This window comes from Cannabis sativa, chromosome X (assembly GCF_029168945.1).
Source record: "Cannabis sativa cultivar Pink pepper isolate KNU-18-1 chromosome X, ASM2916894v1, whole genome shotgun sequence".
In the NCBI taxonomy this organism is placed as follows: domain Eukaryota; kingdom Viridiplantae; phylum Streptophyta; class Magnoliopsida; order Rosales; family Cannabaceae; genus Cannabis; species Cannabis sativa.
Window position 1 is genome coordinate 6,705,306 of NC_083610.1, and position 60,656 is coordinate 6,765,961.

Consider the following 60,656-nt stretch of genomic DNA (forward strand, 5'->3'; position numbering starts at 1 on the left):
CAAAAAAGGGTAACTAAGATAAAAATTACAAGGATGGCTTGAAAGGCACAATCGATCAAAAAAATTGCCTAAATCACTTTCCTAATCATGCATAATTTATTATTTCGCCTCAAATAGCAAGCAAGCAAGTTCTAGAATTTATTTCAAACAATTTTCCACATTCCACAATCAGCATACATAAAATAATTCAATTAGTAGCAAATTACCTAATATGATTCCATGCTCAAAATTGAAATTAGTCAAGAATGTAATATCACCAAGCACACGGATTTTTTGAAAATAAGTGAACTTTTCAAATCATGCTATCTACCTACTTTTAAATTGGCTCACATTAAGAAAATTGACTCAAAACAATAAAAACTAAAAACTAAAAATTAAAAGACATAAAACTTAAAAAAAAACTCAAAATAAAAATTAAGTCACTGCTCCCCCCAAACTAAAGTGACACATTGTCCCCAATGTGACATTAAAGAAAAAGGAAAGGAAACTTACCTGGGTGCCACATCAATAAGCGGTTGACGCCCATAATAAGCGTCATGCAAGACAACTTGAAAATTGTTGTTGTACTTGCCTTCAAGCTTGGCAAGCGATGAGTTTGAACCAAAGTCAGCACCAACAACATAAGACTTTGGATGATGTGCTTGGGGAGAAGCCTTTCGTAGCTCGCAGAGGATGTAATATGGTGTTGATGAAATATATAGATTTATTGGTGGTTTATTAGTCAATATCATTGATGAAGTCGAATCAGTGATGCCATGTTCTTCCTCATCCCCCAATGTCACAGTATCTACTCTTTCATCTAACAAACCTTCTTCTTGTTGCTCACTCTCCACGTGGCTATTCATACCCTCACTTGTGATTTCATATTCAATGAGTTCCTCTTCACAAGGATCTTGATCTTCAATTGTAGGCTCATTACCTTCCTTGTATTCAACTAATGGCCCTTCTTCATTGTAGCAATAACTTCCATAACTTTCATTATTGGAGTTATTACATTCTGAATCATGAGCCATTGAATTATCACATAAGGATCTCACCATGTCAGTTAAGCGATTAATCTCTCCTGGAAGTGATTGCATAAGTGCTAGTAGTTGCTCCTCTTTTTCAGATTGTTGGGATGAATTTGGGCAATAAGGTGGGTATTGGTGACTCCAACCCTGAAGTGATGGATCCCAATGCCAGTCGTAATCAAAATCTGCCATATTATTCAATAGATCTATTACGTCATATCCTCTCATTAATAGAGGTGCTCCAGTGACCTCTGCTCCATAATCAACCCAGCTTCTTGTTTCATCGTTAAGTCCATTATAAAATAGCCACGTAAAACACCCACTTGAGAAAGTGGGATAACATCTCTCTCCATACTCTTTAAATCTCCTCCAAGCAGAATAAAATGGCTCATTGTGTTGTTGGGCAAAATCCTCAAGGTATAGCATCTGGATTTACCTTGCAGGTCAAGCTCATCAATAAAACATTAGTAAAATAAAATAAAACTAAATTAGTACTAAAAAGATAAAAATTTGAAATAACAAAATTAATACTAAAACTAAAAAGAAAAAACAAATTAGAACAAAATTTAATTTTTAATAATATTAACTATCACTCCCCGGCAACGGCGCCAAAAACTTGTTGCGATATTTTTGCACACGCAAGTGTACGTATCGTTTAAAGTAGTAGACTCACTAGGAGTGAGGTCGATCCCACAGGGAGTGTAGTTAAGTACGTTAAAATTAAACTTTTACTTCTATTTGGTTAAATAAAAAATAAAGAAAGAATTAAGAATAAGAAACTAGTAAGAAAAAATTATACAAGAAAATTTAAAGTTAATAAAAACTAGGGTGTCGATTTCAATTGTTTCTATTGAATATGGTCTAATATGATTATTTCCCTAATATTAATTCCAATGCAATAGCAGGTTTACTAAGGTAATTTATAGTCTTCTCAGATATTTAAACCTCAATTACATGCAAACTTTCTACTCTCGTGATAAATTTAACATGCAACAGGCATTAAACACAGAAACCCTATAAGCTATCTAAACCATATAGGTACTCTCGTCCTATATCAAAATTCAGTTCTATTCTACTATAGCATATTTGACACTCACTTCTCAGATCTCGCATCAAAATCATAGACAGTTAATTGGTGATCAGGCAATTAAAAGTAATTAAGCACAAATAAAATAGAATACATAGAAATTAGGGGGAAAATTAATCATATTAAAACCATAAACAATGTTAAACAATATCCATCTAACCCTAATTAAAGTGTTTAGCTACACATGTTCATGAGAGCACAATCACACATATTAACTTTAAGAGAAGAGATAAAAATAGATAAGAGAAGAATGCTGAAAACCCTCTGAAGAATGCCTCCAATATTGCAGTTGATCTCTCCACTTTCCATCTGTATTCTCTCTGTTTTTCTCTCTAAAATTGCTTGATGAAATCAACTCCCTTCTTCCCTTTATATAGGCATTGAAGGCCTAAAAATATGGAAAAAAACGCAATATTTAAATTCCCACTCGAATTTAAATTTTTGGGAAACCTCAAACGAGATATTTTTTTTCTGCTGCGTTGACTGATAGTATTTTGGCCATATCTCTCTCAATATTGCTCGGAATCGGACGATTCAAGATGTTCCAGAAAGATAAAAGAGAGATCTAGAACTTTCATGTTTCAACTTTTTCCAAAATCCAATCAGAACACCGTCGAATTCAGGCTTGAAGTTTCGGCTTCCACAATTTTCTCTATTTTAAATATCATGATATTTTTTTTTTATCTTTTTCCCATCTTTTTCTCTGATATTTTTCTAATCTTCTTCTATTTTAAATCTGTAAAAATAAAAGATAACAAGCGTAAAAATGCTCCAAACACGATTAAAACTTAATTAAAAATATACTAAACTTAATCTAAAATTACTACTAAAAATAACCTAACAATGCCACAGATCTGTGGTGTTGTTGATAGCTGAATGACAAGTAAACACAGGGGTTAGAGTGTAACAGTTATCATTGGATCGAAATCCTTGCAAGATACATTCATTGACATCATTCAGAACATAACAATGATCACTATCAAAAGAAACAGTAAACCCTTGATCACAGATTTGACTGATGCTAAGTAAATTAGCCCTCAGTCCTTCAACTAACATCACATTTTTCAGTCTAGGTAACCCTTCAAAATTTAGAGTTCCCATACCAACAACTTTTCCAGATAGGCCATTACCAAAAGTGGCTTCTCCACATTGCATAGGCCGAATGTTAGTCAAAAAATCATTGTCACCTGTCATATGTCTAGAGCAACCACTGTCAAAATACCACATTTGAGATGCAGCAGTTTTATCAGAGAAACCAGCTAGACACTTCTTTTTCACCCATATTTGTTTCAAACCTTTATGTTTCTTTTGAGATTTTTTCAAATTATCAAAATAATTTGTTTTAAACAGATTGTTCAACGTGAAACATTTAGGTCTGATATGTCCTTTTCTACCACAAAAATGACAAATGGGAACAAATCTTTTTACCTGAGATCTTACCCTTTTCGAAAATCCTGGAGATTTTGCAGCATCAGAAGCTGTTCTTGCTGCAACAGGCTGTAAAACTGTTACGGCAGAGTTTGTAGCCTCAAGGTGATTCGTTGGAACACTAGATTTTACAAACTTCGTGACTCCAGAACTTTCCATTCCATTAGAACCAAGGCCTGCGAAACCTCTCTGACCTGCATTCTGAGCTTTTTCAAAAATAGAAGATCCAGGATTAAGCATTTGAACATTTTTCTTAAATTTTTCAAGTTCCTTCTTTAATAGAGAGATTTTTTCATCTTTATCACAAAAATTTGTCTCATATTCTTTTATTTTCAAATTACACATTTCAATCTGATGAGACAATTTTTTATTCAATTTATTCAACTCTCTATTTTCAGAAGCAACCTGAATCCATTTTTCATACATGACTTTGTATGATTCAGCAAGAGATTCTTCACAGATTTTAGACTCATCTGAATCTGATTCCTCTTGTTTGGTGGTATTATTCAGACATACCAATTTAGCTTTCACCTGTGAATCACACAACACATTAGTCATAACAGAGGTTAGGGCAACATTTTCGCAAAGAATATCTTCATCACTTTCGGTTTCATCATCACTCCAAGTGACATTGAAACTTTTCTTATTCTTTTTCAAAGTGTTTGCACACTCAGCTTGAATATGCCCAAAACCTTCACATTCCCTGCACTGAATTCCCTTTTTGTTAGAGACAGATGGTTTAATGAAAGTATTACCTTTTGAACCTTTCGAAATATTCTTTTTATTTCCCATCTTTTTCATATATTTCTGAAAATTCTTAGTTAATAAAGCAATCTCATCATCACATTCACTATCAGAATTTTCATTATCAGCAACTTTCAAAGCAATACTTTTACCTTTATCAGCAATGGATTTGGGTTTGTCCTTTTGTTTAATCTGTTGATTTAACTCAAAAGTACGTAAGGAACCCATCAATTCTTCCACTTTCATAGTGCTAAAATCTTTAGCTTCCTCCATTGCCAGAAGTTTAGTATCAAACCTTTCTGGAAGAACTCTAACAATTTTTCTCACAAGAACAGAATCATCAAGCTTTTCTCCAAGAGCAAAATATTCATTAGCAATGTCAGATAATTTTTCATAGAATTCAGTTAAAGTTTCATTATCAGACATTCTAAGCTCATCAAATTTAGTTTGAAGCATGATAAATCTAGATCTTTTCACATCAGAAGTTCCTTCAAACTGAGTTTGAAGAATCTCCCAAGCTTCCTTAGCAGAAACACAAGATGATATAAGTTTAATGTAACCTTCACCTACACCATTAAAGATAGCATGCAAGGCTTTGCTATTGTAGGCAGATAGTTTATCATCTTCAATAGACCATTCCAGTTCAGATTTTATAGTAGTATTACCTGAAGAATCTGTCTCAACTGGAGGAGACCAACCTGATAGGACCATTCTCCACGCCTTCTCATCTTGAGATTTGATGAAGGCCCTCATTCTAACTTTCCAATAAGGATAGTTAGAGTCATTAAGCAATGGTGGTCTAGAAATAGAACTTCCTTCTGCAAAAAATGACATTCTAACAAAAACGTTATAGGACCACACTAAGAGTTTAGTGTCCCGCTCTGATACCAATTGAAAAACCGTGTTTTTGCAAATGTCAGTTGTATATAAGAAAATATAAAAACTGTAAGCGTTTGCAGCAGCAGAAAGTAATTCTGCTACAGCAAAACTGAACAGGCAGAATATAAAATATTTGCAGAAAAATAAATAACTTGACACAAGAGATTTATACGTGGTATCAGTGTTCTCCCGAACACTCCTAGTCCACGGGGCCACGCCCAGAGAATGAAATCAATTAATAAAGTATCAAAATTACAAAGACAATTGACTTAAACAAGTTTAGACTCCCTCTAAAGAATTGCCGCAATCCTTTGTAATCCACTTTATGAATCTGACTTCTTGAAACACCTTCAAGCCCGAACTCCCTTCGTCTTTGAAGTGTGAGTGCTTACTTCCTCCCGAAGTAAGGCTTCAACAAGTCTTCTCCCGAAGACCAAGTGCTTACTTCCTCCCGAAGTAAGGCTTTATCAAGTCTTCTCCCGAAGACCAATTGCTTACTTCCTCCCGAAGTAAGGCTTTATCAAGTCTTCTCCCGAAGACCAATCTCTTGTTCAGTCAAGTAGTTCTTCACAACCTCTAGGATAGAGTAAGAACAGAAATAGAACAACTAGAACCTAGATGAACAACTAGGCTCTCACAAAACAAAGAAAGACTCTCTTCTCTCAAAAGATAAATGTAGAAAATGAATAATGGAAGAGGTAATTCGAATGGTTGCTCTCTAGGCTCTATTTATAGATCATAGAAACCAAAGAGGCAACCACAAGTTCGAATTAGCAGCTGTACAAAAAATTTCCAAAAGAAACACGATCTGCTACATCAGATTCGGATGCTGACGAAGCAGATCTGCCCAGAAACGGGAAACTTACTAAAATCGGGTCCGATTTTCTTTCAATGCTTGATTCCTGCCAAAAACAGATTAGATATTCTGATTGTATCAAGATACAATCGAAATCAATAAGGAAAAGGCAATAAACAAAGTTTCCCTAAAAAAGACAACTTTCCAAAAGAGAATTCCTTCTCTTTTGAGAAGTTTTCAACAAAGGAAAGTTCAGCTGAAAGTGCAACTTTCCAAACAAGGAAAAGGGCAACTACAATCCGAATTTATAAGGTAAGAAATCGAATATGAATGCACACCAATCTTACCATAAATGGAAAAATTATTTTGTCAACTAACTTGCCAAAAAAGGACTTTACAAACATCATAATTATCATGCACAATTTGGCGACACATAGGCTCACGCACCCAAGCATTCTCAAACCGAAATTTCTTTAAACTAACCAATTTTCTAAATGAATTAAGATTCAACAAAATAGGACAATGATCAGAAGCAAAAATTTCTAAATTTTCTAACCTTGCATCCGGAAAAAGATCATTCCAACCATGCGTGACGAGAGCTCTATCCAAATGGACTTCAATCCATGCCTCCGTACCCCTCCCTTTCTCCCAAGTGAAAGGATAGCCCACCAACTCCATATCAATAAGACTGCAATTTGAAACCACATCTTGAAATCCCTGAATTAACGAGCTTGGATAAGGTCGACTACCTCTCGTGTCACTATGATGAAGGACATTATTCAAATCTCCCATTAAACACCAAGGAAGAATCGATTCCCCAACAAGCTGCCGAATAAGTCTCCAAGAATTCCCACGCAAACTCCTCTGAGGTTCACCATAGAAGCCAGTCGCACGAAACAAAGGGTATTCGTCAAGCTTCAACTCCAAATCAATGTGATTATTACTAAAACTAAGAAGTTTGCCATCATCTTAATTTTTTCACAACATTGCAAGACCCCCACTATGTCCACGGGCCTCAACAACAAAACTTCTATCATAGCCCAATAAAGCTCTAACACAATCAACTTTGTCTTTCTTGCAAATTGTCTCACACAAAAAAAAACTAAATTGGGTCTCTTTTGAAAAACTATTTCTTTAAGGAATTGAACAACTCGGGGGTTCCCAAGCCCACGACAATTCTAACTCAACAAACTCATAACTTTCAGCAAAAATCACACCACTCAAAACTAACGACACCACTCAACAAAAAAAATCACACACCACTCAACAGCAAAAATCACATACCAAACATGTCAAAACGACAAGACAACTTTTAAATAATAAATCAAGGTCTTTTTTTGTTTTTTTTAAAAAAACCAAAACAAAATTGAAATTTTAAAAAGCAAAAACTATAATAATATAAACCCTCAAATGTAATAGAAATAAATATAATATAGCCATCACAAACTAAAACTCAAAGCGAGAAGAACAAGGGTCGTACAATTATATACACACCACTAATCTTTCGTAAATACATTGTGGGAATTAACCACAAACAAATCAGAAACTATTTTGAAGGTCACAAACGTAATCTAAATATTGGGGTTCAAAACGCAACAAACCAAACCAAGACTCTAAATTTAGGTCACCGTGGAGAAAGGGTTTAAGGAAACGAATACAAAAACCCAAAAACACAAACATAAAACATGAAAGCTCGAACGGATCAGTCAACAATGGGAGCAAATCTAGGGTTTCGATGCGCCCCCAAATTCTCAGAATTCGAAATCAAAAAGAATGAAATCGCTAAGAGAGAGAGAGAGAAGCGCAAGTCCAATCATTTTTATTTGTTTAAATTCGAAAATCTTACTCTAAGCCTTCGAAGCAACATTTGTATGTTATATACCAGGCTGAAATTTAAAAGGGAGCCAACTCGTGTAAATAATATAAAAAATTATTTATTTTTAATTTTTTTCATTAATTTTTACGTATAATTTTTAAAAAAAAAAAAATTGAGGGCATGGCATTGGCTCTTGATTTTGTCATTGCCACTGAGTAGTATAGTGGTTGGGACTCTATGCATAAGTTCCTCACTCTGAGTTCGAATCTCATGGTAACACTTTGATCCTGTTTTAGAAGGAGCACTTATTTGAAAGTAACAAGTGATAGTGTTTGCCCTAATGGATAGTCCATAGATTCCTTGCGTGGGAGGACTTCAATCGGAAACCAAGTAAAGGATAAGGAATATGTATAAGGGGATCATGTGGCGGAGATCCTTTCCTCACTTTTTCGGTCATTTTGACAATTTTGGGGACTACGTGTCAGTTATAAGGGTCTTATATCTTAGTCTACCTTAATTGGATCATCGGTAATCACTTCAAAAGCGCTCATCACACAGATATTACTGCCTCTAGTAAGGATCAAGTCTTTCTTTATCCCTTTTAAGAGGAGATAGAGTGAATTTCGAACCCTTGATCTAAGTAAAAAAAATATCAATAAAATTAATACCATACAACACGTAATTATATTATTTTAATATTATAAAAATGTAACAAAACAATACATGTGTTGGTGACGTGTACATTGATGTAGTACATGAAAACTTTGATTTTTTGTTTGTGGAAATTAAATAATTAAGAAGACATTCTCCGGTTGTTCAAATGTCACTATTTTTATTTTTTCATAGAACAAAAGTTTAAATGTGTATTTGAAAAACTGACAAATGTTATTACTATATGGTTTTTTGTCATGTAGTGCACTCTACAAAATGCCCCCATGGATTCTTATAAATAACCAACTCAATCAATCATCATATAAAATTGTGAATTTTTCTCAAAATATATTATTATTTCTTTTTCACTTCAAAGTTTTACATTACATATCATATATCACCTAATTAAAAAAAATCACATTACTAATATGTAAAAAATTAATAAGTATGTAAGATACATAAATTACTTCTTCTTATTATCAATTAATTTTAAAATGAAACTTCATGCATATTACGATATTATATTAGTTATTAATATAGAAAAATTTTATAATAGAAAAAAGATGGGCAAATATATCCCTATCTATTTTGGTATTTGAAATAAATTTTTAATTAATTTTTTTTATGATCATGTACGTTATAATTATTTAAGACATCTTGTAAAATTGTAAGAAATTCAAAAAAATTTGACACTTCGAAAATAGAATTTAAACAGTGTATTGTACACGTTACTATTTTATTTTATATGCTTGTGAAATAAAATATTTGAACTTTCTATATTGTAAATTATATCGAATTTATTAAAAGTTCATAAAATTTTTTAAATAACTATAACGTACATAAATATAAATTAAAAAATTAAACTCAAAAATTTTTCTAAATGCCGAAATAAATAGATATTACATTAGTATATCTATATACCAAAATAATTAGATAGTACATTACTACATTACTTTTAAAAAGGACATTGTAGAAACAACTATTAATATATTATACTTCTATTGAAATTGAAAGTACTAATTCGAAAAAAATCTATTCTATTGGAAGTATTAGAACCATATAATATAAATAAAGTAGAAAATATGAAAACAAAAAATATATAGGCACGTGCAATAATATAATAGGGTGTTTGTCAAAGAAAATTTATAACATTTTGTCCTATATATCTCTGATTTTTAATTATGTTTCTGACAATTAATTAAAGGAAAATTCGAAATAAAAAATTGCCGACAATATATTCTTTTTTTTTTATTCTGATAAAAACAATATATTCATTCAATGAATCTTTTTTTTAAAAAAAAAAATACCTTCATTCATAGAAATAGTTAGACCTCTGAATCGTTACAACAAATATTCATAAAAATAGTAATAATATCAATACACCTATAGTGGTTGTGGGTAAAAACCCATTTAGCCATGTTCAATGAATCGATGACAATAAAATACCCCCCAACATCTCAATCTCAAATAAATCTATTGTCTTTTTTTTTTCTAAATTAATTGAAAATAATAACCATAAAAATTGAGACTAAAACAATCTAATTAAGTTCATTAAATATTTAAACATATTTTACATGTAAATTAATATAAAATAAACTAGAATTGTAATTATTGATCTTTTTTCTTGACAAATAAATAGTCTCATTAATAAAACAATTTTAGGATAATGAAAAAAGCAAATCATAAAAATTAAAAAGCACTATAAATATAGTTATAATATCACTAACAAGGATAAACCTAAATAGAGTAACAATAATGTCTATAAGCTAATAAAAGAAAGAGTATAACATTGAAAACTATAACTACATGATTTCAAATTTATAATAATTAAATTAAATTGCATAATTTAGCCAAACAAACATATGACTCAAATAAACAAAATATAATACATCTAATTATTACTAATAACATATTAATAAAATAGAAGATTTTGAGGACTTGTTTTAGTAATAGTGTTTGATGTGTTTGGTGCTCCAAGTTTGAGCTCTAATTCAGAAGTTGGAGATGAGTGATGATGTTTATGAGAAGTTGGAGATGAGTGATGATGTTTATAATCATCATCATGATCATATTTATATTCATTATTCATATATATTGGCCTCTCTAAATGATTGATTTTTAAAACATCATCAAAATAGGTACTTTTAGTATAATTACTAGTTTTTTCATCAAATTTTTCACCGCGCTTATAAAATATTTTGTCTCCTCCCATCTGCATAAAAAAATATTACCCGTTATTATATATTATGAAAATAAAGTATTTATAACTATTAAAATCTCTTCCATGTATTATATAATTAAAAAACATAATTAATATATGTACGTACATCTAAAAGACTGGAACGACGACGATTAATTTTATAAATATTGGTGTGTCGATTAAAAAATTTTTGAGCATGACTAGCGACTTGGGTAGAAGTTCTTGTGTGAACAAAGTTGGTAGAAATGCCTCTCCAATCTCCCTTTCCAAGCTTTTCTAGCCCTATTAAGAACCTCTTGTGCTCTTCCACAGTCCATGCCATGCCTCCTATAATATCATTTATATATAATTATTTTTACCAAATTAATAATTATTATATAATATTAAGTATATATGGTATTTAATTTGCCAATAAAAAATAGTGGAGTGGTAGTAAACGTGCAGATTTTAGAAGAAAGAAATATATACAATAAGCAATTAAGCATGAATTGAGAAAAAAAAAAAAAAAAAAAAAAAAAAAAAAAGAAGAATTTTTGTGTAGCTAAAAAGGAAGTACTAATAAAGAGAATAAATCAAAATTGATTAGTTGGAAAAGCTAATGATTAAGGGTCAGTTTGGCACAGTTGTGCTGTGGGAAAAAGTAGCAGTAGTTGTGCTGTGAGAAAAAGCAGCTGTAGCAAAACTGTAGAAAAAAACTGAGCTGAGTGTTTGGTAAATTATAAATTTTAAAGTAATGTGAATTGTTAAGATCTATTATAATGATTATGATAATGTTATAATTTAGTTTATTGTAATCACAAATATGTAAAATCTTATTTTATATAATATTTTATTTTTTTTATACGTTTTTAATTTTTTTTCAAATATAAATTTATATGAATTTGATAAAAAATAATTTATAGTATTTGTTTATTATGTTTTATCAAATATAAAAAATAAAAAAATTAGAAACACAAGTATATAAGAAAAATTCTAAGTTGATATTGCTTGTTAATATTAAAAAAAATAAGAGATTTAATAATTATTATTTTATTATAATTAGTTTATTTAATTTTTTTAATGTGTAATAAATAAGTAAATATGATTTTAGTACAAAAAAAAATTATTATAGTCTTTTAATCAAAATAATTTTTTCTAAAAGTTGGGTTGGAGCAGCTTTAGCTTTTAGCTGTAGCTTCTCCAAAAATTCTTCAAAAAGTTGTTTTTTGACTGTTTGCCAAACACATTTTTTTTCGTAGCTTTTTCAAAAAGCAGCTTTTAGCTTTTCCAAAAGAGGAAATTACACTCTATACTCTTTTTATATTATCCTCTTTTATTTTTACCCTCTTTTCTAAAGTTTATCATTTTTATCTTTTTTTTTTAAAAAACATAGTACAAATTTTGCCCCTGTCACTTCAAGATACTCTCCATGTGACTCTCTTATGTCAGGGTATTTTGGGTACAATACATATAAAAAGAGGTATGTTTCAATTAAATATAAAATTAGAGGTAAATTTGATTAATTGATTAATAAAAGTAGTATTTTTCAACATACCCCTTTCCAAAAGTTATGCCAAACGGGCCCTAAATAAATTGTACTAAAGCATCCGGAATAGATTTTGGAGCATATATGTATTAAACATTCTAATAATAATTAGAAGACAATATTAAAATTAATTCTCAAAGAAAATTAGTTCTTCATTTCTTTAATTCTATTTTTATCTACCTATTATATTTCTTTTTTTTTTAAAAAAAAAAAAAAAAAAAAGAAACGTTTATTCATAAAATAATAAGAACATTAGACCTCATGATCCTTATAACAAATATTCGTGAAAATAATAACAACATCAAGGGACCCATAAAAGTTTTGAGTATTATAGTATCAAAATTATAGACTAAAGAAAATTAGTTCTCTTTTCTTACATATAATTATACTTGTTTCTCTTATGATAAATATATAATATTAAATTTATAGAATAAAAGTTGAATTAAACTAACCTTTCTTGGAATTGATCTTTGTTTGATAACTACCATTATTATTATGAGAAAACTTCTTCTTCTCTGTAAAATGATCCATAACATAAGTAGTACTAGAGAATGAAGAAGACGACGAAGACGACGATGATGATGACATAAACTCCATAGAAGAATTAGAATTAGAAGAAGAAGAATATAATTGGACTCCAAAGAGCCTAATAAGGGCATGATGATGAGTAGTAGTAGTTTTACAAGTCCTTGAATTATGACCTGTTTTCCCACAATGTGAACATTTTCTAACTATTCTTCTCATCATATCATTAAAACAAAGTAACCCTTTATTTCTTTCTTTTTTGGTACCCCCAAACAAGGCCTTATATAATACACAAAAACAACACTCTCAATATGAATAAACCACACTCTATCTATAATAATGAGTAGTAGTAATATAATATTCTATGTGGAGAAGCTATATATATAGCTTCAGCTTCAGCTTCTTAGCTAGAGAGAGGTATATAATATAATATAAAAATGTGAGCAAACATAAATAATATAATATTAGGATTTAAAGTGAGGGAAGGTAATTTTTTTTAAAAGTAAGGGCAAAAGTAAGATTAATATTATCTTGGTGGGATTTAAAATTTTAACATTTATCATATATATGCATTATTATATTTATAAATATTATATTTTATTACAAATATATGTCATAATTAATTAAAATGTATATACATTTTTTTTCGATTTTTTTTCAAAGGGTAACTACCCCTCGATTTTATGTAGGTCTGTCTCTAATTATATGTATGAAATACTTTTCAATGGGTATTACCTATTAATAGGTATTAAACAAATTTAAATATAAATATTAATTTTAAAAATATTAAACCATTAAATTTTAGTCCGATAACGAATAATAAAAAAAAAATTACTTTCTATACTTAATTTAGTTACTTAATTAAAAAAATATCAAAAAATACATCTTTTTACACTATATCAAAAATATATTTATATGAAAAATATTTAAGTCAAAATAAACTCTTTTAACACTTTTTTTGTCGAAAAACTTTTTTTTATATTATTTTTTTCAGCTGATGAACCAATCTCAGCCCATATAATATAAAAATGAGAAAATTTTCTAATTAAATAGAAAAATTAATCATAAAAACTCAAATTTTTCTAATGTTATCTATTCATGGGTAATACCTATTAAAAGTGCACCTATATATATATGCATTTAAATATTCATCAGTATTAATGTTAGATACTAATCTCATTCTTTTTATAGATGGTTTGGTGGTGGAATGATAATATGAGTTTGGAATTTTCATTTCATATACTAAAATTTAATTTATTGTCTAATTTCTTGGGCATCTATTTTGTTGTGTGCTTTCAAGATATACAGATGATAGTTTTAATGGATGAAAGAAAATTCTCTTCTTTTTCTAAGAAGAAAATATATATAGACGAAAACGTGATGTTATTTTTATTAAATACTAGATTGATCATAATTTAAATAAAAATAATTGGTTGAAAAAATTCACTTATAATTAGTTAAAATGGTAAGAGACACAATAAAGTGTCAAATACTATAAAAATATAACATAATATTATTGGTATAATTTAATATAGAGTCTTTCAATTTTAATTTAATAAATAATATAAAAATTCGATAATCACTTCTGATATACTAATAACGAGTATCTTAAAGCGTTTAATAACAATACTCATTAATTAATTAATATAAAAAAAATGTTAGATGACAGAGGTGATTGGGTTGGATTTTACATTATAGCCAACTCAACTCTCTCATAATCCATCTATCATTGTCACTCTCCATAATTACTTCCTCTTTTAAAAAAACAAATAAAAAAGGAGTTGAAAAAAATAAAAAAGAAGTGCTTCTTAAAATTATAAAAGATTATCACAAAAAATTGTTATCCTACATATTTTTATTTTATAGTTAATATAATAAATTATTAATTTAAAAATATTTTTTTTAAAAGTAATTTAAGCATAAATATTTAAATTTAATTCTCAGTTATAAATAAATACATAAGTTTAATTTTTGGCGGTAATAATACTTAAATTATATTTTTACAACTCTATAAGTACATGACCATTAAATATTAAATCATTATCCACGTGTTATTTTTTATTACTACATTTAAACTATTTTTAAAAAAATAAAAATTTAATAACTTGGATCAATCAAAGATTATCATATGACAATTTACTTAATAATTTAACAGTCAAATATACCGAAGTCTAAGAATTATAACTTATGTATTATTACTGCTCAAAAATAAACTTAAGTATTATAATTAAGAATTAAACTTAAGTATGTATATTGCAAATTACTCATTTTTTTTTTTTTATACTTTTTAATATTTCTCTATAACAATGGCCATACACATAAATATAGTGTGTTTTAGTATGTGGGGGACCTCTTTCTCTCTTCTTTATTATGGATACATGTTCATGCAGATACAATTACTATATGCATGTGATGTCCTTATATATAAATATATTACGAATCTTTAAAAAAAAAATTGAAATTTCAATTAAAATTATTAAAAAAAAAATTGATTGATATATTGGTTGGAAAAAGAATTGTTATTTTTATATGCAAAATCAAAAGTGAACTTCGACATTAATTAATCATTGAATCCATACCCTTTTGTTTTCAAATTTAATTAAGATTATTTTGTAGATTAGATAGCTAGCTAAATTGCTCCCCTTGGTTCTTATTAAAAAAACATATATAATTACAATTATATATTTACATATTATGTGAAGGACAATTTCCAACCATATTAAAAATAAGATTATGGAAAGCAAACTAAACCCACTTCTTTTTTCTTTTGTTTGAAAATGAGGTAATTGGGAAGTTATCTATAATCAAGTACAATAAAATAGTTTAGTTTTAAAAACGTGATTTTATAACATTATCATAAAATTAATTGAATAATGCACAATATGCCAAGTGTCATGAAAATACATTATTTCAAGTATACTAGTCAACACCCACTAAATCAAATTCTAAATCATAATTTCATCTTTGGTTAAATAATTGATTAGGGTTGTTATCAACCAAAGTAAACTAATAATTCCCACTTATTGTAATTATATTAAAATTACCACATACAATCCACATTATATTAAAATTTGATTGATATATACATATAGTTAGTGGGATGTCCATTTCATACAAATTAATGCCCACTTTAATTTTTAACCATTCATTCACCAATTGAATATGCAAAATAAAAATAACTCAATGCAAATTTATATCAATTAATATTAAGAATTTTTTCTACCACATATTGAAATTTTTAATTTGTTTTCTTTTTTATTGTAAGACGGAGTTTTTTTTCAAAATACTGTGTATTTTTTATATTGTGTATTGTGTTAAGTTTTACTGTTATTCACGGTTATTTTTTAGTTGTTTTAATTGTTCTGTTTTCTTATTTTATGATTGTTTTATTAAAAAATAATATTTTTGTAAAAAAAATTCTGTGTAGCAGTAAAATGGTAAACTTTGACCTAAAATTCAGTGTTTTTTTTTTTTTTTGTAAAAACCCCTTAATATTAAGCATACATCAAAATTATTTATAAAAAAAAAAAAAAAAAAAAATCAGAATGGCATGTTCTTTGCCCTATTTGTAGGAGTGTTTTTATTTGTGTATGACGTGTTTTGTTGACCTATTTGTACGAGTGGTTTTTTCAGTATGGCTTGCTTTTTGCCCTATTTGTAGGAGTGTTTTTGTTTTTGACACGTAGAGAAATTATAATTGTTTACATTGTAGTAACAGAATAATTTATTTTCTAGAATAGTTTCTAATATGACTTCTTAGAGAAGGGCCTGAGAAATTAGCAATAAAAAGTTTTTTCTAAAAATAATGCAAAAGATTAAGTAAAAATTATTAAGTGTAAATCCTTAAAATAGACTTATACAACCGATATAGTAAGATCAATACAAAATACAAATATTCCATTTCCATGTAACTAAAACTCTCTTTTTATTATCGTATACTTAATCAAGTGACAGAAATGGGCAAAAAATAAATCTTAGAATAAGTTTGTAGAGAAGAAAATCGATTCAACAATGCAAACATCAAACATTTTACAGGTTCAAAGTTTTGTACCCATTAATTGTGCATTACTATTACTTATAAGTTTAAATTTATATCTATTATAGAAAAGATAATGAATATTTAGAATAGAAGCAATACACAATTATTTGGAATGAATCCTAAAACGATAAATGGTATTGGTTTGTGTTGTAGAATAATTGTGTCATTTCACACAAAAATTATTAATTTGAAAAGTCATAATAACATGCAAAAGAAAACAATTAGAACAAAATATTGATCAAGATCCAATCACAGAAATCCAGAGAGAGTAGAGTTTTTAACCCACAAAATTAAATTTAACAAATTAAAAAAAAAAACATTTAACCAAAAATATAAGGAACTTTGTAGCAATACACTAAAAAGTCACTAATTTATCATAACACTATAGACCCCTACTACCAACCTAAGTTTAGTTAAAAATTACAGCAATAGAGTGGACAGACCAAACGATCAAAACAACCAAAAACACATAAACATCCAAATTCTCACCGATGCACTAACTCTGAGGAGACGTTTTCGCAACACCGCTCTGTTGGGAACTCTGTGAAGCTGCCGGTGCACCACTTCCGTCAGAAGCGTAAGCCGGCGGTTGTGAATAGCCACTGCCATATGAGGCATTATTATATGGTGGAACCTGTCCATAACCTGCTTGAGGCGCTGCACCGTAAGGTGGACCATACCCTCCTGGCTGAGAAGCTGCTGCTGCAGCAGCACCGTAGCTAGATGGGGGGCCACGCTGGGAGCTTGAATCTGGTTGAGCGTAACCGCTTGGTGGCTGGGAATGAGGATAGCTGGGCTGCTGAGATGCTTGACTGTACCCTGCAGCACCTGGTGCGGTGGGTGACTGAGTTGCTTGACCGTAAACTGGGGCATTTGAAGGTGGCTTTGCTTGAGGTGCTCCATAACCAGAGCCATAGCCAGGCTGAGGAGCACCAGGTTGAGCCCCGTAACCAGCTTGTGAAGTTGGTGGGACTCCATAACCTGGCTGAGTAGCTCCTTGGGGTGGATAGCTTCCTGGGCTTGGGCTAGGCTGCTGTTGACTAGCATTGTATCCTTGTTGACCAGCTGAAGATTGGCCAGGAGCTTGGGTTGAATCCCCTTGGGATCCGTACGAGGCAGCATGTGCTTCTGTCGAATTGCTCGCACCATAGCCAGCAGCAGAATAGCCTTGCTGATCGTATGAAGGCTGCTGACCATATCCAGATTGAGGTGCATGATATCCACCGTAACCATCTTGAGAATAACCTTGTCCTTGCTGATAGCCAGAAGCTGGAGGCTGGCCATAATTGTAGCCAGAATTATCGGCTGGAGCAGCAGAGCCACCTTGTGTTGCTTGTTGTTGGCCATAGTAATCATAACTACCTCCTTGAGCAGCTTGCTGAGATTGCGGTGCACCTGATTGGTCCCAATTGGATTGGTAGCCACCAGATGCTTGCTGAGGGTAGCCAGGATAAGAAGTCTGTGGCATATTATATTGTGACTGACCAGAATAGGCACCAGGTTGCCCGTAGCCATAACCGGGTTGTTGCATTGGAGGAGCACCCCCTGGTGGGGCCCAGCTTGAAGGTGGTCGAGCTTGATAACCTTGCTGGGAATATCCTCCAGACAATGAAGAATTTCTAGCACGATTCTGCAAGAAAATTGTTTCACAATAACGAAGGCGAACATTACATGATGCCAGAACATGGAGGCATATATAATAATATAAACAGAGCCCAAAACACTATAGCATATAAAACATATACAAAACAAGGGGGAAATAATACACATGAAGAGGCAAATATATATCCATACAGTGATCAATCGATACCATTTACTGTATTAGAAGGGTATAAACGCCTACATACCGTACTGGTTCTTGAATTAAAGGAGTTACTCCGCAGAAGCCCACCCTCTCCTTACTTGAAGTGAATGGGTAGAAAAAAAGACGAGGCTATAGAAAGCTTTTACATTGATAAAGAAATAATGTTGCCATGAAGCAACGAGTTCATATTCAAGTGCATAGCATTGATTATCTTAAGATGATATCTTATGAGTTTAAATTAATATTTACGAGAGGAGAATAAGGTGTATGCATCCTAGATTTTCATTATGTCTAGGATTAGAAGAAATATGTCATACGATTAATTAATACTTCACTCAGTAGAGGCTAAGAAATTAGTGTTATAGTCATAACTACATTTTAGGAAGCATCCAAGAAACACATTTAGAGCATAAAAATAGTTGGTGGCATATACACAAGGAATAACATGACATACATACATACAAGATATTCGTATATATGCACATATTAAGAGAGCATCACAAAGATTAAGCAAGACCAAACTGATTAAGTTAAATTTGCATTCTCTGACACAACCAAACAGAATAAGCCTATCCAACAATGCCACTATAAAAATTTCAGCTGAAGGGAAAAAAAAAAAAACTGTTTCAAATGAAAAGAAACAAGACACCAGCATGAAAATTACAACAAAATCAAGTAGTAAAAGTATAAAAACAAAACATAAACATTTGTACTGTATTTGTAGATGAAAAATCATCAAGAACCATAAACAAGAGTAAAGAAATACTGATAAAAATGCAATGGATAGCTTCATAGCTAACTATAATGAAGTAGAGTAAAAAGAATGAATGGATAGCTTCATAGCTAACTATATTGAAGTTAAAGTAAAAATAATGAATGGATAGCTTCATCGCTAACTATGATGCAATAGATGGCAAGTCCATATAAGATATAAAAATAACTAAGAGGGCAAAACATCCTATAGAAAACAGTAAGAAAAGAAAAATAAATGTATTGAGAATAAATAAATTAAAATACTGGTAAGAATGCATGTATAGCTTCATAGATGACAGACAATGTGATAGACTAACAATAGATATAACATACCATGACTAAGAGTGAGTGAAAATCCTAGTTAAAATACTAAGATTAGAAACAAATGTATGTGCTTCAATAGACAAAGCACAGGGCAAAAGGCTCAAACTGTAATAACAGAATAAAGAGTAAAAACTTCTCAGAATATTTGATAGAACTATAATAACTAATCAGTAGTCACCATTGTTAACCTTGAATTCCCAAAGAACCTTGAAGCTTCCCTCGACAATATCATTACTAAATACCAGAAATGGATTTAGAACCATACCAGAGTGATGCTGAGGGAACACCAACAGAAAGAATTCCATGTTGGTGTCACCAATGGTCCAATAAAAACTAACCCTACAATAGTTCCCAAAAAGAATATCAGTCACATGATATGATACAAACATATAAATATTGGATGGTTGAACAAGCTATAATCCCAACGATCAACTGCTTATACCAAGAATATTGTAATATGGACTCATATATACAGGTGAAATTTAGGAATGTTCTGAACCGCCTTAGCTATGAAATCTAAAAGAGAAAGACAAACCTGACTAGCAAACTCAACCTAACATATGGCTTAGAGAAAACTCAATTATAATAGCAATCACTCTGCAATATATCTTTACACAGTATAAACTATATTGAAGTCAACCTCAAATTTCTCATAGCCACATTCCCTATCTGCATGAGCCATCTACCAGGAGAACTGACAGATGTAGAGTTCAATATAGATGGCACGTCAAAGGACCCTGCAGCTTGATAGTCTGTATATATAGTGTTATAGCATAATCTAAAAAATACCAATTATACCCAATTGGACACCAATGGATACAAGTTACCATGCTAACAAGTTCCTAACTAGCCATCCTTTGTCTGCTAAATAGGATCAGCAGTAAAAGAAAATTCCAAATATCACCAGACTAATTAAAGGAAGAAAAATCATTATAATGGATCTATCCAATCCTCATAAAATAGGTAAAATTCATCTGTCGATATTAGTGCCAATAACAAAAGTAAATTTAAAGAATGCTCGACCATTTGTGTCTAATGAGCTTAGTACCATCTAAAGATAGTTAAGCTGAATTAAGAAGAATATGAAAAAAATGGCAGATAAGCCTTCTTCAAACGAAGAAATATGTTTCATTAAAAATAAATACAAATAAATAGTTAATTAAAATTCAAGAATAAAAATAAAGACTAAATTTAAAAGAAAACCTTGATGAAAAAATGCTGAATAATGTGAGAAGAATATGATATAGTTAAAAAAAATTGACAGGGGCCCACATATAGAGGATATATATATATAATACATAATAATAAGTAAGCCATATACACAACTAAAACAAATACTTTACTTAAAAGAAAACCCTCAAGTCCTGCAACAACAAAAGAACAAGCAATAGCAGTGCAAAATCTTGATAAGACATGAAAATCCATACAACAGCGCATAATGTAGAAACATGTAAAGCTTTTGAAGCACACATCATATGACTTGAGACTATGGAGATAATAAATATAATTGTTTACTTAAACTGACAAGTATTATACAGACAATAATAGCGAACAATCCATTTCAATACATAGTAAAAAAAACAACATGTGGTTAGATAATTGTAATTATTAGAGCCAAAATATAAAATGAGCCTTAAGACAAGCTTAATCATTGATAAGGCAAAGCAATATATAAATATTAAAAGCAGTAAAACATGCAAATCCAGTAGCTTTATTACCATAGAAAAAACTAAACAAGTAATGCACTACATATAGCAAGAAGTTACTTGGCACATGGTCCACAACAGACATATATATCAAACATACCTCACTGATAACTTCATTAACCAACACTTTAGCACTTTCAATTTGTTCACTGGTCCCATCTATCTGCAATGTCCTTTCATTTGATGTATCACCAGGGGGAAGATGCAAAGGAATCACCTAAACAGACACAATCATACAAGTTTTATTACAGATCTATACTAGCAGAAAAACAAATATACAGACTTCATGTAAAATTAAAAAGCAGTGAGTTTCTGGTTGTCAACGTCATTAGCCATAACTGAAAGCAGAAAAGAAAAATGATGCATTATGAAAAATAAGGATACCTGAATACGAGCTCCAGTCCGAGCTTGCATATTTTTTATTGTTTCTCCTCCTTTACCAATAATAAGACCAACCTGAAATTGCTCTCATGTCAACAGGCCATTTCAAAGAATAAAAATGTAGCAGGCCAAAATTGATAAAGAAGTTTGACATAATACCTTATTATTAGGAATTTTCATTGTAAATTGATCAGATCCGGATTGACTACCTGCCCTCCGAGTAACCATGCCCTGACCTCCTGAACCTGATTCAGCCTGATAAAAATACAGTAGAACAAAAGTTACAGCAGAACAAAAGTTGCAACATAGAAGTCATAACAGGTTAACCGATTTCAATATTCTGTAGTAAACAACACAAAAAATAGAGACTTTGTGTATGCATAGTAAGTAAAAGTAATGTTAAGCAAGTCATGATGCATGTTCAAGCTTTATAATGATAATCCAACTTGTTGAGCCTACTACGATTTTGCCACAACAATAAGAACTTTACGAATAGCTAACAAAATTCAGATACCCATCAATGAAAAAAATGATAAGCATTTCAAAATAGAGCTTTTGTATGAACAGTAAGTAATGGTATTGTTTTTTTTTATGAAGGTAAGTAATGGTATTGTTAAGTATGTCATGATGCATCTTCAAGCTTTATAATAATAATCCAACTTGTTGAGCCTAACTGGGGTTTTGTTATAAAAACATGAACTAAAAAATTCAGACAACCCCATCAAAAAAATGCAAAACTAAGATTTCATCAATAACAGAAGACAATACCCCAGCAAGAACATCTGTTATCAACTGTTCAGCCTTTGAAATTTGTTCCGGAGTACCCATAAGCTCCACCATCCTAGTCGAAGAATTCAGGTCCGCATCCATATCCCTAGTAACTTGAATCTTGGCTCCAGACTGAAGCTGAAGATACTTTATAGTCTCACCACCTTTACCTATAATTACACCAACCCTACCATTTGGAATCTCAATCTTCTTACTCGAACCCTGAAATCCATACGAAACTGGTATCGAAGACTGCGAAGACAAAGAACCTTGTTGTCCCTTATAATCTGCATATAACTCACACAAAATCACAACTTGGCCAATCTAAAAAACAAAAACAAAAACAACAACAAAAACAAAGAAAGAAGACGAACCACTTGGAGAATCAAAGCCACTGCCGCCATTCTCAACCCTAGGGCGCTTAGTATCGAGAGGAGAAGCCCCAGCACCAGCACCAGCACCAGCACTAGCGTTATTGAACAAGCGAGCAGCGATCTCCTGCGCTCGTTGCTTGGCTAGCTGGATCTCATCGACCGGTGGAGGAACGTTGTTGTAGGAGTCGGGAGAGGAAGAAGTGATTGGGGCAGAGAATCCAGTGGGTCGACGAGGCGGTGGTGGAGTGGTTTGTTCTTCGTATTTGCGTTTGTTATTGGTGACAGAGTCTGGACCAGAAGAGTACTGAGCTTCGTCGGCCATTGTTGTATATTTTGGATAAATTGGAAACCCTAGCACAGGGCGCAGAGACAAAGGAGAGAGAGAGAGGCTTTTCTTCGCTACTCTTTGGGACTCGCCTTTTATATGATGCTGATTTGATATTCTTCGCTGTATGTATTTTTATACGTATTTGTGTAATTTTATGTAAACGTCCCTATTGTTTGTCGTATTTTGCTTTTAGGTGGTCTAATATTATTTTGTTTCGTTTAACTACTTATTGTTTTCTATAGCTTAATGGTTATTACCTTTTTAAAATACAATTATTATTATTTTTAATGCAAAAAGACATCCAAATTTTTTGATAAGTTAAATGGGACCTAATTTTACAAAGAAAACCTTATATTTATATAACTTCTTATAAAAGTAATATAATTTGGATTGTGGTAAGAATTAGTCATAAACATGAGTTTTAGTAGTAAAGTGATTACACGCTGGCTTTAGGTATAGACATACTAGGGTTAGAGCTCACTCATTTTAGGAGCGTAAATAAAAAAAAACTGTTAAAAATACTATTTATCTTTATAGTAAGAGCTAAAAAAAAAAAAAAAAAATCCTATAATCCATTTCAACTGAAGGCCTATCATGAGTGCTTACTACCATGGGTTAGAATTTGGGTGCTTTCTCGAATTGCTTGTGTTTAGTCTTTGCAGTTAATAATCATGGCATTCATTTCAATGAATTTAATATTATACTAAATGATATTGCTCATATTTAGAAGTCTTTTGCTAGTATTTTTTTTATTCTAAAAATTTCATTACTCGTTCTTTAGCTAAGCGTGCTCTTAGTTTAGATGAATCACTTGTTTGGTGGTCAGGCTTTCTTTAGAATTTAATTATTTAGAGCATGTTTGTTATTATTTTCTGTTTTTTATTTTCAAAAAATTGTTTTTAGAAATGAGAACAAAAAATAGTTTTTGAAGTTTTTAAAAACAAGTCATGTTTGGTTAGTGTTTTTCAAAAACAATATTGACTAAAAGTAAATTGGTTTTTAAAACAGATAACAACATTTTGTTGTTTTCAAAATTCTTGTTTTTTGTAACTTTGTTTTCTGAAAACTGTTTTCAAAAAACAAGGCCAAACAAGCCAAATTGTTTTCAAAAAATAATTTTCTATTTTCAAAAACAAAAAACAATTTTTTAGTTATGATGTCAAACATACACTTAAATTTTAAAGTTCTTTTATAATTGACTGTTTTTTTGGCTTTATGCCTCGTAATAGAATTAATTCATTTTGAAAAAAATGTGAGGACAATAAGTGTCAGTCTATCTTGAGCATTCATACACCAGTGCCCATCGTATGTAACTCACCTCAGAGGGTCATGACAAACATTCGTGAGCGGGAGTTTAAGTTTTCATGGATTCTCCTAGAGAGAAGAGTCACACCAGATATATGAAAGGCCAATCCACACCATAGTGCCATATAAAGAAATTATTAATGATTATCTTTGATCTTCATGATGAGCACATCCAAACCAAGTCACCCAAATTAGAGGATATGAAAAACTATGTATCAAAATTCATCTTCTTAACAAATTATATTTTGTTAGCTCATAACAACGGTTAAACCTTAGACAACGCAACCGATCGATTAACACCCCTACCCGCTCAACATTACATTTGGCTTTGTTGAACATCCTTGTTATTACACACAACAATACCAACTTAGCAATTGCCTTATTGCTAACTACAAGTGAAGTGATTCTTGCTCAGAGAGCTTTTAGATCGAAAACATCTGAAACTAGGAACATACAAAATTCATACCTCAAAACCAATATTTCTGCAAATAATAAGATGAATAATGACAAGAAGTCCATGCAACTCATTCAAGAACAGAAAATAAAAAAACCAAAGAATATAATGTTTACATAATCTGCAGGTACTGCAAAAGCTCGGGAGAAAAGCGAGAAGTACGGGTAAAATCATAACAGCTCGTCTTGTCATGTGCTATTTAATCTCATGAAATGAGAACAGATATTGCTTTTCACAGTTCTTATCCAAGGGCAAAGCATCCCTTACTGATTTTATTATTACCATAGAAACACGAGCAGAGATATCCAGTATAACTAGGAGGCGAGGCGATATTCTTATCTGGTCCACCAGTGGAGGAAATCTTTGCGCCTACCGATCTTCTTCTGTAACTGAAGGAGTCCATAAAGTAGAGCTTCAGCAGTGGGAGGGCAACCTGGAACATAAATGTCAACAGGGACGATCCTATCGCAACCCCGAACAACAGCATACGAGTAGTGGTAGTATCCACCACCGTTTGCACAACTTCCCATGGAGATAACCCACCTAGGCTCAGGCATTTGGTCGTAGACCCTGCAAAACAATATTTAGAACATGTTGGTAAAACTAAATGTAGAGATTGATTTTATATATTAGGAGAGGAAATAGAATCAAGATTGGATAAACGAATAGTTAAGACATTATCCAAATTGAAATTGCAACTGAAAATTCGTTAACATTTCTGTGCATAAGAAATCAACAAGAATCGTTTACAACCTCCAACAGGGAACATGCTTCAATGAAATTCAAACTTAGGCAAAAAAAATACATGCATAAATTTGCACTTTACATATATGCATACATGGGGAAAAAGGGGTGCATAAAATAGAGGGAGTGCTATTAAGGAAAAAGCTCAAAGTGGCAATTTATGAAGGAAAGTTTTGTAGCTAACATAGTACATAAATATCACGAAAAAATATATGTTGATATGAACAGGAAAAAGAAGTGCAAAGTACTTCATTTGGAAGTGACAAAATGTAGGTGCAAAGTTAAAGAACTTCATGTCAACAAGAAGGTAAAGTTGTCTATCACTAAATATCTCCTTAGAAGAAATCAAATCCATTGTAAAACAATAAATATAAACAGCTTGTCAGCCAGAAAATGATAAGCACACATTCCTTTACACACGCAAATATCTTGCACAAAAAAATCCCTAAATGCATAAATTTTCAGAAATCTCTCAAGTTCCATTGCCGGACTAAGTTTCAACCTTACTACATCACTAACTCATAATTTACTCGACGACAACTTGTAGTATTCTCAAATCCGTTTCTAATTAATTGCCGCTTCTAATTAACAACTACAAGAAACTTTCAACTTCTTCCATTCAATTCTAACTTACAACTGAAGTATCTGTTTACAAATACAAAAAACTTTCACCTTGATTGAAATGGTCATACTTTCAACTGGTCCTATATAAATTATAGATATAGACTTCACATTGAATTACACTCTTTTATTGATTGTACATTTAGATTATTCATAATAGTATGAATCAAAGTACAAGTTTAAAAGATTTACCACCAATCCAGCAACAAAATTGGATTAGTAAGTTCAATAACATCCACAAAAAAGCAACAACAAAAAATGTCCATCTAAAATTTCAAAATGTCCTACATTGCAAAACTTTGATTATATAAGTCAAATAGCATAGGTCTGCATTTCTTCTATCCACCAATCTAACAAGCCAAGAAAAAATAAAGTTTCAATCGTGCAAACTATGAAGGACACATCTGAAAATTGAGACTTTAACAAATAAAGTAACTGTAAATACCTATATTAATATACACTCAAAAGAAAGTAATTTATGCCAAGCTTGCTCAATTCAAGTCATGAAATCGATTAGGATCAATTATATTTTTGAAACAGAGTTACTTTCTGCACCAGCAACCAAATCAGAAACTTAAATCGTTAAATAATTTATAAGAAACTTAAATCAATTGAAAAGGGTATTATCATATTTGATCAACATTTATCAAATAAGATTTTTTTTTTTTTTTGCAAAGGAGCACCAAGGAATTATGCATTTTCTTCAAATTCTATCCCAATTTTCACCAACACAATCTTTTTTTACTCATAATCAAAATACCTTCAAATGAACAAGAGTCATCAATATCTTTATCAAACCCTAGCTCCCTAAAATCGAACAATTTTTTTATTTTTTTTCTTCTAATTCGATACCAATATTCACAAAGCCAATCTATTTATTCACAATCACATGAGAAACACAAAATAATTTACTGATATCGTAATCAAATCCAAACCCCTAGAACGAATTGAATTCACGAACAAAAGGGGCTTACTTGCGAAGAGCGGGGGCCATCTTATTGGTGAGAGTACCAGCAACGATCATACAATCGGACTGCCTAGGGCTAGGTCTGAAGATAATACCAAATCTATCCAAATCGTAACGAGCAGCACCAGTATGCATCATCTCAACGGCGCAACAAGCGAGCCCGAACGTCATGGGCCAGATGGAGCCACGCCGAGCCCAGTTCATCAGATCGTCGACCTTCGAGATCACGAACTCCGCAGCCTTAGACACCCCGGCCGGCGACGAGGCCGAAGGCGGTGGAGCTCGTGCATAAGTGGTGGGAGCGCTGCTGGTTCCGGTGGAGGAGAGAGAAGGTACTGTGGTGTGAAGAGCTATGGCTCGCTGAGCCGAGCCGAGCTGGAAAGGAATCCGATGAGCCGAGGTTCGAGCGAGATGAGCCATGGCGCTTTTGCTGGCTTTGCCCTTTTGCCGCGCCAATGGTGAGATGTTTAATAACCAGAAACACGAACCAAGTTTGAAGAAGAAGTTTTAAAACGACAATAAAGTTAAACGCCATTTTGGTGTCGTTTTTGTATCTCTGTAATTTCTTGTCATTTTTCACTTTCTTTTATTTATTGTCGTTTAGTTGTATAAATGTCGTTTTTTTGTCGTTTTCACTTTCTTTTATTTATTGTCGTCTAACTGTATATATGTCGTTTTTTAGCTTCTTTTTTATTTATTGTCGTTTAACTATATATGTCGTTTTCAACTTCCGTAATTTGTTGTCGTTTTATACCTTCTTTTTTGCTTATTGTCGTTTAGGTATCTTTATGTCGTTTTTTCCTTCCTATTTTGATGTCGTTTTCTGCTTCTTAATTTAATGCCTTTTTCTTTTTTTTGCTGGAAGTCATTTTCTGCTTATTAATTCAATGTCGTTTTCATCTTTTAATATATTGTCATTTTTTTCAACGTTTTAATTTCTTGTCGTTTAAAAATATTTGCCCTTTTTCTTAAATTTAGCTTAGTACAATCATTAATTTCATTTTGGCCTTTATTTTTTTTTCAGGATTATTTCATTTTTGCCTTGATTTTAAAATACTTTATATGACATTCCATATTTTCTTGGTCATTTATAGATTTTTGTTCTCTAATAAAAAAGTGAGAATACATATATAAAAAATAATAAATTTAAGAACAAATATATATTTTGGATCTCCAACTATTGCATATATACCAGATTATGTTATTAAAATATGTATATGATATTTCAAAAAAAAATTAGATGTATCCTATATTCAGACCTAGCTCGTCTTAATCTAAATCTGACTCTCACCTCAATTCACTATCTTGTTCTCCCTCTTGCCTTCACCCTCATCTAAACCATTTTTTTAAAAATTAGTTCCTAAGCTTTGGTAATAGTGTAGGGTCATAGAAAGTTAGACCAAATTGGTTTAAAATATTAATGCACAAATAAGCTTTACATTTAATTAAGCATAATTCCAAACTATAAAGGAAAATTGTGTTACATTCCATCCATTTGTCTTCTCATTCTATTCCTTGTCAAATCCCATCCAATTCTCTTGTCAAAATTGTGTTCTATCTCATTCATTTCTATTTACCGGTGGAATGGAAGATGATTCTCTATAGTCTATACCATCTATTTTTTAAGTGTTCTGTGGCCAGGTAATGTTGGTTGGACAGTCGTTGGAGTATTTGAAGTGATATGTTGGCTTTTAACTCTCCCTTTGATTTGGTTATCTCTGTCTGTTAACTCTCCAACCTTATTTATCTCTGTTTCCTACCTTGGACATGTTTTTTCATGTCGAAACACTAAACTGGTTTTTAGTAATGGTTTTATGAAGTTTTCCTTAGCAAAAACAAAAAACCATGTATCACTTTCTTTTACTTCTACCAACCTTAAAGTTATTATTAGTATATGAAAATGCAATGAAAAATATGCAAAATGTAGCAAGAAAATGATAGTAATAATCATATCATTTTATTCAACAAAAAGTACATTAGGCTTCAACATATGATGTTTCTTCACCTTATGGAGATGGGCAGGCTGCTAACAAATAGAGTAACTAAACACTTAACTAAACCCCCCAAAAAACAAAACTAATTAATTAATAATAAAAAGAAGAAAATATAAAAAGAAAACCCCACAATTCTTGGTTTCCAAGAGAATTGACTGTTGAAAGAATGATTTGTATGAGAACCCCACTTTCTACTTCAATCCCAAAGGATTGAGAAGATGGCAAAGATCATAACAAATCAGCAAATTCTGAAAGAGTGGAAAGAATGGTTAGAACTTAGACCGATCGCATCGAAGGATGATGGAAATAACAAATGAAAAACAATAATCATGATAAAAATTTCGAAACCCTTATACTAAATCCAAATAATACAAAGTTGATGAAGGCCTAAGAAGTATCAGTGAGAATTGAAGCACCAGAGAGCAACTACTTCTGCCAGTCAGTCCCTCCCTCCTCTGTCTGATTTTCGACTTTAGTAACAATAAGCGGTAAGAGTTCTGCAATCTTGAAACGGCGGATTTTGTTGGGTCGGAGGACTTGGGAGAAATAGGCTTTTCGGTTTCTTCCTCAAAAATTTTACATATGAGAAAATGGTATCCTGACCTAGGGAAGTTAGTCTTAGTGAATAGTGGGGTTCGGGTAATTTGGCAGCTTCCACGTCGTTAATAAGGGAAGGAAGACGGTAAGTAAGTAACCAGCCAGGCCTTGTCCAAAAAGCTCTCTTCCAGCAAAAAAGTACAGCTTTCCAGAGACCATATCTATGCATAATACATGTAAAGGCTATTTGAAGCAGCACAGGCAAGTGAGTTTTCGGTTGGATGCCAAGCAAGATGGAGCAACTTTGTTGTGAAATCGAAACCATTTCCGTTTGCATCGGTTCCAGAGGTATCCGCACCTTTGTGGATAAACAAGTCAGTTAAGAAACATAATGGGATGAAAATTAAAAGTTAGTTAAAAAGTGGGCAAGACATACCTCGCCGCAGAACTCGGGGAAGGCTGCCCAGTGATCTTGCAGGCCTTGTTGGATTTTGGACTTGTCTCCTGAGAACCATGAAAACATAATGTCATATGTAAACACTAAATGGTAAATAGTTCTTCTGACACTAATCATGAAATTGTCATTATATACATATTCAGAAAATACCTCGTCGGGTTTTTGCTGGCTTCCAATGTTGTAGCTTCTGTGCTACCTTCAGAACAACCAAACACACGGAAAAGATTGCTGGAATAACATAATGAAACGATTCAGAACATGTTGTCTGGCAAATATACATTTACAAAGTATCATAATACGTCTATGTATGTAAAGCAGACCTGTAGGAACCTGTTGCCACTCGGCGTCCATCTCCACTTAGACAACACTCAAATTTATCGAAGATGGAATCATTTTCGTATAAGTCACACAACTGGCCAAGACAAATAACTAAGATAAGTAATGTTTGTCTCATCATAAATAATCTAACATCAAGACTTTCGGAAGGAATACATTACCCTGGGCCTTAAGTATTCATGAACCTGGAAAGTTGCAACTGGACCAGAATCCATATTTATGTCCCAAAGCTGGGTAACAAAAAAAATGTGAGTGAGCATTATGATCCTCCAAAATTTCTTTTATGTATTAATATAATTGTACTGTGTATTTCTAAGGAAATAAACAAAAATCATTACCTTTAAGGTCATGTAGTCACGACTGAGAATATGCCTTCCATCCTTGGCAAACTTAATATCCGAGATGGAAGCTATAATCTCAGTGAAAAAAGACCTAGAACCAGGGGTTTCCTGTTCCTCGAATCTGTATCATCAGTGGGTGATAATTTCATAAATCAAGAAGTGACGAGAAAAAGAAAAACGAGAAGCAGGGTGACAAACTGAGCTTACAGTTTACTGTGAGTGTCACATAAAGCCGACTGCCTCATATCAATGAGGCGGACTGAGCCTTTAGAGCTACTATATGCTAACATATGGCAATGAGTAGGGTGAAATTCTGCTGACGTGATCACCTCTGCACATATAAAGTCAGAAACACGTATGTTTGCGAAGATGGAAAAGTAGCACTGAATGAAAATTGCAAATATGGCACAAAATAAAGAGTACTACAAAAACAGAATGTTCCAAGCATCTAATGCACCGAAAGAATCAGATTCAAACAATGATAAAGAACCAGAAAGAACATTGCTTTCTTCTATGCTATAAGAGCTCATTTTACAAAACTCATAGAACAACAGTTAGAAAAAGAAAAAGTAGACAGAGCATGCATTTATAATTCAAAGTGTCGTGTTCCTAGTTCCTACCAGTTAGATCTTCCATGTTTGCAGGCTTCACGTCAACGATATTAAAACTTTGACTGCTAATTTCTAAGTTCCAAAGGTTAATTCGGAGGTCATCAGCTGAGATAAAAGTTTCACCGTCACTACAAAAAAGACAGGAAAAATACATTTTAAAAAAGGCAAATGTCATAAATAAGTAAGCAGCAAAAGAAGACCAAATTGTATCCCATGAATACAAAGAATCCACATTAAAGCTACACTATTGAAAAGGAACTCAAATAGGCATATATGTAATAATCAAAGAGGGAAAGAAACATATAAGGTCAAATTAAAATGGAGGCTTGAATTCATAAAATAAAAGGTGCACCTGTTATTTGAAATTGAATTGATATGATAGTCATGCGCATGGGCATAGACTCTTCGACATCTAGCCATAAGACTTGTCTCGTGAGTCACCTGAATGCCACAAATGCAACAAAATGTTAAAAGCAAAACAATACATAGCAACATGCATCAGAACATGGAAAAAAAAATCTACATAGAACTAGCAAAGGAACAACTAGTAGCTTCAGTTATGACTATACTTTCTAAATACCAAAATCTTATGCTTCAATAAATATATAAGTTGGTTTGAATACAACTACCGTGGGTAATTTCAGGGATGGGAACCCCCCAGATGGAAAAGTATCATTGCTTGGATAACTGGTGGTTCTCTCTTTAGATCCTCCATTGGGAAGAGAACTTTTGGAGCCTGTTAAAACACTGCCACCAACAGGACCATTTCCCATAGCCTTCGAAGGATCCAAATTCATTTCACATACTTTCTTAACCTTCTTCTCCTGAACCTGTTGAAAATAAATGCAAAAACAGTAAAATGCTGTTTTTATAATTAACTCAATTTAGATTAAAAGAATGAATGTATAATTAGCAAATTCGATACTCTTCGTGTGCAGGTGCCTTCACTGAGATGCTAGCATTTGTTAAGATAATTCTCAACTTCAACCGGTGTTTTGATTTCAATATAACACATAATTTACAAGCATCAACTTCATCCCACATTAATGAACTGAGTACATTGAATGGGAGTGAGACAATTCTTTACAAAAATCCTTATCCAATTTTTTTTCTTGTATGACTTTGTTACTGTCCAACGTTCCTAACTTAAATATAAATTAACAATAATTTTGGTTGTATGATTTTTATACATCATAGCCTTGAAAAGTAAATATTAATAGAAAATGCAGGTATTTGAAGGAAGTAAGACATAAAACTTTGACAAAAATAGCTCAGACCCTAGCTCTACCTTCCAGTATTTTATGGTTTTGTCATTTGTCGAAAGAAGAAACAAAGCACCATTAGCTGCCTGGCACCATCTGATCTTGTTAATCTTCTCCTCAATTTCCAAACTCTTGAGATAGTCAAACTGATTTTGAACAAACAAAAAACAAAGGAGAAATCATCATACTTCATATTGTAGCGAGAAGGAAAAATATAATCTGCAACAAAGAGTTAACAGCATATTATTCAACTATAGAAAAAAAAAATACCTCTGGTTCATGACTTTGAAACTCAGTTTTATAACGGAACTCGGGATGTCTACCGATTGCATACTCGGTCCTCTCTAGATCTCTCCGATCCGCAGCATGCTACATAATATAGATTGGTAATGGCAATGAATATTAAACCATTGTAACAAACAAAACACAGGAGAAACTGCAAAACTTACATGTAAACAAAAAGGTACAAAGCTAACGAACTTACATCCCGAACATCTGTTCTTTCAAACAAAACAACACGGCCTCCACGGTCTCCAGTGGCCAGATGGTCACCAGTTCTATCAAATTCAATGGCAGATATAATATCAACTGCAAATACCAAAAAAGAAAAAGTGAGCAGACTTAGAATCCACAAAAACATAAAGCAACTGTCTTAAACACATCTTTCGAGTAAACCTGTACAATTTCACCTTTTTCTTTCAATGCCACTCTAGCTATGAAACATACTACGATGTTGACATTATGTACAGTGAGAATCTAGATGACATACAGGACCAAGTAACTTCATTTTGAAGGGAATAAAAACACAGTGGTGAAGTGAACTGAAACCTAGAGAGATAAAACATTAACTCAAAGCTAGCCTTGTCAGTGCCTAAGGTAGTGTTCTAATATGTCATTACCCACTTAAGTTCTTCATTAGTGTTCCTTAAACAGTACTCAATCCCAACCCAATATACTAACATATATTTTTACTATAACATATATAAATTTATATATATATACATACATAGATATAGATATAGCTATACAGGTCAGTGTAAAGCAACTTTTTCTTCTGAGCAAACCAAATCAACAACACACAAAATCCCTTTTATCAAAATTCAATTCTCATATTGATGTATCTTTTTCATTCTATATATACACAAACTTACACACCACGCTAAGAAAAACAAAAGCAAAAAAAAAAATCAGATTGGTCAGAGACAAATGCCATTAAACCAATAGAACAAATGGTAATCGAAAACCCAATCACCAGATGCCTAATTTGAATAGAAACCCAAAACCAAAATAAATATATATATCAGAATCGAAAAACGAAAAGCAAAGAAACAAAACAAACAAAATTTTACCTTCCTGAACTTCTTCGCCAGCCGTACGTTCCCCAAACACCTGGGAGAACTTCCAATCGAGTGGCGCCGATGCAGCCGAAGCCGATACCCCATCTCCGCCGCCACCGTTCATTGGCAATTTGGTAAATTAATTACACACTAAAGTAACACTTTCTCTGCGTACCCAATTGAGAAAATGAAATAGAGAGAGAATCAATGCAGGAAGAATCGATCTGAAATTGAAATTGAGATCACCATGAAAATCTGAAACAAACTCTCTCAAAGATTAATTCCTCGTCAAATCTTCATTAACCAGATTAACGCAGTGCCTTTCACTTGTTCATCGTCATCATCATCAGAAATTCATAATCATCATCTCTTCAAACAAACAAAGCTACATACTTTTTGGTCTCAACGAAGAAATTCTCTCCACTCTCTCTCTCTCTTCTCTCTCTTCTGATCTCTCTCTTTTTTCGATTTTGTTCTCTCTTTCTCTCTCTGCTTTCTCTCTCTTCTCTCTATTTTACCTTTTGCTTTTTTTTTTTTTTGGTTCGGTCACTTCGGTGGTGATAAGAGATAGCTTTTTTATTAATAAAAAATTAAAAATAATTAATAATTAAAAGGGGTCTAGGTCGATCAATCAACTCGTATTTGTTTCGGTATTTGAAAGAATTTTTTAGTGAGATTTAATTCATAGTTGTCTAAGTTAATTTATTTAAGAAATCTTACAAAATTTAAAAAAATTTAACACGCTTAAAATAAAATTTAAATCAATCAGTGTTTGAACCTTATTTTTCGATTTGTTAAATTTTTCAAATTTTTATAGAATATCTTAAATAAGAGCAATGTTGACAACTATAAAAAAAAAATGGACTAAAAATTCTCTCTTTTATTAGGTTAAATAGTATTATTTTTCTCCAAATTTTAATATGTGTATCAAATTATACCCTTGAACTTTTTTATCTGATAGAATTTCTTGTAACAATTGAGATTATTACTGGTGGATTTTTGTCATTCCAAGCAAAAGTATTGAATTTGTTGATAGGATTGAATTGGGCTAGTTCTATTGGGTTGCATGTTAATGTTTTATCGCGGTTAAGGCTTTTGCGTAATTCTAATGTATTTAATAATGAGCTAGGAGTTATTTTTTCTGACATTAAAGTGTTGTTGTCTAAACTTTCAAGGGCATATCTTTCTTATGTTGTTCGTAATTTTAATATTGCAGCTCATAGATTGGCTTATAACTCATTTCCAAAACATGTTTAATAAAAAATTCGTATTCTTGACAAAAATAATAAAAAAAATTATTGAGATTGTTAAATTTAAGAACTTGCAAATTTTGTTTAATCTTACTAAAGGGCTCGTAACGTAGTTGTCTATGTACTAAATTTTACTCTCAAACTTTGACATGTATCAAATTACGTATTCTGAAATTTTGTCCATGTCAGGCGACAATGTTAATAAATAAAAGTTATCGAATTTAACAATTTCATTAACTTGAGTGGATTTTTTAACGGACTGAAAATTTTAAAATATATAATTTATTACATATCAAAGTTCGGACACAAAAAAGAAAAATCTTAGTTAGTTTTATTATTACATAATTAATAATTAACTTTTTTTAGAAATAAATAATTTACTTTATGTACAATATTATTGAAAATGACAATTAATATATTACTCTTTTACTTTGGCGTAGGTTACTATGATAATGTCTTTAAATTAAACTAAACTACATGTCCTTTTTTTCAATTACTTTTCTTTTTTGCTTTATTGAAAAAAACAAAATTTATAAATATTAACAAAACCATGGACTATTTAATTAAATAAATTAATTATATGCATGGTCATTATCCAAGCTTTGAGTTGGTATATGAATAAGCAAAAAAAAAAAAAGATTACATTTTATTATAGTGAGTATATATTCTATTATTTTTAAAATAGGTGATGAAAGTATAATATCTTTTGAATTTTTTAGTGTTTGATAGTTTATTAAAAAAATTTACAATAATTTTTTTTGAAAAAAAAAATAGTAAAAGTAGTAATTAAGTTGTTGTTTTTTTTAGAATAAATTGTTATTGTTAATATTAGTATTTTTAATGTATAATTTTTTAAAAATTTTCGAATAGTTTATGGTTTAAAAAATTCTATTATCGATATTGTAAATTATTTAAAATTTCTTTAAAATTTATATGAATAATGTTGTAATTATAATAAAAAGTCACTGTAAGAAAAAGAGATATATAAGATGTGTTTGGAGATTGAGAGAGATGTTGTAATAAGCAATCTCATTTTTAATAATGATCTCGATATTCAGGGCCGGTTTTAGGCAAAAGTAAACCGCTTGAGACCCATTTTTAGTGAAGCTTTAACTTTTTAAAAATGTCATTTTTAAGATATAAAAAAACTTATAATTTTTTCAAAAATACCATTTTATATAGAAACTTAGAAAAATAACAATTTTTATATTGTCTTAAGAAATATTAAAAAGGAAAGAGTGTATTCACATGATAGGCACGTGTAAGTGTAATGAAGCGGCTATTTGACAAATTTTTAGATTATTACTGGTGGATTTTTATAGAAGATGCACATTTCCCCACGGGGATGGGGCCCCGCGGGGACCCGCCCCTAATGGGGTGGGGATTCCCCGTTTAAATGGGGAACGAGACGGGGACGGGGATCACTTTTTGTCCCCGATGTTAAACGGAGCGGGGACGGGATCACACTCCCCGCCCCGACGGGGACCCGTTTAGTATTTTATCTTATATTTTTAATAATATTTTATAATTTATAATTTATGTTTGTATTTTTTTAGTATATTAGTATCTTTTTTATGAATTTTAAGTTATATTTTGGATAATAATTAGTTTATTGAATAATAATTAATGTGTAATATTTTAATTTTTATGTAGTTTAATATTTTTGTATATTAAAAATTTAATTATAAACTTTATTTTATTATTAGGGGATTCCCCGCCCCATCCCCGATGGGGAATAAGTGGGGATGGGGATTAAAATTCTTAACGGGGACGGGGACGGGGGAGCATGTTGGAATATATTTTACCAGGATCTTAGATCTACTCACAAGTATGTTGTTTAAACACCCTAAATATGAACTTTCTAAAAACGATAAATTAAACACATATAAAGTTAAGAAAACCTTACATTGATGCAGCGGAATTAATGTCTCCTTCCACTCAGATCTCTAACCCTTGAATCCTTTCTGTAGCAGAGTATAATCAAGATCTGGGCCCGAATGTCCTTCTTCTTCAAGTTTGATCATTCACAGTCTTCCAATCTATGATTGAGTTACTGCTTGTTGTGTGTGGGCACTCACTCTTTCACTAGGGTCACGAAATTGATGAAGGAGAAAAGAGAATAGGGATTTCGGCCAGGTATAGAAAGTGGGGAAGGCTCAGTTTTTCTGAAGAGAGAAATTTCTGTCAGATTACTAATGAAAGCATGTATTGTGACTGAGCCATCACTATCTATTTATAGGCAACTACTAGGTTTAGGTTAGGAATTATTTGGCATTAAAATAATGAAAATATTAATTTAAAATCCCACAATAAGTGGTCGGCCATGGTGTAGTATTGGACCTCACTTAATTTTGCAGTTTTATCAAATTTTATCTCTATTTTCTCAAAAACGCCAATTTTCCAATTCTAACCTTTTAAATGCCAAAACTAATTATTTAATAACTAAAATAGATTATTAAATAATATTATCATTTAATTTAATTATTAATTAGACATATAAAGTCCATTAATAAATAAATAAACCTAGAAACTCTTTTCTTTACAATTTCACCCCTGCTTAGTGAAAATTCATAAAATTAGACATAGTCTAACTTTAGAATTATAATTGATCAATCACGAATCAATTAATGAGTCTTACAAGCAGAATGTTCTCAACTAGAATGGGGACCATGGATCTATATGTTGAGCTTCCAATAAGTGAACCAAATTTACCAAGTAAATTCCTACTTATTAATTCTTCGTTGAATCCACTCTTAGAACTTAGAATTGCACTCTCAGACTTATATAGAGCATATTGTATGTTCCACGATATCAATATACTATCTCATTTAACCATTGTTATAATCTTATTGTGATTTAAAGATCCTCTATATAGATGATCTACATCGAGATGGGATTTCTTTACCGTTCTCACCCCTCAATGTATTTTGCCCCTTAAAACACTTAGCTACCTGTAAATGGTGTTTAGTGATCTAATGATTAGTCAGTTAAACAAGAGCTCATCCATTTACTTCTATTTACTAAGCTCGAAGGGAATCATCACTTGACTTCTATACACCAGTAGAAACTATAGATTCCATATTTATGTTCAGCACTCCCACTCAATCATCCTATCATGTTCCCAAAATATACGTATCACACTGACCCAAAAGTAGGCTTAACTAATAAATCAAAGAACATGAATAACACTCCTGAGTTGAGCCCAAACATATCAGGATTTAGATTATTTTAATCTTAAGATCAACTACTGATATTGACTTGGAAAGATATGTATAACGGTAAGTTTGTAATATCTTAACTTAGTTGCAATATCGGTCCAGTCCAATGTATACTCCATACATTCGAAACTAGTATACTTTACTAATGTCCTGGAAAGAACATAACACTTACTCCAAGTGTAAGTACACATCATCGCTGATTATCACATTAGTGTAAATCCAATAACACTGATGAAACAGGGACCAAAACTTTTGATTCATATGATCACAATCACATTCCACTGTGTTGACGATACTGTAATTGTGAATAAACATATGATCTGGATTTAACTGATTTTGTGTGTATGAATGTAATAAACATATTAAACCATTAGCATGTAAAATTCATGCAAACATCAATCACTTCAAATTTCTTATATTGATAACTAATCAGATTGTAAAGAGTTTAATTTAGGGCATAAAACCCAACAAACTCCCACTTGCACTAATATAAAACAAACTATGCAAATAGGTCAATCTGATGTCTTGATCTTCAGATCAAGTGTAGTATATTTGAATCCACCCAAACTTCTGGAAACTAGTTCATAAATACACTTATGAAACATCCTTTACTATATGCTTTACTCATCAAGGGATACTGAAATCTTTACTGTTTTAAAAGTACATCTGAATTAACAGAAGACATATCTCTCATATTTTAAAATATGTAATTGAGATAATAAAGTGTAGACTTTTCTTCAGTGATATAACTTTCTGGTATTTTCGAATAGACCAAGTTACAATTATTTTCTGGTAGAGCTTGAATTAATATTCAATAATTCCTCCACCCCCAAAGTAAGCACCATCTCATAGAATTTCGAAATTAGATGGTGAGATACAAAGACAACTGATACACAGTTCCTTAATATCTAACATATAGATCACTTTCATAAATCCTTCTTGAATATCTTCTAATGTTCCCTATTTGATTACATCTCAGATAGCTCCCACTCAATAGCAGATGTCTGGTTAAATAATACTTTTAACCTCTGATTGTTTGGAGAGTTACCTAGTTGTGACTTTTGTATTAGTATGAGACTTTAAGTCAAGACTAAGTCATCAACATAGCAGACTAGTATTTGAAGTGAAAATACATGCCAGAGATAAAGTAATCAAAATTAAGATACCATCAAATTTTATGAGGATTAAGAATTCTTGGTTCAAGTCATTCGAATGGACTGAACTAGAGTTCTTTATCTTATCCATGTGAATGGTTAGATTTGCTTTTCAGTAGTGTTCTTAAGTATCTATCACAAGTATCAACCTAATGAAGATGGGTATAGAACTTTAAAATTATCCCACTCAATTAAGGTAGTGTGAAACTTTAACAAAGAACTTTCAAAGGTATCAAACTTTTACTTACAACAGTAAAATCGAAATGGAACATACAATCAAGATCAAGAATTTATATTGACAATAGCTGACTCATTATATTACTTCTATGTTTAAACAAGATATGTGTTTCATAGGGAATTGTGGAATGGACTCCACCCCTAAGAATATACATATAGGGTACTATGGATAACCTCCACCCCTAAGTATATAGAGATTATGATCCACCACTAAAGGTTGTAAAGATCATGATTCTCTTAGTGTGATAGAGTTTATGTGGAGTTGAATACTATCCAGAGTTCATTAGATATAAAAGATCGTTGAACTGCATAATTTTCTTAACTTTTCTTCACCCCTATCAGATCAAAAGATCCTTTTATTAAACAAATTCTTAATAATTGTATGAGAATGAACAATTATTGATAAACATAGAAATAATTTCTAGTGTTTATATAATATAACTCTATGAAGAGTTGAAAATATTATAGAATTTGCATCAATAATAAAAACACTTACACATACAAACATACAAATATAATGTGGTAATAATTGATGAAGATAAATTAAATGAAGCTCAATCTCATAATTTGCAATATTGATTTTCGAAAATAAAACTTTATTAATAATAAAAATGTATTGCAACAATATGAGAGAAACAGGGATAAATATCCCTAACTAAAATTTGAAATCCAAATTGTTTTTAAACTAAAACAATTAATTCAAAATTGAGGAGCTTCATCTTCATCTGGACGATTTCACCCTTTGGTCCAGCTTTCTGATCCAACTCAATTGAGTTCAAGTAGCTTGGCCTATAAGAAGAATAAAACAAATAAACAAAGTTTAGTCCAGAATTATAAATCCAATTGGATAATAATTCACTAAAACTCTTAAAGTTTATAAATGGAAATACCTTGTTTCTTTGCAAGAAGTTTAGGACACTGGGGTTTCCAATGACCTTTCTCATTGCAGTAGAAACACTTTCCTTTAAGTGTAGCATCACCGGAAGGAGCAGCCTTTTTATTGGCTTTTGTTCGCTTCTTGGTGTTGTGCCACTTCCTCTTCGATTTGGGCTTTGAAGCAGAGGCAACATTTGCTTCAGATTTTATCGTCCCATTACCATTCCCAGGATTGTGAGGTTTACTCCCTTTCTTCTTGGGTCGTCCAATCAAATTTTCATAAGTTTGAAGGTCATTGACTAATTCATGAAAGTCAATTTCCTTCTTATTCATGACATAATTTGATGTATATGGTAGAAATGCTGGAGTCAGGCTATTCAAGATAAGACTAACTTGAGTAGCACTGTCCATTTCAGCACCATGATCCTGGGCTTCTTGGAAATAACTAGACATGAGGAGAACATGGTCACGCACGTTTTGATGAGGTTCCATCCGTGCATTAATGTACTTCTTAGTCGCGTCAAAGCGTGACTGAAGTGATGCCTTACCGAATAGCTCATTTAACTTCGTCATAACTTCAGCAGCCTTCTCGGTTTTAGAAAACCGAGTTTTGAGGGTGTCAACCATGCTAGAAAGCATAAAGTATAGAGCTTTGTCATTTGCTTTCTGCCAACGCTCATACTTTTCTTTCACAGCTTTGGATGCATTGTCCCTGTGCACTTGTGTGACGGCTCAGTTAAAACAAACAAGGCACTTTCTCCTATGAGAGCAATATTAATGTTCTCATTCCATTTATTAAAGTTAGATCCATTCAGCTTGTTTTCAGTCAACAGTGATAACATGGGATTCATTTTGACAAAACAGGGTACTACAAAATAATAGAAATCAACAAATAGAAATTAATAATGGTTTAACACACAAAATCAATTCAGAAATTATAAACACATAGCAAGTAGGAATGATATGAGAAAATACTTAAAAAATTCAATCCTAAATAATTTCCAAGGTTTTTCAGCAAACTGATATCAGTGTCCCGTTTAGGCGAGAGTCAAAGATACCATCTATTGAATAGAGTTGTCAGCTCATCTAAAATGTTAAACATTCTAGCAACCTTTTATTCGATCAAGATTGGAATCCAGCGTTGTCCCGTTTAGGCGAGAGTCAAGGCTATTCTATCTCATGAGCTTCTACCATTGTTTCGCAATTTGCAAGTCAAATATGGTCGCCACCATTAGGGTGATCTATACCATATAAAACACTTACAAACCACTTATCATGTGAGATTAAACGGTGCGAAATTGCTAATGAACGTTCCTCCATTAGGGAGGATTACTCACTAAAACAAACGCGGTGTAAAACCCACAATGGAGATCGAATATCTTAATAATAATAAAGCTCATTCTTTAAAATGTATTTTCTTTATTATTCTAATAAATAAATTCTCATTAAATTCAAAATTAAGAATTAAAATTCAAAAAAAAAATAAGAATTTAATATAATATTTATAAAATTATACTTAGATGGTGATTGAAATAAAATTAATTATTTCCATCTTAGTAGTAATCTTAAATATAAATATTAAGGAAATTAATTTAAGTTGAATTAAATTAACTAATTAGCAACTTAAAAAATTTCCTTTGAGAATATATTTATTGAATTTCGAAAAATTAAGTATATATTAAAAATATACAATTTTCGAAAATAATAAAAAAAAATAGAAAAGAAATACTTCAAGCAAAAATATCACCTATCTAGATTTTCTTTTGACTAGTTAATTCAATTTCTAATAATATATATATATTTTAAATTCATTTATTTTAAATTAATCAATTAAATAAAAAAATCATTGATTGTAGTTGGTCCAAGAATTAATTAAAATAAATAATTAATTTACAACTCAATCTATTTTTCAAAAAAAATTCGAAAATATTGCATAATTAAAATGCAAATTTCGAAATTGATTAATAAAATTAAGAAAAATATATATATTTAAAATTATTTAAATTTAAGTTAAAAAATTAAATTTCAACCTAAAAATAATTTTCTATTTAATTAAGTGTCATGAAAAATCAATAAATATTTAAGTATCATGATGAAAATCAACTTAGATATTTAGATTCTTCAAGTTAATTAAATGTATTAAATTCAAGAAATAATAATTAAGTGTAGAGAAGGCTTAATTATTTATTCTTAGTTTAATACTAGGAAAAATATACTTAATAAAATTGTACCAAAATTAATTATTTAAATAATTAATTTCACAAAGTATAATATTTTCCTATTTAAATATTAGAAATAATAAGTAGTCTAGAAATTACTACCTAGAAAATATCTTATTTGACTGAGTATCTTTTCAAAAAATTTGAAAAATATCTAATTTAAGTTATATAGAAAAAATCTAAAACTTAAATAATTTCAAATTTAGATTTAATTAAATATCAAAAATTAAGTTGTAACCACTTAATTTGAAGATATCTTTTTAAAGTTAATATTTGAAAAGATATTAACCAAAAAAAATATCTAAAATATTTAATTTTAAGTTAATATTTGAAAAGATATTAACTTAAAAAAAATATTTTAAGAATCTTTAATAACTAATGCCTAAGATTCCTCAACTTGATTTAAAATTTAAATCAAATATTCAAATTTAAGTTAGATAAGAAAAATCAGTTGATACAACTAATTTATAACTTAAATAGGAATATTTAATTAAATAAGCTCCAGAAAGAATCTTAGTTAGTTAAAATTCTATATTTAATTAAATACAAGAAAAATACAAATAGTTTGTCTAGAAATAATATCTAAACTAAAAGTGTTTTTCTTAAAATTAACTTTAAAATATTAAAATGAAAATAAATTTCATATATTTTAAAAGTTAATTATGTTGCTAATTCAATTTTATTAGGTCAAACTAATATAATTAACCTAGTACAGTTATTCAAATCAGGCAAATGGGCCTTCACAATTGGGGTAGTTCATGTGAGGGGGTGCTGGGTTCAGTATGTCGTACCCACTTCTATGGCTCCCAACTCTCACACAAGGCCCAAAAGAGAGGAATTTAACCTTAAAATAAATAACTGTTATTAATTGAATAGGTCCAATAACTAAATGGACCTAAATAAAATCTATCATGGTGTGACATTTTATTTAGCAACAACCTATATGTATCTATATTAAAACAAAATAAACATATAGGCTCACACAGGCACACTTTGGATGGATCCTATCATGTTGCTAGGTCATACACAGATGAAAGAAGATTGTAAAATTTACCTGTTACAAATTATTAACTTGACCAAGGGAGCCATCAGATCATTAGATCTGGCAAAAAGTAACCATGGCTATTTGCAATCAAGTAATAATAGGTTTTAAAAACTTACATACAAGCTAAAACCACATACTCCTGCAACAAGGTTAGCTGGATAGTTGGAAGTAAAATTTATTTAATTTTAAATAAATAATTTCGAAAAATAAATAATTAAATAAAAAAAAATATTTTAATTTTCGAAAAAATAAAATTTTAAAAAAAATATTTAATTAGTTTCGAAAATAAAAAAAAAATTAAATTTCGAAATTATTTAAAAAATAAATATTTAAAATTAAACCTACTATTTTGAAAAATTAGGTTTCAACCAACCTAAATACCATTTCAAAATTTGCTAACTACTTTTAAAAATTAAATGTTATTTTAAAAATAAAAATTAAATAAAAATTAGAAAAGATAAATGAAATATCTTTTCAGATTTTAAATTTAATTTAAATAAATAAAATAACAAAATTTAAAAGTTAGCAAAATATCTTACATCTATTTAAAATTACATGATTATAATTATCTTATTTTAAATTTAAATAAGGTCAAAATATCTTAAAAAAAATTAATTTAAAAATATATATAAAATCTGACCTTAAATTTAAAAATAAGATAAGATATAATCAAATTTAAAAATAAGATAGATTTTTTAAGAAGAAGATAGATAATAATTCTATTCAAATTCAAATTGCACTAATATCTTGAATTAAATTTAAAAAATATTAAATTTATTCAAAATGATAATTAGAATTGAATTAGGAATAGTAATAGTATATATACAAAACTATACAAAAAATCGGAAGTTAATTCCATGAAAAAGCATGAAAAATCGAAGAAAAACGAAAAAATTGTGAGCTGTACGGACAGTTTTCGCGATCGTTAGGAAAATTTCAAAGACAAATGTACCGATTTTTTCAAATCTTCAAAAATTCATAACTAATTCAAATAAAATCGAAATTGAGTTCTGTAAAAGGCTAACTTGCTTAATTTTTTCCATACTATCCAATAAAAATAATTCCAGAAACAGAATCTCAATTATTTTTCACGAAAATTTAAACATCAATCAATCATCAAATAACACTCAATACAACATGATACCATCGAAAAACAAACAAACAATCGTTTTAAAGTCCAAATTTCATGTAAGTAAATCAATTACCATGGCTCTGAGGCCAGTTGTTGGAATATATTTTACCAGGATCTTAGATCTACTCACAAGTATGTTGTTTAAACACCCTAAATATGAACTTTCTAAAACGATAAATTAAACACATATAAAGTTAAGAAAACCTTACATTGATGCAGGAGAATTAATGTCTCCTTCCACTCAGATCTCTAACCCTTGAATCCTTTCTGTAGCAGAGTATAATCAAGATCTGGGCCCGAATGTCCTTCTTCTTCAAGTTTGATCCTTCACAGTCTTCCAATCTATGATTGAGTTACTGCTTGCTGTGTGTGGGCACTCACTCTTTCACTAGGGTCACGAAATTGATGAAGGAGAAAAGAGAATAGGGATTTCGGCCAGGTATAGAAAGTGGGGAAGGCTCAGTTTTTCTGAAGAGAGAAATTTCTGTCAGATTACTAATGAAAGCATGTATTGTGACTGAGCCATCATTTTCTATTTATAGGCAACTACTAGGTTTAGGTTAGGAATTATTTGGCATTAAAATAATGAAAATATTAATTTAAAATCCCACAATAAGTGGCCGGCCATGGTGTAGTATTGGGCCTCACTAAATTTTGCAGTTTTATCAAATTTTATCTCTATTTTCTCAAAAACGCCAATTTTCCAATTCTAACCTTTTAAATGCCAAAACTAATTATTTAATAACTAAAATAGATTATTAAATAATATTATCATTTAATTTAATTATTAATTAGACATATAAAGTCCATTAATAAATAAATAAACCTAGAAACTCTTTTCTTTACAATTTCACCCCTGCTTAGTGAAAATTCATAAAATTAGACATAGTCTAACTTTAGAATTATAATTGATCAATCACGAATCAATTAATGAGTCTTACAAGCAGAATGTTCTCAACTAGAATGGGGACCATGGATCTATATGCTGAGCTTCCAATAAGTGAACCAAATTTACCAAGTAAATTCCTACTTATCAATTCTTCGTTGAATCCACTCTTAGAACTTAGAATTGCACTCTCAGACTTATATAGAGCATATTGTATGTTCCACGATATCAATATACTATCTCACTTAACCATTGTTATAATCTTATTGTGATTTAAAGATCCTCTATATAGATGATCTACATCGAGATGGGATTTCTTTACCGTTCTCACCCCTCAATGTATTTTGCCCCTTAAAACACTTAGCTACCTGTAAATGGTGTTTAGTGATTTAATGATTAGTCAGTTAAACAAGAGCTCATCCATTTACTTCTATTTGCTAAGCTCGAAGGGAATCATCACTTTACTTCTATACACCAGTAGAAGCTATAGATTCCATATTTATGTTCAGCACTCCCACTCAATCATACTATCATGTTCCCAAAATCTACGTATCACCCTGACCCAAAAGTAGGCTTAACTAATAAATCAAAGAACATGAATAACACTCCTGAGTTGAGCCCAAACATATCAGGATTTAGATTCTTTTAATCTTAAGATCAACTACTGATATTGACTTGGAAAGATATGTATAACGATAAGTTTGTAATATCTTAACTTAGTTGCAATATCGGTCCAGTCCAATGTATACTCCATACATTCGAAACTAGTATACTTTACTAATGTCCTGGAAAGAACATAACACTTACTCCAAGTGTAAGTACACATCATCGCTGATTATCACATTAGTGTAAATCCAATAACACTGATGAAACAGGGACCAAAACTTTTGATTCATATGATCACAATCACATTTCACTGTGTTGACGATACTGTAATTGTGAATAAACATATGATCTGGATTTAACTGATTTTGTGTGTATGAATGTAATAAACATATTAAATCATTAGCATGTAAAATTCATGCAAACATCAATCACTTCAAATTTCTTATATTGATAACTAATCAGATTGTAAAGAGTTTAATTTAGGGCATAAAACCCAACAGAGCACTCCCCGCCAATTCCCCGCCCCGTGTGCATCCCTATTCTCATTATTTATTTATTTTTTAAATACTTGTCGATATTCCTTACAAAAATAGTAAAAACATATTTTGATATGTTATTTAAAAGAGGGATATTAGCGGCTAAGAGCATGTTTGGTATTGTTTTCTATTTTTTGTTTTAAAAAATTATTTTTAGAAATGAGAACAAAAAATTGTTTTTGAAGTTTTTAAAACACAAGTCACATTTGGTTAATAATTTTTAAAAACAGTATTGACCAAAAGTGAATTGGTTTTTAAAACAGAAAACAACATTTTGTTATTTTCAAAATTCTTGTTTTTTGTAACTTTGTCTGAAAACTGTTTTTAAAAAATAAGGTCAAACAAGTCAAATTGTTTTTAAAAACAATTTTCTGTTTTTAAAAACAAAAAACAGTTTTTCAGTTATGATGCCAAACATGCACTAAATCACCTGAATTTTACGGTTTGTAACACTTAACCATAAAAACTGAATTTTCGGCAGCTAAACTACCTAAACCCCCATTCCGTTTTGCTCTGCACACCTCTGTCCAAAAATCACTGTTAAGTGCCACGGTGGACTGTCTACGTATACACACTTGTACACGTGGTAAATTTTTAGTGGTCCACATAATATTAATTTTAAAAAATAATTATAAATATTAAAAAAATCAGAATTTTTTTTCCTTTTCTTACTTTAAAAAAATTTAAATTATTTTTTTACTTTTTTTTTTCTTCTTCTTCTTCGTCTTCATCTTCTTTCTTCTTCTTTCATCTTCTTTTTTCTACAGAAACCCTCCATCCCTGGGACCTCACAACCTCAACCATAAACACCCCGTGACCACCGGCCTTGAACCCCAACCCCAGCAACCCCCTTCCTCACAGCCCAAAAACCCGACCTAAAAAAAAATAATTATAACCCCTTTCTCTCTCTTGCTCTCTCTCGTCTCACCATCGGAGCCTTCAAACCTAACCGGGGGCGTGCTCTCGACGGTGAGATCTCTCACCCGCATTCGCTATCTCTCCTTGGAGGTACCTCTTTTAGTCTTTCTCTCTCTATGTGGTCTGAAGGTCTGAGGTCACCACTGTGATGTGGGGGGTCGTGGGGCTTGGCTCTGAGGTCGGGGGTTGCTGTTAGAAAGGGGGTCCACCACGAGGAAGGGGGTCGTTGTGAGGAAGGGGATCGCTATGGTTTATGGGCTTGAGGAAGGGGGTCGCTGGGTACGATTTGGACGAATGGGGGTTTGGTAGCTGCTGGTGAAGATAGTTCGTTATGGTGGCTAGGGGTTTGTTGATATGGGGCTGGGCGGAGATGGCGGGTCGTGTTAGGGGGTCGGAGAGGGCTGGGAAATCTGTAGAAAACCGAAGAAGAAAGAAGAAGGACAAAAAAAAAAAGAAAAGGAAAGGAAAATAGAAAGAAAAAAAAAGTAAAAAAATATTTTTAATTTTTTTTTTCTGATTTTTTTAATATTTATAATTATTTTTTAAAATTAATATTACGTGGACCACTAAAAATTTGCCACGTGTACAAGTGTGTACACGTGGACAGTCCACCGTGGCACTTAATGGTGATTTTTGGACGGATGTGTGCAGAGCAAAACGGAATGGGGGGTTAGGTAGTTTAGCCGCAAAAAATTCGGTTTTTGTGGTTAAATGTTACAAACCGTAAAGTTCAGGTGGTTTAGCCGCCAATATCCTTTTAAAAGAGAATTGTTAAAAGGCGATACTTAATACTTTTGTTGGTATCATATTATTATTGGTATAATTAAGTATTAAGTATCATATAACTTAAGAAAATAACTTTTAAGAAATATGGCTTAGGTTTGTTCATAAAATACTTGATCTAATCCAATCTGCACGATCCAATTCGCAAAGTGTAAATATCTGTACTTGTGCGTATTGGATTAGATTGAAAATTTTAAATTTTGAACTTGTGCAGATTGGATGTTGATTGATATGCAAAAATAATTGATCAAATCCAATTCGCACATATTTATAAATTATACATATTTTTAACATTTTATATATGCAATTAATATTTAATGCAAAAACTAATAGTAATTTAAGAATCTGATACATATGATATAAATATATTTCAAAATTTAATAGATTAAATTTATATTTTATTATTATATATAGAGAAAATATAATTTGAAATAAAATTAATATTTTCTTTATAGAAATAATGAATTTGTTATTTTATTTATTTTAATTTGTTGTTGGAAAATAAAAGAATAATAATTTGTTTTGTTTTATTATTACTTATGTAAAAAAAAATATATTTTTTAATAAATATTAAATAATTTAATATTGAAAAGTAACTAATTCAAAATAACCGATCCAATTCGCATTTTTACAGATTTAATTGAATTGGATTTGAGCCATTATGCGGATTATACTGGATCCAAAATATGAAATCCGCACTTAGTGCGGATCGAATGCGCTATGAGCAAAATAGTGCTAACTGAATTGGATGAACACCTCTATGAACAAACATAAGCTATGGATGGATATATTCCAATCCACCTTATTCAATCACACCGTCCTTTAGGACCGATCTTAGGGTATATAGAGCCTAAGGCAAAATTAAATTAAATTATTTTGCATGTGGTCCAATAAAATATGAATAAGTGTACTCAATGATATTTACACTATGTTTGATAAGAGATAAAAGTGGATGGAGAGACGTGGAAAGAGATAACAAATCTTTTTGTTTGGCAAGAAGAATTGAATGAGATAAATGAGAGGTGAGAGAATAGCAAATCTACTCGAATCTCTAATTTAAAATTTCTCCAATAATAGAATGATTAAAACTCTCTCTCTTCAATAATTGTAAATTACATAAATACCCTCAATAAATATTATTAGAAAATAATTATAAGAATAAAATAGTAATTTTATTAATTAGTAATTATTTATCTTTCAATTACCCCTTTCTTCATACCAAACAATATAAAAATGTTATTACTCTCCCCTCCCTCTCTTATATTCTCCATCCATTCATTTTCCCTTCTTTCTGGACGTTATCTTTTGGTTTTAATCTTAACAATTTGAAATGATTTAGCTAAAATCAAAAGATAAATGTAAGGAATTTGTGCATCAAATATAAAAGAAAAATTTGCAGCAAAAGTCCTTATAAAATTTATTTTGATGCAGATTAGTTTCTGACATCGAGAAATAGTGACAATAATCCCTAAAGTCACGTTTCTTGTAAGTCTATCAGTCCTTATTTTAACGAATGTGTTTACTTATTCAAAAATATCACGTGTCGAAACATTATTGGTCCAAATTATAATTTTAATTTATTAAAATATTAAAAATAAATAAATACATTATTTAAAAATCATAATCTTTTTTCTCTGGGGTTTTTAAATTTTTTTCTTCGTTTTTTTCATCTTCCAACAAGTCGATCCAACAACTACAAAAAACCCACCGCCTACTCTCTTGATATATCCTTTCTCATCCTCTCAATCTCTCATTAAATCTCAGTCACTCTCTCTCCCCTTCTCTCTTTCATCTTGTTGAACCCAATCTTCAGACTCCTCTTTCACTGTCAAAGTCCAGATGTGGCGAGCCCTCTCCACCATCAAGGTCCAATCGCAGCCAACCTCTCCACCATCTGGTCAGTTCAACAATCACAAATACAAACTATAATTTAGCAAAGCTGTTCAAATCTCGTCGATGGCGAACAAAGGTGGTTCGTATTGTTTGGGCAGTGATGAGCTTGTCTAGTAAAATCTCATCGATGACAGAAGAACTTAAGAACATTCTAGCTCTGCCACATTCGAGGAGAAGGAGAACGAGAGAGTGCTTTAGGGTTCTCGGGCATTGGGAAAGTTGAGTAGTGGGGCGAGGGTGGCTGGAGTACAACTGTAACACCCTAACTAAATTAGGCGTATTACGTGATTTTTAAACGTACTGTGCAGCTCGTTGCTAATCAACGAGGTTTATGGAAAAACGTGATTTAATTAAAATTTTACTTTTTCATTAAACTTATAAACCATTTTGCAAAAAGTCTCGGGATCCCGATTTATAAAAATATTTACAAACGTTTTCACTGTTCAACTTTTACATCAAAATAAAGTCGTCTAACGACAATTACAAAATCTCAGCCGTGCTGTCCCGAGGATCGTACGCTCCAGGCCTAACCGCCCCGACATGTACAATCCCATAAGCTCGCTCACGGTCCATCAGCAACTGCCTTGCCTTTACCTACACATGCAACGTAAACTGTGAGTCGACAGACTCAGTAAGAAAAGCATAATAATATCATACATAAAACTGACTGCCGTGTCCAACACGATACTGAGTCCCGCTACTGCCATGTCCAACATGGTACTGAGCACTACTGCCATGTCCAACATGGTACTGAGTTTTGAACGTTCAGGGGACGGTACTATTGACAAGTATCCTCCTGATCGGTCGAACCGGTCATACTCCGGCTGCTGGTCATACTCCAGCCTGTACCGACGGGATAGGTCAATAGCACTGAACCACCAACCAGTGTCAGCCTGATCGGTCGAACCGGTCATACTCCGGCTGCTGGTCATACTCCAGCCTGTACCGACGTGACAGGGTTGGGTGGTTCGAAGCCTAAATACATATCTAATGTAAACTAACAGGCTTCCTACATGCACGCTAAACATGTAAACTACATATGCATACTGTTATACTAATCTTACGGATTCCGATTTCAGTGTGCGGTCAACCCGACCGGAACCGAAGCTGAACGGCGGACATCGGCTCCTAAACCATAAAAACCACAACGCTATAAGTGACACGCTAAATCACTTCCCGGGGACTAAAACTCGAAACTAAAAGTTTCCCTATCGATAAAAAGCATGGCAATACCCCTAAAAACCCAAAAACGAGGAAAACTAGGGTTCTGAAAAATCCCCCATCCGGAAGTCCGGTTGCCCAACCGGAATTCCGGTTCTGGGAAAATTTGAACCCCCATCCGGAATTCCGGATGCTCAACCGGAATTCCGGTTCCTCGCAAAGACAACCAAAAATTCCCATATCTTGACCAATTCGAACCCAAATGGTCCCAAACTTTCCAGACCTCCTACATAGGTCCCAAATGACCATTCCAAGGCCTCAAACCTACCCAGAAACCTCACAAGCAAATTTCACCATTGAAGACCAAGCTTTGAGTTCAAGAACTCAAACTTGGTTAAACCCTCTAGCATGCACCCTAGCCTAGTTAATTCTACTTAACTAAGCATTAAAACACCTCTGCAAACTAACAATAACAACCAGCAATTATACAGAAACAAAACATGCATTTTCTCACAAAAATCATCAATTTTCACACATTTTCATCTAGCATGCTCAACCTAGTAATCAAGCATCAAAACAACCCTAAACTAACATGCTTAAACACAAAATAATCACTAGATTACGAAGAACAACAACATAAAAATCCAACATGCAAATCACATTTTCATCATTTTTCTTGAATAAAACACAAAGGGAAGTAAAAGGAATCCAACCTAGACTTGAATTACACTTAGAGGAGGAGAAAATCACAAGCTTGAAGAGGAAAAATCTCTGCCCTAGCAGCCCAAGATCCAGCCGAAATGAGGGAGAAAGAGAGAGCTTTGAGTGAGTGTGTGTGTGGAATTTCTTTTCAAAAATACTAAGTGTTGGAAAAAAGACATTAATAACATAATATACTATCTTTTAAAATCCAATTCAGCCAAATAATCACATAACTAATTATTCATTTCCATTTAATAAATCAAATAAGACAAAACACTAATGGGGCAAAAAGACCATTTTGCCCCTCCACCATAAAATCACATAATTCATACTAAAGGGGTATTTTTGGGACATTCTAAATTCCCGGCCATTCCCGACATTCCCAATGTCTAAAACCCGTCCCCAAAATACAAACATACTAAGTTGTGATTTCTACTGAGCCAAACGCCGCGTTCCAAAATACCGGACACCGGAAATGCGAAATATAAAAACTGCTGATGACATAAATATGCATATCTGAATTCCGTAAATAACAATGATAAATTATTTAAATAGCTATAAATAATTTCCTGATTAACATAAATAACTGCTAATTTCCAAATTAACTAAGCGGGCTTTACAACTATCCCCCCCTTAAAAGGATTTCGTCCCCGAAATCTAACCTGAATAACTCTGGATATTGAGCTCGCATATCCGATTCTAGCTCCCAGGTGGCTTCTTCCACCTTCTTGTTTCTCCGAGAGAACCTTGACCAACGCTATGGTCTTATTCCGAAGGACTTTATCCTTTCTATCCAGGATCCGCACCGGCCGTTCCTCATAGGACATATCCGACCGAAGCCGAAGGCTCTCATAGCCGATTATATGAGAGGGGTACGAAACGTATTTTCTCAACATTGAGACATGAAATACGTTGTGCACTCGCCGATAAAGCCGGAGGCAATGCTAACCGATATGCCACTTGACCTATCTTCTCGAGAATCTCGAAAGGTCCTGTAAATCTAGGGCATAACTTGCCTCTTTTCCCGAAACGTTTAATCCCCTTCATCGGAGATACTCGCAAAAACACATGGTCCCCTACTCGAACTCAACATCTCGACGTTTCGGACCGCGTAACTCTTGCATGCTCCGGGAGGCAAGCATTCTAGCTTTAATCTTCTCTATTGCCTCATTGGTCCGCCGAACCGACTCCGGACCTAGATATTTCCTCTCCCCTGTCTCATCCCGGTGGATAGGGGATCTACATTTCCTACCGTACAACGGTTCATAGGGTGCCATCCCTATCGTACTCCGATAACCGTTGTTATATGAGAACTCTACTAACGGTAGGTATTTATTCCATGAACCCTCAAAGTCCATAACACGGGCTCTCGGCATGTCCTCCAATATCCGAATTGTCCTTTCGGACCGACCATCCGTCCGAGGATGGAATGTCTTGAATTTTAGCTTTGTACCCATTGCCCGTTGCAAACTTTGCCAAAATTTGGAGGTGAATTTCGGATCCTGTCCGAAACTATAGACTTCGGTACCCGTGAAGTCTCACTATCTCCCCGACATATAACTCGCCAACCGATCCACTTTGTAAACGTCGTTCGGCCGGCGGAAAATGAGCAGATTTCGTAAATCGGTCCACCACTACCCGGATGGAATCATACATACCCGTGGTCCTAGGTAACCCGACCACAAAATCCATAGTAATATCCTCCCATTTCCATTCGGTAGGGTTAGAGGCTGCAACAACCTGTTTGGTCTCGATGTTCGGCCTTGATCTGGCGACATGTGAGGCATCTCGATACGAATTCTACCAAATTCTTCTTCATACCGTTCCACCAGGAAGTACGGTTTCAAGTCTTGGTACATCTTGGTGGTGCGGGATGCGAGAGAATACGGGGTAGAATGAGCCTCCTCAAAGATCTCGTTCCTCGAGTCCACCTTTGTTCGGGACGCAAACCACGGCTTTATACAAAAGCATCCCACTATCCGACACCGAAAAGTCCTTGGCTTGACCGGCCAATACCTCATCTCGGATCTTCACTAACTCCGGATCGTCGTCCGAGCAACTTTTATTCTTTCTAACGGATCGGATTGCGGCGTTAAGTTGTGTAGCCGACCTACCACAAACTCAATGCCGGACGACCATATCCTCTCGCTAGCCGAGGTGAGATACCGAACCATGCTAGCCACTTGCCGGGACCCTTTCTGCTCAGGGCATCGGCCACTACATTGGCTTTCCCGGGATGGTAAAGGATCTCACAATCGTAATCCTTCACTAATTCCAACCAACGCCTCTGTCTCATGTTCAAATCTTTCTGAGTAAAGAAATACTTGAGACTCTTATGGTCGGTGTAGATCTCGCACTTCTCACCATACAAGTAATGCCGCCAAATCTTCAGTGCAAATACCACTGCGGCCAATTCTAAATCATGAGTCGGGTATCGCTGTTCATAATCCTTTAACTGACGGGAGGCATAAGCGATAACCCGATCGGCTTGCATCAATACGCACCCCAAACCCTGTTTGGATGCGTCACAATAGACCACGAACTTCTCCTCGTCCGAAGGCAAAGCTAGTACGGAGCGGTAATCAATCTACGTTTCGGCTCCCCCGAAAACTAGCTTCGCATTTATCTGTCCAGATAAATCGCTGATTCTTCTTTGTAAGCTCGGTTAGGGGCATTGAAATTTTGGAGAACTCCTCCACGAACCTACGGTAATACCCAGCTAATCCCAAAAAGCTTCTGATCTCTGTCACTGTCTTCGGTCTCGGCCAATCCCTGACGGATTCGATCTTCCCGGGATCCACCTTGATCCCATCTTTACTCACAATGTGCCCTAGGAAGGACACCTGAGACAACCAGAACTCACAGTTCTTGAACTTGGCATAGAGTCTATGTTCTCGAAGTCGTTGCAGTACCATCTGAAGATGTAACTCATGCTCCTCTTCTGACTGAGAGTACACGAGGATATCGTCGATAAACACAATCACACAAATATCGAGGAAATCCTTGAATACTCTGTTCATCAGGTCCATGAATGCTGCAGGAGCATTGGTTAGTCCGAATGACATAACCAGGAACTCGTAATGTCCATACTTAGTGCGGAAAGCCGTCTTTGGAATGTCCTCCTCTCGGATCCTCAACTGATGATAACCCGAACGGAGGTCAATCTTAGAAAAGACCGTCTTCCCCTGAAGCTGATCGAACAAGTCATCGATCCTAGGTAATGGATATTTATTCTTCACCGTCAGCTTGTTCAACTCTCTGTAGTCGATGCACATCCTCATCGATCCATCCTTCTTCTTCACGAACAAAACCGGGGCTCCCCAAGGTGATACACTGGGCCGAATGAACCCTATGTCAAGCAACCCACTGAGCCGAATCTTCAATTCCTTAAGTTCGGTGGAGCCATCCTATACGGGGCTTTAGAAACCGGATCCACCCACGGTGCCAAGTCAATCACGAAGTCAATCTCCCGTGAGGTGGTAACCACGGAAGTTCTTCGGGAAAAACGTCCAAAAATTCCCGAACCACGCCGATGTCCTTCGGCCGAATGGTGTACGGCCGAGTGGTGTCCACCACCACGGCCGAAACCCTAAGCACCCACCGTGCAATAATTCTCTCGGCCGACATAGCCGAGATCACCGGGATCCGAGATCCCTGAACCGAACCCACAAATACGAACGGTTCTTCACTTTCTGGTTGGAAGACCACCATCTTCCTCTTGCAATCAATGCTCGCCGAATATTTAGATAGGAAATCCATTCCTAAAATAATATCAAATTCGACTAAGCTCATCTCTATCAGATCAGCGCTCAACTCTCTACCATCTATCCTGATCGGCATAGACCTAATCCACCTATTGGAGATAACCAATTCTCCGCCAGGTAACAGGGTTCCAAACCCTGACTCATATCTATCAAAGGGTCTACCCAACTTACTAAAGACTCTGGCCGCCACATAAGAACGTGTAGCCCCAGAATCAAACAGCACTGAATAAAACGAGTCGTTAATAAGAATCTGACCTGTAACAACTGATGGGCTGGCATCCGCATCGGCTGCGTGATCGCGAATACCAGGCCGGAGTGGGTATCGCCGGAGCTCTCGGTGCCTGCGGCCGAGCCGGGGACATTCCCTCTTGAAGTGCCGGGCATGCCACAATGAAAGCATCCCCGCCCCTTGCACTCTCCCCGATGGTGCCTCTGCGGCTAGGGCACTCGGGATAGGAGAAGCGAGTCTCATTACCACCGGGACGACTCCTGCCGTTGCGGTTCCCCCGGAACCTTTTGTTCTGACTCGAGCCGCCGGAAGCAATGGGTGCCTTCTTCCTCTGATCAATGGCCGAACCACTACTCCCCCTGCTGAAGCCTGATGCAGGCGGGGTAGGAGCTCCGCCACCAACCGGAGTACTAGCTGACTCTGACATGCACCCCACTGCGCCCTCAGCTCGCAGTGCCTTCTCCACCATCTGAGCGTAGGTGGTGCTGTCGTCGGTGGTAATCATCAGGTCATGCCTGATCTTGGGATTCAACCCGTCCAGATACTTCTCCTTTCCGCCGAAGTCGGTCGGCCTAAGACAATACTCGAGGCTAACCTCGCCAACGGTCAGGCGAGTTGTATACTCGGTGACACTCATGTTCTCCCGTGGGTCGGGTGAACGAATTCCTTTCTCTTGGCGCTTCTAACCGCCTCGTTGTAGTACTTCGCGTTGAAAAGTTCTGGAACCTCTCCCCAAGTCATGGTGGTGACATCGTGAATCCGAGACACCATGTCCCACCATACCGGGGCATCCTCCCGGAACCGAAATGTGGCGCACACCACTGCTGTCGTTGCGGTGACACCCATAAAGTTCAAGATTCGAGTGATCACCGTAAGCCACTTTGCTCGGCTTTCGACACATCCGGACCTCCCGGGAATACGGAGGTGCTTGCTTCGGAACCGCTCATATAAAGGTTCCAACTCGTGGGCCGCCACTACCATCTCGGCACAGGCGGCGGGGGCGGGTGCCACCGGAACTACGGCCTTTGGGCTGCGGGGAGCACCTGGCTGTCTCAACCTCTGAATCTCGAGGTCTTGCTCTTCGATCCGGGCTTGCATCTCCGCAAACCGTAACTCCCAGTTCGGGGCTCCCTGATCGGCTGGGGGAGCCTGGGCAGCCTGTGGCGGGTTCTCCTCACCCCGACCACGAGCCCTGCCTCGGGGACCTCTACCTCGGCCCCTAGCAGGTGGGGGAAACCGAGCTCCCTCTCCCTGATTCGACCCCACTGAGTTGCCTCGACTCCTGGTAGTCCGCCTGGCGTCCATCTAGTTAGAACCGCCTGCGAAACCAAGAGTTGGCATATCAGGTCGTATTCAAGGCGAGCTTACTAATGCCGCTTAATTTGGAAATTAGAAATGAAACATGCGCCTATTCTACTATTAGGCTACTAACATGCTTCCTAACAGGCTTTTCTTTTTCATAACTGAATAAAATAAACTACTAAAGCAATAAAGGCTTACTGAACCGTGAACCGAGCTAACTGCTGATGATGATTGTACATGTCGTGACGATCTTCGGAAGACAACCTGGCGGCTCTGATACCAAATTGTAACACCCTAACTAAATTAGGCGTATTACGTGATTTTTAAACGTACTGTGCAGCTCGTTGCTAATCAACGAGGTTTATGGAAAAACGTGATTTAATTAAAATTTTACTTTTTCATTAAACTTATAAACCATTTTGCAAAAAGTCTCGGGATCCCGATTTATAAAAATATTTACAAACGTTTTCACTGTTCAACTTTTACATCAAAATAAAGTCGTCTAACGACAATTACAAAATCTCAGCCGTGCTGTCCCGAGGATCGTACGCTCCAGCCTAACCGCCCCGACATGTACAATCCCATAAGCTCGCTCACGGTCCATCAGCAACTGCCTTGCCTTTACCTACACATGCAACGTAAACTGTGAGTCGACAGACTCAGTAAGAAAAGCATAATAATATCATACATAAAACTGACTGCCGTGTCCAACACGATACTGAGTCCCGCTACTGCCATGTCCAACATGGTACTGAGCACTACTGCCATGTCCAACATGGTACTGAGTTTTGAACGTTCAGGGGACGGTACTATTGACAAGTATCCTCCTGATCGGTCGAACCGGTCATACTCATTTCTTGGTCATACTCCAGCCTCGTACCGACGGGATAGGTCAATAGCACCGAACCACCAACCCGGTGTCGGCTGATCGGTCGAACCGGTCATACTCCGGTTCTTGGTCATACTCCGGCTCGTACCGACGTGACGGGGTTGGGTGGTTCGAAGCCTAAATACATATCTAATGTAAACTAACGGGCTTCCTACATGCACGCTAAACATGTAAACTACATATGCATCTTGTTATACTAATCTTACCTCGGATTCCGATTTCGGGTGTGCCGGTCAACCCGGGAACCGAAGGCGAATTTGGCGGATTGCGGCTCCTAAACCATAAAAACCACAACGCTATAAGTGACACGCTAAATCACTTCCCGGGGACTAAAACTCGAAACTAAAAGTTTCCCTATCGATAAAAAGCATGGCAATACCCCTAAAAACCCAAAAACGAGGAAAACTAGGGTTCTGAAAAATCCCCCATCCGGAAGTCCGGTTGCCCAACCGGAATTCCGGTTCTGGGAAAATCTGAACCCCCATCCGGAATTCCGGATGCTCAACCGGAATTCCGGTTCCTCGCAGGCAGCAACCAAAAATTCCCATATCTTGACCAATTCGAACCCAAATGGTCCCAAACTTTCCAGACCTCCTACATAGGTCCCAAATGACCATTCCAAGGCCTCAAACCTACCCAGAAACCTCACAAGCAAATTTCACCATTGAAGACCAAGCTTTGAGTTCAAGAACTCAAACTTGGTTAAACCCTCTAGCATGCACCCTAGCCTAGTTAATTCTACTTAACTAAGCATTAAAACACCTCTGCAAACTAACAATAACAACCAGCAATTATACAGAAACAAAACATGCATTTTCTCACAAAAATCATCAATTTTCACACATTTTCATCTAGCATGCTCAACCTAGTAATCAAGCATCAAAACAACCCTAAACTAACATGCTTAAACACAAAATAATCACTAGATTACAGCAGCAACAACAACATAAAAATCCAACATGCAAATCACATTTTCATCATTTTTCTTGAATAAAACATGTTAGATATTAAGTGTATATTAGCTGTAAGAGAGTTAGATATTTAGTAGATATTTAGTAGATATTTAGTCTCCTAACTCTGTATATAAATATGTATTATTCTATGAAATCTACACACAATTCGAATCACTATTTTCTACATGGTATCAGAGCATTGTGATTCAAAATTCGAAATTCGAAATTAGGGTTCTGAAAAAAAAAAAAAAAAAAATAAAAAATTTAGGGTTTGAGTTTAGGGTTGTTTTCGAAAATCCTATTTGGAGTGAACATCTTTTCTCACCGCCCACATAGGAGGACTGCCCAGCCGCCGATCTACGAACCCCCGAAGTCCGGTCGCCGGATTCCTCGCGCGTGGGGCTCACGCGCCGCCTGAAGCTTCTGCGCGTGGGGCTCACGCGCCGGCGCGTGGAGGCGCGTGTGACGGCGCCTTCGACGGCGTTCTGTTGCCGATTCTTCACTGGGTTCTTCTAAGCCCACTCGCATCTGTTCTAGGTTGTAATTCGGTATTTGTTTGTCTTCTTCGTGTTTGGGTGTTCATTCCTTGGTGTTCTTTTGTTCTTTTTCTCTGTCCTTTGTGTTTGTTTTTGAGATTATGGCAGAGATAAGATTAGATTCAAAATCAGTTGTTGTTTCTGATGTTGTTCCCGTGATGTCTAAAATCACGGATCATAAGTTGATTGGTTCGAATTATTTGGAATGGAGTAAGACGATTCGACTGTATTTGAGGAGTATTGACAAAGATGATCACTTGACT

At 33.4% G+C, this 60,656-nt stretch overlaps 4 protein-coding genes across 5 annotated transcripts; all 4 read right to left on the reverse strand.

The window, feature by feature from the left end:
- Positions 1–10,171: 10,171 nt before the first annotated feature.
- Positions 10,172–13,013, reverse strand: LOC115702452 (transcription factor MYBS3-like). The gene is made up of 3 exons (XM_030629905.2): positions 12,589–13,013; positions 10,739–10,938; positions 10,172–10,623 (listed from the first exon to the last, which is right to left on the reverse strand). Exons 1-3 carry the CDS (start codon positions 12,881–12,883, stop codon positions 10,324–10,326), a joined length of 795 nt encoding a protein of 264 aa, XP_030485765.2. The 5' UTR covers positions 12,884–13,013; the 3' UTR covers positions 10,172–10,323.
- A 3,961-nt stretch (positions 13,014–16,974) lies between these two features.
- On the reverse strand, positions 16,975–23,241 carry LOC115707184 (uncharacterized). Its single transcript, XM_030635066.2, has 6 exons — positions 22,811–23,241; positions 22,437–22,723; positions 21,828–21,923; positions 21,672–21,743; positions 21,388–21,504; positions 16,975–18,330 (listed from the first exon to the last, which is right to left on the reverse strand). The coding sequence occupies exons 1-6, from the start codon at positions 23,130–23,132 to the stop codon at positions 17,197–17,199; spliced, it is 2,028 nt and encodes a 675-aa protein (XP_030490926.2). The 5' UTR covers positions 23,133–23,241; the 3' UTR covers positions 16,975–17,196.
- A 1,706-nt stretch (positions 23,242–24,947) lies between these two features.
- On the reverse strand, positions 24,948–27,719 carry LOC115707193 (NADH dehydrogenase [ubiquinone] iron-sulfur protein 7, mitochondrial). The gene is made up of 2 exons (XM_030635074.2): positions 27,237–27,719; positions 24,948–25,467 (listed from the first exon to the last, which is right to left on the reverse strand). The coding sequence occupies exons 1-2, from the start codon at positions 27,647–27,649 to the stop codon at positions 25,233–25,235; spliced, it is 648 nt and encodes a 215-aa protein (XP_030490934.2). The 5' UTR covers positions 27,650–27,719; the 3' UTR covers positions 24,948–25,232.
- Positions 27,720–29,164: 1,445 nt separating this feature from the next.
- Positions 29,165–34,656, reverse strand: LOC115707237 (serine/threonine protein phosphatase 2A 55 kDa regulatory subunit B beta isoform). 2 transcript variants are annotated; one of them, XM_030635137.2, is made up of 14 exons: positions 34,117–34,656; positions 33,252–33,355; positions 33,038–33,136; positions 32,794–32,913; positions 32,135–32,335; positions 31,858–31,946; positions 31,515–31,633; positions 31,102–31,225; positions 30,892–31,015; positions 30,715–30,783; positions 30,538–30,629; positions 30,368–30,445; positions 30,197–30,264; positions 29,165–30,118 (listed from the first exon to the last, which is right to left on the reverse strand). In XM_030635137.2, exons 1-14 carry the CDS (start codon positions 34,226–34,228, stop codon positions 29,982–29,984), a joined length of 1,536 nt encoding a protein of 511 aa, XP_030490997.1. In that variant the 5' UTR covers positions 34,229–34,656; the 3' UTR covers positions 29,165–29,981. The 2 variants fall into 2 exon arrangements, with proteins under 2 accessions (XP_030490997.1, XP_030490990.1); XM_030635130.2 differs by having other exon boundaries at positions 32,132–32,335.
- Positions 34,657–60,656: the final 26,000 nt, after the last annotated feature.

What these genes read in the sequence shown, in the direction of transcription:
- LOC115707193 (XM_030635074.2), bottom strand. Translation starts at nt 27,649, where the DNA reads ATGGCTCATCTCGCTCGAACCTCGGCTCATCGGATTCCTTTCCAGCTC. An exon ending in ATGGCCCCCGCTCTTCGCAA is followed by an intron (nt 25,468 to 27,236) that starts GTAAGCCCCTTT and finishes ATTGTTTTGCAG; the next exon opens with GGTCTACGACCAAATGCCTG.
- LOC115702452 (XM_030629905.2), bottom strand. Translation starts at nt 12,883, where the DNA reads ATGATGAGAAGAATAGTTAGAAAATGTTCACATTGTGGGAAAACAGGT. An exon ending in AAAGATCAATTCCAAGAAAG is followed by an intron (nt 10,939 to 12,588) that starts GTTAGTTTAATT and finishes ATGATATTATAG; the next exon opens with GAGGCATGGCATGGACTGTG. An exon ending in GTCGTTCCAGTCTTTTAGAT is followed by an intron (nt 10,624 to 10,738) that starts GTACGTACATAT and finishes TTTTTTATGCAG; the next exon opens with ATGGGAGGAGACAAAATATT.
- LOC115707237 (XM_030635130.2), bottom strand. Translation starts at nt 34,228, where the DNA reads ATGAACGGTGGCGGCGGAGATGGGGTATCGGCTTCGGCTGCATCGGCG. An exon ending in AAACCATAAAATACTGGAAG is followed by an intron (nt 32,336 to 32,793) that starts GTAGAGCTAGGG and finishes TATTTTCAACAG; the next exon opens with GTTCAGGAGAAGAAGGTTAA. An exon ending in GTGGCAACAGGTTCCTACAG is followed by an intron (nt 30,446 to 30,537) that starts GTCTGCTTTACA and finishes ATGTTATTCCAG; the next exon opens with CAATCTTTTCCGTGTGTTTG.
- LOC115707184 (XM_030635066.2), bottom strand. Translation starts at nt 23,132, where the DNA reads ATGGCCGACGAAGCTCAGTACTCTTCTGGTCCAGACTCTGTCACCAAT. An exon ending in TGGCTTTGATTCTCCAAGTG is followed by an intron (nt 22,724 to 22,810) that starts GTTCGTCTTCTT and finishes AGTTATATGCAG; the next exon opens with ATTATAAGGGACAACAAGGT. An exon ending in TTAATGAAGTTATCAGTGAG is followed by an intron (nt 18,331 to 21,387) that starts GTATGTTTGATA and finishes ATTTTCTTGCAG; the next exon opens with AATCGTGCTAGAAATTCTTC.